Genomic DNA, 71,474 nt, shown 5'->3' with positions numbered 1-71,474 from the left:
CAATTAGATGTAGGAGGCACTGTTGTACGGATCTTTGATGGCAGTAGTTGTCTTGTGTTGTCTGTGACTCTTTTGTGTACTAATGTGACAACCTATGGTTGTTGGTGAAAACTTTGGCATTTAGTTTTTTTCCTTGGCTGAGCAAATGTTTGTTGCCTAACTGGTTGTCAGCAGGATGTATTGGTTTTTCCAGTACAGTGTGTCCTCCCTAGCATTGTGACTTGTGATACAGGTGTCCGTGTGTCCTCACTGGGGGTGTGATGATAGTTCCATGCAGAGTTGAAACATGAAAGTGTATTTGAAACGTTCATATGAACATACCCAGGCCATCCCATACCTTTAAACTTATGCATTGTATTGGTGTACAGGTTATTGTGAGACTTCCAATTTGCAAGGTGACATTTAGGCAACCACAGTCATTAATGTCTTCACATTAAGCTGTAGAGTAAATTCCAATGTGTGACAGGTTCAATGGTGACTTCTGAAACATGGCTAGTGATGTGAGTACCTCAGTGTGTTCCTGTCTAGATGTTGCTGTTGTGGTGTATGTGTTGTTTGTCCTAGGGGGTTTCTGTGCAGTGTGTATATGAGTTTGTTTTTTGTCCTTACCAACAAGTAGTCCATTGCCATACCGTCCATCCTGGAAGTGTTGGTTGATGGTGCAGTGACGGAAGATGAATGCGTCATGTACACTCCCAGGATATTTAGCCACAATGTTGGTGATCAGTCCTTGGTGATCGACTATGGTCTGCACGTTGATTGAATGTGTGTGCTTCCTGTTGCGGTAGAGGTGTTCTGTTGCAGCAGGTGGCACAAGACGTACGTGTGTGCAGTCGATTGCACCAAGGACGTGCGGGAAGCCACTGATGGCGTAGAACCCCTGTTTAGTTTCCTGCTGCTTCTGCAGTGTGTTAGGGAAGCAGATGTGGCGGGGTGTCAGGCAAATGATGGCATCCAGTACTTTAGGCAGGAATGCGGAGAATGATGGTTGTGATATTCCACCAACCAGGGCACCAGTTGTCTGAAACGAGCCACTTGCCAGCAGGTGAAGTACGGCAAGCAGCTTTGTTTCTGTTGGGATAGTGCGGGGAGTCACTAAAGTGGGGGCCAACTGCTGTTCAATATTTCTCAGCAGCTGCTGAATGGCCTGCCAGTTCAACCGGTACCTCTGGATGATGTCCCGTTCCCTGAGGCCATGCAGGGTAGTTCTTGGGCGGAATATCCTCTCCTGCCTTCTGCGCCGTCTTTGGGGTCCCTGCTGTTGTTGTTGTGGCTGCTGTTGTTGCTGCAGGGCTCTGCGTCTACGTGCACGCTGAAGAAAAAGCACCTCCATGTCTCCCTGTTGCTGCTCTGCTGCTCTGCTGCTCTGTTGTTTGTTCTGTGTGTTCTGATTAAGTACAGGTGTGTTTGCCCCATTTTAACGCCTGCCCTGACCCAGGCGTTAAAATTTCACGCTATTCGTGCTTTGCGTCATTTTTTTGCGCCGCCTACCGCGTGGGAGTCATTTTTGCCCGGAAGCATAAATACGACGCACCGCTGTGTGCGTCGTTTTTTAGACGGGAACGCCTACCCGGCATGTCATTAATGCAGGGTGTGGTGCCGCTTCCAGAAAATGACGCACATAGCGCCATTTTCCTTTTGCGCCGGCTCAGGCGTCAGGGTTTAAATATGGGGCAACGTTTGCGCTGAATGTGCGTCAACATTTTTGACGCACATTCGGCGCAAACGGAGTATAAATATGCCCCTAGGTGTGCAAGTGCTATTTATTGATAGGTGCTGTAGTGCAAATTGTACATTGTCCATGTTTGCTGAGTCCGTTCTGGTGCATTCTTACATGGTGATCCTACAGAAGGGGTGTGGATGATGCTCTTGACATGCTGGGGTGATGTTACAGACAGTGCAGAGGGACAGGATTTGCCGATTAGTAGGAGAGAGACATTCACTGGCAATGCTGACAAGTCATACAGTGGTTAGCAGAACAGTCATTGAGTATAGTTGTAGTGAGACTGGCAATTGACAAAACGTAGGACCTTGGTCAAAGTAGGCCATGGTGCAGGAACTAGTGCTTCCGGGTACTCTTCCGTGTGAATGTGATCTGTTCCATGTCTTCTTCTTCTGATGTGTGTGTTGCCTGCTTTGTCCTTGTTGTTGTTGGTTGTGAAGGGGCAACACACACCTCAGTGTTAGAAGACGTGGAGCCAGACATCCCGGTGGCTGCTCCCTGTGAAGGTCTTAAGGGCAGTACTGCAGCAAGGAGGGCCTGCTGGTTTTTGAGAATAGCAGCTACATCACGATGGTAGGCAGCCAGGTCGGCCCTGAGGGAGTCATGATTGCATTCGTGCATGCAGTGGAAAGTTTGGGGTGCGAGGTGTTGTGGCAACTCCCTTACTGCAGTGGTGAATTCCTTTATAGTTTCTTGTAGTCCATGCAGTATGGATGTTAGGGCTTGCATAGCTGCTGCCTGATCTGAAGATGACATCATGCACAAGCACACCCCCTCAAGGCTGGCTGCCATATTTTGCATCCCCACCCGCACCTCCTTAGCCAGCTCCCGCTGTACTCCAACTACAGTTCTTTCAAAGCTGGTGCCAGTGTCGTCAGAGTCCTCAGCTGTGTAGGAGCTGGCAGGTCTTGCAATTGGGGTGGTGGGTGATTCTTCTGTGATGGCTGCTTGTTCTGTGCTCCTCCTTGTGACTGAAGGTGGGGTCTGGAGGGTTTCAAGGACCTTTTGGATGGTCTCCTGGGGAATGTTTATGGGCTCGTCATCCATGTCATCAGGGAAATCAGGGACAGGGATCTCAGCAGGAGATCCACGTTCCTCTGCAATGAAACAGGGTACAATTAGTGTTTCTGTGTTGTGACAATTTTGACGTAACATGCCTGCCTTTTGATGAATTCACTTTGTGATCTTGTTTGTTATTGGTATCTGCTGTCCTTCATATGGGCATTGTTATAGGCCTATGGCCCACCTGTGTGTCACATGTATAATATAGAGTTATCAGACTTGTCTGCCTAATCGCCTCTAGGTGTTGCTTTGTACCAAATAGGGAATAGCCATCTTTTTGTCCTACTTGACCCTCCGTGTATATATATTCTTATGGTGAGACCTTTCACTGGCTGTGGGTGTTGTGATTGCCCTGGCAGCACTATTGCCTCTCAGGACCTGCCCCAATCCCTGATTGTTCACATTGACTTAATTGTAATTGACATGTGGCATATCCTATGCATGGCAATGTTACGATGTGATATGGATGTAGACATTGTTATTGTGTCCAGCTGATGTTGGGTAATGTGTGTTTAATTGGATTGCCCTGTTTATCGTATCAATGTCCTATTTCGTCCTCTGACTGTGCAGGTGTATTTCAGTGACCAGTTGCATGTGTCCTCTCCTCAATGCTGTTGTCTGAGCAGTATGACATTTGTGATGTTGCCTTGTTAGCCAGGCACATGAAGGACCCTGACATATGCTGCATGTGTGTGTCCTTAGTGCTGTGTGGCTCCTATTGTTGTTTACTTTGGCTGATGTATGTGACAACTATGGGCATTGACATTTAAGTGTACTGGGGCCTTTGTCTTGTTTCAGGAGATTGTTGCAGATGTCATCCTCACCCCCTAATTTAGGTATGTATGTTCCATGGGGAGGTTACTGCCATTGGCTACTTGTGCTGCACAGAGATCAGAGGTGTTAGTGTCAACTGTTGTCGCAGTTACATTGCAGTTGTTGTTTTGGCTACTGGATTACTGATAGGGCCCTAGTTAATGTAGGCGATATTTTGGCTGACGAGTGCCAGGATGTAAGTTTGACGTAGTGGCCTTCCCACCTGTCGAGGCTTTCCCTTAGCTCCATTGTTGTCATGACAGGATGCCCCCATGGGATTTTTGTTGGTGTTGTGTAATGTTGTGTCCCAGCTTCTGTCTGTGCAGGGCATGCCCCCCTGCCGTGCCCCTTTACCCATGCCACTCCATGTATATGCTGACTTACATGCAATATGTAGTGGTATTTCCCCCCTGCTTACAGTCAACATTATTGCATTATAATTCCCCATGGGACTTACCCTGCATGTGCGTTGTCTCGTGGTAGTCTGCGCTGTCCTGTCCTTGAATCCCTGTGACGATCTCCTCAGGGATGACGGCTGCGACCATCTCCTCCATGTGGTCCAGGGCCTCCTGGTGTGCTGGACTCTCCCCTCCAGTCTGCAGTGCTGCCTTCCTGTTCCTGGCCATTTTTTCCTTTGTCCTACGTTTGCAGTCATGCCAGCGTTTCTTACACTTGGTGACTGTTCTGCGTACTTCAGCCACACTGTTGATCTTGTCAACAATTTGTTGCCATATGGCCTCTCTCCTACTGATTGGCAACTTAGAGGTGATAAACAGTTGGTGCTGGTGTTCCGTCACCTCTTTAACCAGGATTTCCTGCTCCTCTGCACTGAAGCGACACTTTCTTTTTTTTCTATATATGTCCTGGTTCCTGTATGGATCATCCTGTGCTGTCATCTTCCTGGGGTCTGTAGTGGCATCTGGGATCCATTTTGGCTCTCCTCTGCTGAAAGGGCAGTGTTCGTGGGTATTTTTGATGCTATTGCGTAAAAAAAAACAGCGCTTTCCGGGTTGCGCTGTCGTAAATCGACCCACAGTCATTTACGTCGCGTTAACGTCGTTTTCCTTTACGACTTGACACCGCGATGTGCGTAAAAAAAAATTACTCCCACCTGTTGGTTGCGCCGCCGTGCGTCAAAGTATAAATTTGACGCCCGCACGGCGCATCGAAATGGCGTTACCCGGCGATAAAATTTTTGACGCAAAACTGCGCCGGCGCAGCTGTGCATCAAAAAGTATAAATATGGCCCTTTACCTCCAGGAAAAGCAAACAGGTAGTCAATCTGATCAGGTCTGAATCCAAGTTCCTTTTTCAGTACTGAGCGGCTGAACAACAATCCATCCATCTTGACATCTTCAACTGCTGAGAACCTCACGGCATTTTGGCACGCTCGATTAGCCGCCATCTTCGCAGAGATCCCTTCCGGAAGGGTCCCCGATTTCACGCTGAAGAGAAGAGCTGCACTCGCTGGAAACACTGGAACCTCCTCGGATACCACAGAGAAAACAACCACGTTACCATGGTGTCTCCGCTGCCAGGTAAGTATGAGCTGGAAGGGCACAGGGCAAGGGGGGGCCTGCTTGGCATCTCCCTGCAGAGGGAGGGTGGCATTCACAGAGGCATGGCCTGAGGGGGGGCAGAGCATGGGTGTGGGGGCGCAAAGTGACCAGCCAAGGCCCCTCAGTCCCTTTGGGCATGGGGTTGCCTAGCCAAAGCTGCTTCCCACAAGCCTCGGCCGGCCAGCAAAATCTGCATGACCACGCCTTCCAGCAGAGCCAATCAGGGCTTTGCTTTCACTATCCTGTCCATTGCTGAGAATTGGGGCAAGCGTAGAGTAGAGCAAGGTGACAGGTGGGCTGGCCAGGTTCGAAAGCAGGCCCAGAAAGAGATTTTAATGCCCTTTCCAGACTCAACCCAGGCTCCTGAGTTTGCATGCCGCTCTCCCTTGCCCAGGCCTCTTTTCAACGTGCTGCAGCACCCCACCCAGAAAAAAGCTCCAGAAACAGTTAAGGATGTTCCTGATTCGTTTTAATATTTTTTTTTCTTTTCTTGACACCAAAGATCAGGGGAAAACGCGAACGCAGTCCCCCACTACCAGAAATTCTGCAGTCGAGTATCCCATATTTGGGGACATTGCAGGGGTCAGCACATTCGATGTGCAATGGATGAGCCTCACCCTGGGAGAATCTTTTTTTTTTTTTTTTTTTAAAGTTTCAAAACCTTTATTCAACCCTTAAAAGACAGAATACATGTTAGCCAATCCATGTTTCAGGTGGCACGACATTGGACCAGGTGAAAAACCGCACACAGTGCCAAGGCCAACACCAGGTTAACATCTAGATGTTAATGCATTCCGAAGTAAAAGAAACTAAAAGCAGGAATGTTTAAAAGCAATGGGATAAAAGAAAAAAACCAAAGATCAATCCCAAGAAACACAGCAACTCCTGTGTTAGAAAAAGCCCAAACTAAAAAATAAACCATCCATCACCCATGATCACTCCAACACCATTCCAAATAGGTAGGCACCTTACCCTTCAGACATATATCTTTACACAAGTAATCGTGGACCAAGGAACAACCAAGAGCATAGACCACTTGTGGGGAGAGATCAACACCTTTGAAAAGAAGAAGATTTCTAGCCCTCCACAAAGCATCCTTCAAGCAATTCACCACTATCCAATACTTCTGACATGGGGAGCTGGAAACAAACAGGCCAAAGATCACACCCTCTCTAGACAAAACCACATCAGAATTCAGGGAAGAAAGCCATACTTCCGCCAAAGCCCACACCTGTTGTGCCATGGGGCAGTACCAAAAGAGGTGGTCACAAGATTATTCTGCCAAACAACCCTTCCTGACACAAAAGGGTGCCCTAGAACATCGTCTCCTAAACAAAAAAAGGCGGAGAGGCAGGCAACCATGTGCTGTGGACCATGCCAGGTCACAATTGATATTTTGAAGGTACCGTACAGAAACATTTGCCCAAATAGCCTTAGAAGCCTGGTCTGAAAACCCCCTGACTGGTACCTGCTGCTGGTCTCCAGTAACAGATTTGCGAATGAGCCTAGGTGAGATCAAGCCTAAAGGAATTGCGTGTAAATTGTGAGTCCTAATGAATTTCCTGGCATAAAAGTAAGCAAATGGGCAGGATTCTGAATGAGGCATGCTATTTGAGACAACCATGCCCCATGTTCTGCACACCAGAAAATTCAGCCAGAAACTGGCAAAAAAAGACCACTTCCTCTCTTCCTTATCCAGACAAATACTCCCTCTGATCATGGTGCAAATAAACAAAGATTGCAAAGCGAGACCAATGTTTGGAGCACTCTTGCCACCCAAAACCACAGGCTTTAACATGGTCACTAGAGCCACTCGTTCTAGCTTTCCTCCCCAAATGAACTGAAAAACCCACCTCTGTAGTAGTGTAAGGCAGTGTCGGGGACGGGGTAAACCACTGCAATATACAGAAGGCACGATAGAAATTCTGCCTTTGCAACAAGTATTTTACCAGTCATAGTAAGTGACCGCAAACCCCAAAGTGCAATCTTCTGCTTTACCTTGGACATGCATTCAGACCAGCTCTGCAAGCTACCACCCTCACCAAAAAACAGACCAAGAACCTTGACGCGATCTTGCACTTCCTTAAGGCCCCAGTCCATCTTATCTTCCTTCCAGTTGACGTACAAACACTCACTCTTTGCCAGGTTAATCCTCGATGACGAAGCAAAGGAAAACCTACTACAATACCATAAAACCTGGCGGATGGAAATATTATCTGTACAAAAAACAGATACATCGTCCATATAAGCAGAGGCAATGACAGAAACCCCCCTACCTCTAGGTACAGGGATCCCTTTAATCAGTTTATCAGCCCTCAGAGTTGCAAGAAAAGGTTCGATGGCCAAAATGAACAAGAGGGGGGACAAAGGACATCCCTGCCGTACCCCTGACAAAACAGGAAAAGAGGCAGTCAACGTGCCATTGACCATGACCCTGCTGTAACAATTGGTATGCAATAAAGAAATCCAGGACCTAAAAGTTGGACCAAAATTCAAATGTTTTAAAACCTGAAACATAAAAGAGTGGTTTAGCCGATCGAAAGCCTTTTCCTGATCCAGGTTCAGCAAACACATAGATAACCCACGGTCTTTGACATACGATAACACATCCCTAACCAAACATAAATTGTCAGATATCTTACGCCCAGGTATGCCATACGTTTGGTCCGATTCAACGACTGTGGAAACAACAGGCCTCAACCGAAGGAACAAAGGGGCATATTTATACTCCGTTTGCGCCGATTGTGCGTCAAAAAATTTGACGTACAATCAGCGCAAACGTTGCCCCATATTGAAACTCTGACGCCCGAGCCCGCGGACGACAAAATTCCACGTGTGCGTCATTTCTTGGATGCGGCAACCCGCCCTGCATTAATGATATGCAGGGTAGGCGTTCCCGTCCAAAAAAACGACGCAAACAGCCGTGCGTCGTATTTATGCTTCCGGGCAAAAATGACTCTCGGCTGGGAGGCGGAGCAAAAAAATGACGCACAGCCCGATTTGCGTCAAAATTTAACGCCTGGGTCAGGGCAGGCGTTAAAATGGGGCAAACACACCTGTATTTAATCAGAACACACAGAACAAACAGCAGAGCAGCAGAGCAGCAACAGGGAGACATGGAGGTGATTTTTATCCAGCGTGCACGCAGAGCCCACCAGCATCAACAGCAGCTACAACAACACCAGCAGGGACCCCAAAGGCAGCGCACAAGGCAGGAGAGGATATTCCGCCCAAGAACAACCCTGCATGGTCTCAGGGAACACGTCATCATCCAGAGGTACCGGTTGAACTGGCAGGCCATTCAGCAGCTGCTGCGCAACATTGAACCGCAGTTGGCCCCCACTTTAGTGACACCCTGCACCATCCCAACAGAAACAAAGCTGCTTGCCGTACTTCACCTGCTGGCAAGTTGCTCATTTCAAACAACTGGTGCCCTGGTTGGCGGAATATCACAACCATCATTCTCCGCATTTCTGCCAAAAGTACTGGATGCCATAATTCGCCTGACACCCCGCCACATCTGCTTCCCTAACACACTGCAGAAGCAGCAGGAAACAAAACAGGGGTTCTACCTCATCAGTGGCTTCCCACACGCCCTTGGTGCAATCGACTGCACACACGTACGCCTTGCGCCACCTGCTGCAACAGAACACCTCTACCGCAACAGGAAGCACACACATTCAATCAACGTGCAGGCCATAGTCGCTCACCAGGGATTGATCACCAACATCATGGCCAAATATCCGGGAGTGTACATGACTCATTCATCTTCCGTCACTGCACCATCAACCAACACTTCCAGGATGGATGGCATGGCAATGGACTACTTGTTGGTAAGTACAGAAACCTACTTATATACACACTGCACAGCAACCCTCTAGGACACACAACATATACACCACAACAGCAACATCTAGACAGGAACACACTGAGGTCCTTACATCACTAGCCATGTTTCTTAAGTCACCATTGAACCTATCACACATTGGAATTTACTGTACAGCCTAATGTGAAGACATTAATGAGTGTGGTTGCCTAAATGTCACCTTGCAAATTGTAAGGGTCACAATGACCTTTACATTAATACATTGCATAAGTTTCAAGGTATGGGATGTACAGGGTACTTTGATATGAACGTGTTAACAACACTTCCAAATTTAAATGTGCATGGAACTATCATCTCACCCTCAGTGAAGACACACGGACACCTGTATCACAAGTCACAATGCTAGGGAGGGCACACTGTACTGCAAATCCCAAAACATACTGCTGACAAACGGTTAGCAGACAAACACTTGCTCAGCCAAGGAAACAACACAATGCAGATGGTATAGCCTACAAGTATAGGATGTCACATTAGTACACAAAAGAGTCACAGACAACACAAGACAACTACTCCCATTAAAGGTCTTTTCAATAGTGCCAGCTACATCTACATGATCCCATTCTGTGTTTTTCTTTCAGCTGATCAGGGGTATGGCATCCAGCCATGGCTAATGACACCATTTGGGAACCCGAGTACTGCTGCAGAGCGGGCATACAACGACGCCCATAAGAGGACACGCAGCATTGTCGAACAGACCTTTGGGATCCTCAATTCAAGGTTCCGCTGCCTTGATATCACTGGCGGTAGCCTACTATATTCCCCAGAGATGGTCTGTAGGATATACTCACATGTGCAATATTGCACAACATTTGTGTAAAAAGGAACATTCCCCTCCTCGAACCAGACCCATATATGCCTGAAGACGACGAAGAGGAGGATGGTGGCCTGCAACAGGAGGGGGAACAACCAAACACGGCTGCTGGAGTGCATAGGTGCCAACACATTGTAAATAATTTATTTTCATAATTATCACCATCACCACTTAATGCACTATTGTAAATAAACACTGATTACAAACACCACATCATGGTTTGGCCTATTCATTTCTGCCCACCTTTAGCTTGAAATATCTGAAGAAGAATGTCGTCTCATTGAGCAATAATGATATAACAATCATGACACAAAAAAATACACCACAAATGTAATGGCCACCATACAATGGTCAAATACACACACAATGTAAATGACAGACATCCTGTACAGTTCACCTTTGAAGGGAAATAGCTGAGGACCACACATATGACTCACATACATGTAGGAAACATGGATCATCGCAGCAGATGGCACACAACTAAAACACCATCACTCAACCAGGGGAAAACAGGCCTCATACATCAGGCAGTTCACATGCTAATGCTTCAGGAACAGGAATGTAGTACTAGACTCTTGCCAACAGTAATTCCAACTACATACTATCATTGCAATGACTATCTGTCACTAGAGTTACACATAAGCAGAACATACACAGCACAAGTGCTACACCTATGAAAAGCATCCAGCACATCCCATCCCATCTACATGTCAGCCCTTTTCTAAAAACATTACACACACTTGCAGCTGCTCACACCCCACCTGTCTGAAGAGGTCCCTGGAATGCTGATTTGTGTACACTGAGATTCCCTCATCTACACACACACACTCACAAGAGTCATCCAGTGTGCCACACCCTTTCCTATGCCTACCATTTTCATAGTACCATCTCACTGCATGGAACTCAGCTCATATAATACACTGGCCTTGAGTTTATAAGCCCTGGTATCACCTGTAGATTGATTGTTCTGTGAAAGGTACTGTAGGCTATTTATCAGCAAATCCCATCTGACAGGAGTAGTGAGACACAGATGGAGGCCACACCAGTGATCCCCTCCATGCACACCACCCAAATGTACATGCCCCGTCCCTGCTGATGCCTCCTACTGCATACATGTTTGAATTTGAGCTATTACATCATTAAGCTTTGACACTAATGTTGCCGTAGAAAACTTTATCAGGGTTCATGTGTCACCTTCAAAACAACACAGGACATACACAGTGTGACATCTCAACTGTCTACTACTCCCTCTGACCGGTCCTAGTCAGACCACTTGATCATGTAATTACTGAAAGAACTTGCTCCTGATTGACCCAGCATCCTGTCAGCCTGACTGGCACCTGTCCGTGGGTCACTCTACAGATACCTGGGGTCCACCTATGGACCACACGTGCTGTCCAAAACCTCTTGTACCTCAGACACTAAGGGGCATATTTATACTCTGTTTGCGCCGGATTTGCGTCGTTTTTTTTTACGCAAATCCGACGCAAAACTAACTCCATATTTATACTTTGGCGTTCGACGCGTCGAGCGCCAAAGATCTTGGAGTTTGCGTCATTTTTTTGCGTGGACACCTTCCTTGCGTTAATGATATGCAAGGTAGGCGTTCCCTACAAAAAAATGACTCTGAGGCATGTGCGTCGTATTTATACTCCCGGGCAAAAAAGACGCCCGGGAGTGGGCGGGTCAAAAAAAATGACGTCTACCCTCGTTAGCGTCATTTTTTAACGCCTGCTCAGGGCAGGCATTAAGGGACCTGTGGGCTCGGAAGGAGCCCAGAGGTGCCCTCCCATGCCCCCAGGGACACCCCCTGCCACCCTTGCCCACCCCAGGAGGACACCCAAGGATGGAGGGACCCATCCCAGGGAACTTAAGGTAAGTTCAGGTAAGTATTTTTTTTTTTTTTGTGTGGCATAGGGGGGCCTTATTTGTGCCCCCCTACATGCCACTATGCCCAATGACCATGCCCAGGGGACATAAGTCCCCTGGGCATGGCCATTGGGCAAGGGGGCATGACTCCTGTCTTTGCTAAGACAGGAGTCATTTCAATGGGGGTTGGGAGTAAAAAAAACGGCGCAATTCGGGTAGAGGCGAAAATTTTGCCTCAGCCTGAGTTGCCCCATTTTTTGACGCCCAAGCTCCATATTCCCCTACGCCGGCGCTGCCTGGTGAAAGTCATTTTTTTTTATGCACACCAGGCAGCTCCGCCGGCTAACGCTGGCTAACGTCATTGAATAAATACGGCGCCCGCATGGCGCTTCAGAATGGCGTTAGCCGGCGTTACATTTTTTGACGCACAACTGCGTTGGCGCAGTTGTGCGTCGAAAAGTATAAATATGGCCCTAAGGGGCATATTTATACTCTGTTTGCGCCGGATTTGCGTCGTTTTTTTTACGCAAATCCGACGCAAAACTAACTCCATATTTATACTTTGGCGTTAGACGCGTCGAGCGCCAAAGATCTTGGAGTTTGCGTCATTTTTTTGCGTGGACACCTTCCTTGCGTTAATGATATGCAAGGTAGGCGTTCCCTACTAAAAAATGACTCCGAGGCATGTGCGTCGTATTTATACTCCCGGGCAAAAAAGACGCCTGGGAGTGGGCGGGTCAAAAAAAATGACGTCTACCCTCATTAGCGTCATTTTTTAACGCCTGCTCAGGGCAGGCGTTAAGGGGCCTGTGGGCTCGGAAGGAGCCCAGAGGTGCCCTCCCATGCCCCCAGGGACACCCCCTGCCACCCTTGCCCACCCCAGGAGGACACCCAAGGATGGAGGGACCCATCCCAGGGAACTTAAGGTAAGTTCAGGTAAGTATTTTTTTTTGTTTTTTTGTGGCATAGGGGGGCCTTATTTGTGCCCCCCTACATGCCACTATGCACAATGACCATGCCCAGGGGACATAAGTCCCCTGGGCATGGCCATTGGGCAAGGGGGCATGACTCCTGTCTTTGGTAAGACAGGAGTCATTTCAATGGGGGTTGGGAGTAAAAAAAACGGCGCAATTCGGGTTGAGGCGAAAATTTTGCCTCAGCCTGAGTTGCCCCATTTTTTGACGCCCAAGCTCCATATTCCCCTACTCCGGCACTGCCTGGTGTAAGTCATTTTTTTTTACGCACACCAGGCAGCTCCGCCGGCTAACGCCGGCTAACGTCATTGAATAAATACGGCGCCCGCATGGCGCTTCAGAATGGCGTTAGCCGGCGTTAAATTTTTGGCGCACAACTGCGTTGGCGCAGTTGTGCGTCGAAAAGTATAAATATGGCCCTAAGGGGCATATTTATACTCTGTTTGCGCCGGATTTGCGTCGTTTTTTTTTACGCAAATCCGACGCAAAACTAACTCCATATTTATACTTTGGCGTTCGACGCGTCGAGCGCCAAAGATCTTGGAGTTTGCGTCATTTTTTTGCGTGGACACCTTCCTTGCGTTAATGATATGCAAGGTAGGCGTTCCCTACAAAAAAATGACTCTGAGGCATGTGCATCGTATTTATACTCCCGGGCAAAAAGGACGCCCGGGAGTGGGCGGGTCAAAAAAAATGACGTCTACCCTCGTTAGCGTCATTTTTTAACGCCTGCTCAGGGCAGGCATTAAGGGACCTGTGGGCTCGGAAGGAGCCCAGAGGTGCCCTCCCATGCCCCCAGGGACACCCCCTGCCACCCTTGCCCACCCCAGGAGGACACCCAAGGATGGAGGGACCCATCCCAGGGAACTAAAGGTAAGTTCAGGTAAGTATTTTATTTTTATTTTTGTGGCATAGGGGGGCCTTATTTGTGCCCCCCTACATGCCACTATGCCCAATGACCATGCCCAGGGGACATAAGTCCCCTGGGCATGGCCATTGGGCAAGGGGGCATGACTCCTGTCTTTGCTAAGACAGGAGTCATTTCAATGGGGGTTGGGAGTAAAAAAAAACGGCGCAATTCGGGTTGAGGCGAAAATTTTGCCTCAGCCTGAGTTGCCCCATTTTTTTACGCCCAAGCTCCATATTCCCCTACGCCGGCGTTGCCTGGTGTAAGTCATTTTTTTTTACGCACACCAGGCAGCTCCGCCGGCTAACGCCGGCTAACGTCATTGAATAAATACGGCGCCCGCATGGCGCTTCAGAATGGCGTTAGCCGGCGTTACATTTTTTGACGCACAACTGCGTTGGCGCAGTTGTGCGTCGAAAAGTATAAATATGGCCCTAAGGGGCATATTTATACTCTGTTTGCGCCGGATTTGCGTCGTTTTTTTTACGCAAATCCGACGCAAAACTAACTCCATATTTATACTTTGGCGTTAGACGCGTCGAGCGCCAAAGATCTTGGAGTTTGCGTCATTTTTTAGCGTGGACACCTTCCTTGCGTTAATGATATGCAAGGTAGGCGTTCCCTACTAAAAAATGACTCTGAGGCATGTGCGTCGTATTTATACTCCCGGGCAAAAAAGACGCCTGGGAGTGGGCGGGTCAAAAAAAATGACGTCTACCCTCATTAGCGTCATTTTTTAACGCCTGCTCAGGGCAGGCGTTAAGGGGCCTGTGGGCTCGGAAGGAGCCCAGAGGTGCCCTCCCATGCCCCCAGGGACACCCCCTGCCACCCTTGCCCACCCCAGGAGGACACCCAAGGATGGAGGGACCCATCCCAGGGAACTTAAGGTAAGTTCAGGTAAGTATTTTTTTTTGTTTTTTTGTGGCATAGGGGGGCCTTATTTGTGCCCCCCTACATGCCACTATGCCCAGTGACCATGCCCAGGCGACATAAGTCCCCTGGTTATGGCCATTGGGCAAGGGGGCATGACTCCTGTCTTTGGTAAGACAGGAGTCATTTCAATGGGGGTTGGGAGTAAAAAAAAACAGCGCAATTCGGGTTGAGGCGAAAATTTTGCCTCAACCTGAGTTGCCACATTTTTTGACGCCCAAGCTCCATATTCCCCTACGCCGGCACTGCCTGGTGTAAGTCATTTTTTTTTACGCACACCAGGCAGCTCCGCCGGCTAACGCCGGCTAACGTCATTGAATAAATACGGCGCCCGCATGGCGCTTCAGAATGGCGTTAGCCGGCGTTAAATTTTTTGGCGCACAACTGCGTTGGCGCAGTTCTGCGTCGAAAAGTGTAAATATGGCCCTAAGGGGCATATTTATACTCTGTTTGCGCCGGATTTGCGTCGTTTTTTTTACGCAAATCCGACGCAAAACTAACTCCATATTTATACTTTGGCGTTAGACACGTCGAGCGCCAAAGATCTTGGAGTTTGCGTCATTTTTTAGCGTGGACACCTTCCTTGCGTTAATGATATGCAAGGTAGGCGTTCCCTACTAAAAAATGACTCCGAAGCATGTGCGTCGTATTTATACTCCCGGGCAAAAAAGACGCCCGGGAGTGGGCGGGTCAAAAAAAATGACGTCTACCCTCATTAGCGTCATTTTTTAACACCTGCTCAGGGCAGGCGTTAAGGGACCTGTGGGCTTGGAAGGAGCCCAGAGGTGCCCTCCCATGCCCCCAGGGACACTCCCTGCCACCCTTGCCCACCCCAGGAGGATGCCCAAGGATGGAGGGACCCATCCCAGGAAACTTAAGGTAAGTTCAGGTAAGTATTTTTTTTTTTTTTTTGTGGCATAGGGGGGCCTTATTTGTGCCCCCCTACATGCCACTATGCCCAATGACCATGCCCAGGGGACATAAGTCCCCTGGGCATGGCCATTGGGCAAGGGGGCATGACTCCTGTCTTTGCTAAGACAGGAGTCATTTCAATGGGGGTTGGGAGTAAAAAAAAACAGCGCAATTCGGGTTGAGGCGAAATTTTGCCTCAGCCTGAGTTGCCCCATTTTTTGACGCCCAAGCTCCATATTCCCCTACGCCGGCGCTGCCTGGTGTAAGTCATTTTTTTTGACGCACACCAGGCAGCTCCGCCGGCTAACGTCATTGAATAAATACGGCGCCCGCATGGCGCTTGAGAATGGCGTTAGCCGGCGTTAAATTTTTTGACGCACAACTGCGTTGGCGCAGTTGTGCGTCGAAAAGTATAAATATGGCCCTAATTTGTCATTAGCCTCATCAATGTATACTCAAATACATAGTATTGCATCATCTGACTGTTATTTGCATCCGATTTGTGACAGTGCCCTTGAATAGCCAAATCTTGGCCCTTCCGTTGTCTGGCCCTCATTAATGCCTAAACTACAAAGTGTGACAGTGGACCTGGACCATAGTGTATGATGGTGTAAATGGCCTCCATCAAAACCAGCAACCTCAGATAATGTCCATGAAAAGTCAACACATATGAGGACCCTGACTGTTCAAACGCTGAGTAACATTGTTCAAATGATAAAGATGAGTCGTGTGTGTGTAAATACCAGCCATTTACTTCTGCACAGAGGCTATGATGTTTCATGATACATTACCATCCACAGAGGCCAACTGGAGTACAAATGTTGCAATGACACATGCCAGATCCAGACACCTGAGACATTCTCTCACTCAGCACACCAAGGTTGCCCAGTTGAAAGTCTCATTACACGTTTTCAGTGACAGGGTGGGACCATCCATGTGTAGGTGACCATGTCCTCAATGGCTTCTCTCAAATTTTGCTACAAACAATACCCAATAGAAACAAGATTAGCTGCCACTAACTCATGAGGAGACCTGGAAGTTACAGTGACAACATACACCCTGACAGTTGATACTGGATCAATATTGGACCACACACATGTACATGTACCATCCAATCAACAAAATATTTGCAAGCAGCCGATCACAGTAGTATCCCAGTTGTAACCTAGCAGGAAGAATGAAACATGCCACTAAACCAGGTAATGCATAAAGGGCCACATACATCAACAACCTATTTGCTATCATGACATGAGGAACGTTGAGATTTTGCAAAAAATATCAATGCAAAATGGTATGTCAGATTTCTCCAAAGAATCAATAGGGCAAACGTAAAATGGGCAAATGGGATTACAGAATGGCAAACAGTGAATCATACCCTATTTGCTTCCATGAGCCTGCTGCTGAAGGTTTAGCATTACTGAATTTGGGAAACCCTTGGATAAATTTGCAAGTCTGGAAGAGCAAACCCTAGGGTGCTGGGGGCCTAAGTCCACCTCTACTGCCCCCCAAATAGACATTATTTATGCACATGTGAAGCACACACATGCATAAGGCGCATGTGTGCCCTACATGGCAAAAGTAAAACACATTTAAGATACATTAACTCGTAATTAGGACATGGTTACCCCCTTAAAAAGTGTAGGCGACAATTGCACTACCTATTTGGCCTTTATATAATTTTGATTACCGTGATAAATGTGGACACATTTTTGCTAAGGAATACATCCTGGTATCCCATTCATATTTTGAAAATAGCCATCAGCAATTACCCACATATGTGTACAATTATGAGTAATATCCATTCTGACCAATCATTACTATTGCACTGTGAATACCTTCTATACATCCTATAATGGACATTTGCCATAGCTAACCCCAAATGTGTATCACTTAGCACCATTTGGTCATGACAAAATTCATTTCCCAATTTGACAAATGAAAGACATATTTGTCATAATGCGTCATATTTCCACGCATACAGCTTGTGCGTCATAATTTTTGACGCACAGGAGTGCAGATAATTCTGAGTCAAAAATATTTTTCATAGTTAGATATCATATTTTCCAGCGGCTTAATTTTCAACTCTAGAACTGTAAAATAAGCCTCAAACAAATATAATAGACCAATGAAGAATTTTTTTTTGACTCTGCATTATGTGCACTCCTATGCTTCAAAAAATATGACACACAAGATGTATGTGTGAAAAAATGACGCATACCGGGAAAAAAACGTCTGCCATTTTATGCAGGATGTGATGTAATAGGATATCCTGTTTACAGAATCTGTACAGTGGGTGTACTTTCACTTTCACTTTGCAGTCTCAGATTATTCTAGACTGTGTGGCTGTGTGGAAAGTGTTGTCCTGTGTATTAGTGCTTTTGTGTCCAGTGTACCATCTCAATTGTGCTTTTGTCATCATTGTCTTGTTGTTGAATACTGTCTGAGTCTGTGTTGTATTATTTTGTCAAGTCCAGTGTTTTATTTATTGTCTGTGGGAGTCTGTTGTGGGTACTGTAATATAGGGGTTAGTTGGGCTCTTCTTCTTAAGTTTTCTTTGCATTTCACCACTCTACCTTTCCCCATTTCCCCCTTTTCCTTTTTCTACAACTTTTTCCCCTTTGTCAGTGCTGACATGTCTGGTAGGCCACGGCTTTCCAGGATGGGTCAGGAGGAATTGGGGGGATTTATACGGCTTGTTTGCCATTTCCTCCCACTCATGCTGGAGGCTGTGGGTAGGGTGATACAGGGGTATCACACGGAGGCCCGTAAAGTCCGGTGGTTGCAGGTGCGCCATCACTTGGTCCGTGTGTATGGTAGCCTAAGGAATGAACATCAACTGAAGCACCGCTGGGCTGATCTGATATCCAGGGAGCAAGATCTGCTGGACCACCTGGGAATCAGGATTGGTGGCCATGTTGGTGAGTACAGATCAATTACATGTGCACAATTTAAAGCTGTGTGGCGACATGTGATGATTGTTACCCAATCTGCCAGATAAGTAGCTGACTGTGTGTAATGCTAGGGATACCTACTGGGTAATTGATGCACAATGTGAAGGAAGACAAATGCTAGCAGTCAGGTAGCTCATGTTTTCTACACATACCGGTTGCCTGTAGCAGTATGTAATGTAGTGCTGCCTTTGTGTCAGACAGGCAACACATTAATAACTCAATTAGGACTGTACAGGTCACAATAGCCAGTGAAAAATGGATGTTGAAACATCATACCAACATATGTAGACGCCATAAGCTAGACTGACATTTGTAAACCCTACGTGATGCTATAAATGAGTGCTGCCTTCACGTCAATTGAAGTTAGCAATGTTGTCCACACATATGTCACATGTGTGTCTGGTTGGTGTATATGGAAAATGACCACATAGGCTGTTTGAGTTTGAGAAGTCATGCAGTCCTCAAGTAACCAGCTTTTGGATGTCTCTCTTGGATGCACATGATGAGATGAATGCACCTCTATATTGTTGGGGCATACTAATGGAGGTGCATCTTTACCACCACATGACTGTCCAGGCCACTGCATGTGTGTAGTAGGGTGTGTAACTGTAGCAGGAGACTCATCCAATGTAAATGTTGCTCATGAATAATTCCATGCAGTGTGAGCATGTGTGAAAGTGTTTCATTACTCATGTCATATTCTCACATTGTCTTTGTAATTGCAATTGTTTGTCAGTGCACGGATTCTGAGTATAGTCTTTCTTCCATGCTTTACAGGTGGACCTGCACTGTACACAGTGGGAGAGGTGGCTCATTTTGAGGACCCCGACACCCACAGTGAGTGTTGCATGTGTGCTATTTTTAATGTTTGCTGGTGATGCATGATGGACTACTGTGTGTTCAACGGAATTCAAGGTTTGATGCGCTGCCCATTCATTAGTATTGTTCCATTAGTGGGATTTCAATTATCACTTCATTTTGAGTAGACCTATGCTTATCCATTTCTCAGATTTTGGGTCTGTAGGCCATTCCAGTAGGGCCCGCTATGGGGAATGGGGTGAGTCATGTGGAATACACTGGTTAATATAAGAGTTGCTCTTGGACTTGTCTCGGACTGAGTCTGCATTTCAGACTGACATTCTCCCAGATAGCTTCTGCAAAAGGCTTGTCTGAAATCTGCTGCTTCCCTAGTTAACGATGGACTGAGTACACTGTAGGTTGGATTATCCGGGGGCATGTACTTCCACAAGTTGTACTAGAAGTGTGTGGGACTAGAGTGCAATGGCCTAGGTGTACATTCTACTCATGATCATGGGAGTTCTTGCTCCTCTGTGTCTGTAGAAAAATATGCCTCACTGGTAGTATGTGATGTTGGCCTAAGTCAGTACATTTTGACTTGTGTGGACCTTGGATAGGACAAGGTTTAGCTAACTCCAATTTGTTGATAGCCCATCACTGGTGGTGTGTGTGTGGAGGCAAAAACTTGTTGAGCTTTCTATACACTCCTGGGTGTGCATTGATTATGGGATTGTTGGATGTTCTTCCCACCCCCCCCACCCCCAAAGACTGCCATGTGTTTGAGAATAGGGTACCTAGGACTGTAGCAACCAGTATGTTACACATACTTGTGACCATTTGAAACTTTGTTTTGAACCTAGTGTACACACTCAGTTATGACACATGAGTTCTATACTAGCAAATCCAATTACAAATTGCAGATATTGAGGGTTGTGATTGTTATCACATACACTGACATATGTAGTCAAGGCATTAGGCGGAGGAGGTGCAGCCATAATGTCAGCTACATTACTAATTATTTTGATGAGAAGTTTAGGCTGATGTCACCCATCATGTATAGACATGTATATGCTAGGTGTGAGATGCCCTTTGTATGCAGGCTTCCCATGTACTTCCTCTGAGACTTTCAATGATCTATGTGGTGATATGAGCTGTTACAACTACAGTAAAAGTAATTTCCAATTGACCCATTGTGCTATTCCACCCAATGCATTTCCTATGGTAAATAGTTGCCCTTTCTCTTCACAGCTGCAAACATGAGTGCCGCACAGAGGCATGATTTTGAAAGGCGGGCCTTGAGATACCGGCACATCCTGCAGGTGCAGTCGGGGTTCCGACGGATGGCCCGAAAATACCAGGCGGATCGGGCCTCTTGAGCATGGTGGGCCTCACCACAGGGTGGCCCAACGTTGCCCACTACAGCCACCACGACCACAACCACCAGTTCTCCCCAAGTGGCCCCAGCAACGGCGGGGACAGTTGTCCCTGCCTCTGCAGCACAACCTGGACCCAGAAATATCAGAGCTGCTGGACAGTCCAGTGGGCTACAAACAACTCCCACACAGAGCACCTCTGCCAGCACACAGACAGCAGCAGCACCTCCAATTGACCCTGCGGCATTCCAGGCTTTAGACTGCAAAATGGACAAGTTCATTCGGAAGGTGGACAAGCTGAGCCAGGATGTGGCATACATAAAGAAGCAGGTCAGGTCCATCAGGCGGACCCTACGGAGGGCCAACCTCTAGGACTTATATGGTCTATTTTAATTTATCCCTCCCCTCTCTCCTCTTTCCTTTTTATCATGATAGGTGGGTTCTGGGGATTAGTGTTAGGTTAGTATAGGTTGTTAGCTTAGTTAGTGTTAGGGAGGAGGGTGGGGGTTCCTTATTCTTTCTATTTTTCATTTTTTAGTGTGTGGGTGGGTGGGGGTCAATGTTGGGATTCCTGTCTGTTTAGAAAAAATAATAAAAAAATATATATATATGATTGTTTAGGATAGTATAGTATGTGTGTAGGTTAGTATGTGTTGTCCTGCATGTGTCCTGTCTCATAATGGTGGGTGGGGGGTTGATGTTTACATCGATTCGTTATATGTGTAGAGTAAGTTTAGCTTAGGTTAGTTAGGGACAGTTGTGGGTTAGGAGTAGTCAGATTAGATTAGTGTAGGTATGACTTTTCCCTTAGTTGCCTCTGGTGTGAATACTTATGAATAAATATATAGTTAACCCTTTGCATTATGTGTTAACTGCTACTTGATCATGGCCTTGACATCAGTGTAGGTGATTGTTGTTCTATGACATTTGTGTCCTATGCTACACACCGAAGAAAAAAGAGGTTTAAAATGGCAGCTACCCCTGTGCTAACTTGGTAAGTATCCACCATTTGATAGAACCACCATTTGGAGTTTACATGGATCACAAAGGATTTGTGTTGATGAGTATGTTTTCTACATCACAAAGTGTGCTTCCAGACTTGGTATTGTGGGTAATTTATTAGGAAAGACTGCAGTGTGATGTTCAGGGACATCTTTGTAGATGAGGTGTTGTTAACACTCTTGTCTTCTTGTCTTCATTTATGACATAGATCATGTGTGCAAAAATTCAGCATGACTTCCCTTCATGGAAGTATACTCAGAAAGGGTGATTGATGCTGTGTTTAGTAGTGTTTGCTTAGATTAGACTGCATAATTTAGGGCCATATTTATACTTTTTGACGCAAAACTGCGCTAACGCAGTTTTGCGCCAAAAAAATTAGCACCGGCTAACGCCATTCTGAAGCACCATGCGGGCGCCGTATTTATTCAATGACGTTAGCCGCCGGCGCTGTCTGGTGTGCGTTAAAAAAAACGACGTACACCAGGCAGCGCCGGCGTAGGGGGAAAATGGCGTATGGGCGTCCACAAATGGTGCAAGTCAGGCTGAGGCAAAACAAATCGCCTCAACCCGATTTGCGCCATTTTTTTACGACGCCCAACCCCCGTTGAAATGACTCCTGTCTTAGCAAAGACAGGAGTCATGCCCCCTTGCCCAATGGCCATGCCCAGGGGACTTCTGTCCCCTGGGCATGGTCATTGTGCATAGTGGCATGTAGGGGGGCACAAATGAGGCCCCCCTATGCCACAATTTTTTTTTTTTAAAAATACTTACCTGAACTTACCTTAATGTCCCTGGGGTGGGTCCCTCCATCCTTGGGTGTCCTCCTGGGGTGGGCAAGGGTGGCAGGGGGGGTCCCTGGGGGCAGGGGAGGGCACCTCTGGGCTCATTCTGAGCCCACAGGCCCCTTAACGCCTACCCTGACCCAGGCGTTAAAAAGTGGCGCAAATGCGGGGTTTTTTGACCCGACCACTCCCGGGCGTGATTTTTGCCCGGGAGTATAAATACGACGCATTTGCGTCGCCGTCATTTTTTAAGACGAGAACGCCTTCCTTGCATCTCATTAACGCAAGGAAGGCGTTCACGGAAAAAAATGACGCTATTTGCCCATACTTTGGCGCTAGACGCGTCTAACGCCAAAGTATAAATATGGCGTTAGTTTTGCGCCGAATTTGCGTCGAAAAAAAACGACGCACATTTGGCGCAAATGGAGTATAAATATGCCCCTTAGGCCCGTATTTATACTTTTTGATGCTAAACTGCGCTAACGCAATTTAGCGTAAAAAAAATTTGCGCCGGCTAACGCCATTCTGAAGCACCATGCGGGCGCCGTATTTATTGAATGGCGTTAGCCGGCGCAAGCAGACCGGCGCTGCCTGGTGTGCGTGGAAAAAAAACACGTACACCAGGCAGCGCCGGCGTTGGGAAAAATGGCGCTAGGGCGTCTTAAAAATGGTGCAAGTCAGGTTGACGCAAAAAATCGCCTCCACCTGATTTGCGCCATTTTTAACGACGCCCAGACGCCATTTACATGACTCCTGTCTTAGTAAAGACAGGAGTCATGCCCCCTTGCCCAATGGCCATGCCCAGGGGACTTATGTCCCCTGGGCATGGTCATTGGGCATAGTGGCATGTAGGGGGGCACAAATCAGGCCCCCCTATGCCAAAAAAAATATATAAAAAAAAAAATTATACTTACCTGAACTTACCTGAATGTCCCTGGGGTGGGTCCCTCCAGCCTTGGGTGTCCTCCTGGGGTGGGCAAGGGTGGCAGGGGGGGTCCCTTGGGGCATGGGAGGGCAGCTGTGGGCTCATTTTGAGCCCACAGGTCCCTTAACGCCTGCCCTGACCCAGGCGCTAAAATCCGGCGCAAATGCGGGTTTTTTTGCCCCGCCCACTCCCTGGCGTCATTTTTGCCCGGGAGTATAAATACGACGCATTTGCGGCGCAGTCATTTTTTTAGACGGGAACGCCTACCTTGCATCTCATTAACGCAAGGAAGGCGTTCACGCAAAAAAATGACGCTCTTTACTCATAGTTTGGCGCTAGACGCGTCTAACGCCAAAGTATAAATATGTCATTTAAATGGCGTCTGGGCGTCGAAAAAAATGGCGCAAATCGGGTTGAGGCGATTTTTTTGCCTCAACCTGACTTGCCCCATTTTAAGACGCCCTAACGCCATTTTCCCCCTACGCCGGCGCTGCCTGGTCTAAGTGGTTTTTTTCCACGCACACCAGGCAGCGCCGGTCTGCTAGCGCCGGCTAACGCCATTCCATAAATACGGCGCCCGCATGGCGCTTCAGAATGGCGTTAGACGGCGCTAAATTTTTTGACGCTAAACTGCGTTAGCGCAGTTTAGCGTCAAAAAGTATAAATATGGGCCTAAGTCCCAAAATGTAGCATAGAACTCTACAGGTATGCCATCAGAACCGGGGGATCTCCCCTTAGGCAAGCTGAGCCTGGCCCTTTTGAGGTCTGCAAGCACCAAGTCACCTTCAAGAACTTCCTTATCCTCTTCAGACAAAGACAACTGCAGATGTTGCATGAAAAAATTTCCATTTGCATTGTCTGAAACTTTGGGCCCATATAAGTCGCTATAGAAATCATGCACACTGTCTAGGATTCCTTCAGTAGTGGTATGAATGGTACCGTGGGAGTCCATCATGGCATCTATAATTCTCCCAGTAGCCCTTGCTTTAAGAAAGAAAAACCTAGAGCAAGTCTCATTGTTCTCCAGGAACTGAACCCTACTGCGGAGAATCAACCCTTTAGTAAATTCATGGTACAAGGAGGATCACCTCTGCTTGCACAATAGAATGTCTTCCTGTACATCAAAACCGTGCTCCAATAGCTTGGACAAATTCTGGAGCCAAATTTGCAAACGGTTGATTCTGCACCGCCTGTCTCTAGCCACTCTAGTTCCCTCCCGAATAAAGAAGGACCGTATACGGATCTTAATGTCCTCCCACCACTCACTGACTGAGGGGAAGAGAATTTTCAAGGACTGCCAATTTTGGTAATGGTAACTAAACTGATCCTGGGTAGCCTTGTCATTGAGCAAAAGAATATTGAGTCTCCACAGACCCTTCCCTCTAAGAGGTATATCTGCTATGGAGACGCCAACTGAAATTAGGTGATGATCGGAAAAGAAAACCGGAATGAGAGTGGCTGAAACTATCTTTTCTGAGGGACTTGCAAAGATAAAATCTATGCGTGACTTAGTGGGAGAGTTGGAACTAACCCAAGTGTAACCTGGATCATTAGAATGCAACATTCTGTAAGAATCCTGCAAATGAAAATCAGAACTAATACTTTTCAGTGAGGTAGAGCTACCGTCCAGGTGTACTGCAGAAGCAGAGGATCTGTCTTCCACAGCCAATAAACAGTTGAAATCCCCACCTAGAAAAACATTCCTGTTGCATAAAAGGAGCTGAGGAAGGAAGCTCAAAACATTCTTTCTGCAGGACAATGATGTAGGGCAGTACACATTAATAAGGCGTAAATCATGGCCATTCAAAGTAACATCCACACATAGTAATCGCCCTTTAACCACACGTTGAACGTTCTGAACAACAAAGTCATTACTACAAAATAAAATTCCTATCCCCGCATTTCGGTCAGAATTACAGCCTGACCAGATGGAAGGGCCACAAGTCCACATTTGTTGCAATTTTGTCTCCTTAGATAGTTCTGGGATAGCACATTCCTGTAAGAAAATCATGTCCAATTTTTGCAGGCTCAAAAAGTCAAAAATTGATGAGCTTTTCACATCATCACCCAAGCACCTAACATTAATACTCCCCAAGAGAAGCATCAGGAAATATCTGAAAAACATAGACATTGTAAAATGGTACTTTCAGTCCAATTTCCTATTCCTCTTCTTAGTCTTCCGCTTTATCACAGGGGTAAAAGCATCCTCCCCTGTCACCGCCTGGGAATTACGCCTGACATCCTGTGTGCACAAGTCTCTAGAGTCATTGCTCTCAAACCCAGTCTCTTCCGTGTCATCACCCTCTTTCTCCTTCCTTTTTAATGAGGTCGAGACATCCATGGCAGATTCAACCTCTTCCTCAACAAAAATGTCATCCTTGCCCCACTCAACTACCTCACCAGCAACCGCAGTGTCAGAGAAAGAAGAGTGTTCCAGGGCATTACAGGCATACTCAGGGGCATATTTATACTCCGTTTGCGCCGAATTAGCGTCGTTTTTTTCGACGCAAATTCGGAGCAAAACTAACGCCATATTTATACTTTGGCGTTAGACGCGTCTAGCGCCAAAGTATGAGGAAAGAGCGTCATGTTTTTGCGTGAACGCCTTCCTTGCGTTAATGAGATGCAAGGTAGGCGTTCCCGTCCAAAAAAATGACTGCGACACAAATGCGTCGTATTTATACTCCCGGGCAAAAATCACGCCCGGGAGTAGGCGGGGCAAAAAACCCCGCATTTGCGCCTCTTTTTAACGCCTGGGTCAGGGCAGGCGTAAAGGGACCTGTGGGCTCAAAATGAGCCCACAGCTGCCCTCCCATGCCCCCAGGGACCCCCCCTGCCACCCTTGCCCACCCCAGGAGGACACCCAAGGATGGAGGGACCCATCCCAGGGACATTCAGGTAAGTTCAGGTAAGTATAAATTTTTATTTTTTTAATATTTTTTTTTGGCATAGGGGGGCCTGATTTGTGCCCCCCTACATGCTTCAATGCCCAATGACCATGCCCAGGGGACATAAGTCCCCTGGGCATGGCCATTGGGCAAGGGGGCATGACTCCTGTCTTTACTAAGACAGGAGTCATGTAAATGGCGTCTGGGCGTCGTTAAAAATGGCGCAAATCGGGTGGAGGCGATTTTTTAGCGTCAACCTGACTTGCACCATTTTTAAGACGCCCTAACGCCATTTTCCCCAACGCCGGTGCTGCCTGGTGTACGTGTTTTTTTTCCACGCACACCAGGCAGCGCCGGTCTGCTAGCGCCGGCTAACGCCATTCAATAAATACGGCGCCCGCATGGCGCTTCAGAATGGCGTTAGCCGGCGCTAAACTTTTTGACGCTAAACTGCGTTAGCGCAGTTTAGCGTCAAAAAGTATAAATACGGGCCTCAATCTCACTGCAAGAGTCTGTAGAGTAAATTGTAGACACTGTACCTTGAGTACCAACCTCATTTGCAGTACCAGATGAAGCAGGTTCTAGGGAGTGCTGGCTTGGAGTGGAAAATACCTTAGGCGTAACATACAGACTGTCATCCATAACAGCGCCATGTGGCTGTGGAGCAGAAAGTGGAACAGGTTGCACCTGGGGTGCGTCAAGAGCTGCACCTGTGGTGGATATCAGAGAAGAGCCTCCAGCACTGATGATACCATTCCTTTCAGTAGCACCCAGGTGATGTTGGGCACCACCCCCCCAGTGGTTTTGGAGGACGTCTGCTGTGATTGGACAGCCAAATTTAAATCCGGTGTGGGACCCATGATTGGTTGATCAGGGGCACCTGGTGAATCACCCTCATTAGGTTCCATGCAGTTCCCAGCCTCATCAACTGCACCTGCTTGTTTTCCCGCCAAAACTGAAGCACCTTCCCCAGAGGTGTCTTGCTTCACAGTTAAATCCACCTTTGCCTCAGACAAGGATAAACCAGGTTGGAGAGCTAATCTTTCCTCCTCCACACCAAGCCTGATTAATTCTAACTCCTCTACATCTTCCCTTGACCTCCCTCTACTCTGGTGGGGAGTGAAAGGTTGCTCCAGTCGCGCAGCTTTGATTTTAAAGGCATAGGAGGAGGGGCAGTTTTTAAACTCATGCTCAGTTGAGCAACAAAGATTGCACGTTTTTTCAGCCACACAATCAACAGCTTCATGTCCAGTGTTTCTACACTTAGTGCAGAAAGGTGCAGTACAGTCCTTAGCCAAGTGCCCCTCCAAATTACATTTCCTGCATCTCCTAGGCTGACCAACATAGAAGACAGTGCCTGTGGCTCCACCAAGTCTAATAGTGCTAGGTATGTGCCTGAGTTCCTCAGTGGCACGGTCTCTCTTTAAGGATACCAAGGCCCGTATTTATACTTTTTGACGCTAAACTGCGCTAACGCAGTTTAGCGTCAAAAAATTTTGCGACGGCTAACGCCATTCTGAAGCGCCATGCGGGCGCCGTATTTTTTGAATGGCGTTAGCCGGCGCCAGCAGACCGGCGCTGCCTGGTGTGCGTGGAAAAAAACCACGTACACCAGGCAGCGCCGGCGTAGGGAAAAATGGCGTTAGGGCGTCTTAAAAATGGCGCAAGTCAGGTTGACGCTAAAAAATCGTCTTAACCCGATTTGCGCCATTTTAAACGACGCCCAGACGCCATTTACATGACTCCTGTCTTAGTAAAGACAGGAGTCATGCCCCCTTGCCCAATGGCCATGCCCAGGGGACTTCTGTCCCCTGGGCATGGTCATTGGGCATTGTGGCATGTAGGGGGGCACAAATCAGGCCCCCCTATGCCCAAAAAAATATGTAATTTTTTTTTTTTTTATACTTACCTGAACTTACCTGAATGTCCCTGGGGTGGGTCCCTCCATCCTTGGGTGTCCTCCTGGGGTGGGCAAGGGTGGCAGGGGGGGGTCCCTGGGGGCAGGTAGGGCAGCTGTGGGCTCATTTTGAGCCCACAGGCCCCTTAACGCCTACCCTGACCCAGGCGTTAAAAAGTGGCGCAAATGCGGGGTTTTTTGACCCGACCACTCCCGGGCGTGATTTTTGCCCGGGAGTATAAATACGACGCATTTGCGTCGCCGTCATTTTTTTAGACGGGAACGCCTTCCTTGCATCTCATTAACGCAAGGAAGTTGTTCACGCATAAAAATGACGCTATTTGCCCATACTTTGGCGCTAGACGCGTCTAACGCCAAAGTATAAATATGGCGTTAGTTTTGCGCCGAATTTGCGTCGAAAAAAACGACGCTAATTCGGAGTATAAATATGTCTCACTCTTTCCCCATGAGAAACAACGCAAAACTGATTGAGCCAAGTGATAATGTCAGCGCTCTGAACATACTCATTAAACATGGAGACATTCACCCATCTCTTCTGAGGCTGAGTCAAGGCATTGATGGAAAACACTTTCAAAGGTGCAGAGTCATTTCTTTCTTTAAAGCGCTTGAGAATCCAAGTTCCTTTTGCGGCTGAACAACAATCCATCCATCTTGACATCTTCAACTGCTGAGAACCTCACAAGCCGCCATCTTCGCAGAGATCCCTTCTGGAAAGGTCCCAGATTTCACACTGAAGAAAAGAGCTCCACACACTGGAAACACTGGAACCTCCTCCTCGGATACCACAGAGAAAACAACCACATCACCATGATGTCTCTCCTGCCAGGTAAGTATGAGCTGGAAGGGCACAGGGCAAGGGGGGCCTGCTTGGCATCTCCCTGCAGAGCGAGGGTGGCATCCACAGAGGCATGGCCTGAGGTGGGGCAGAGCATGGGCGTGGGGGCGCAAAGTGACCAGCCAAGGCCCCTCAGTCCCTTTGGGTATGGGCTTGCCTAGCCAAAGCTGCTTCCCACAAGCCTCGGCCGGCCAGCAAAATCTGCATGACCACGCCTGCCAGCAGAGCCAATCAGGGCTTTGCTTTCACTATCCTGTCCATTGCTGAGAATTGGGGCAAGCGTAGAGTAGAGCAAGGTGACAGGTGGGCTGGCCAGGTTCGAAAGCAGGCCCAGAAACAGATTTTAATGCTCTTTCCCAACTCAACCCAGGCTCCTGAGTTTGCATGCCGCTCTCCCTAGCCCAGACCTCTTTTCAACGTGGTGCAACACCCCACCCAGAAAAAAGACCCAGAAACAGTTAAAGATGTTCCTGATATGTTTTAATTTATTTTTTTCTTTTTTGACACCAAAGATCAGGGGAAAGCGCGAACGCAGTCCCCCACTACCAGAAATTCTGCAGTCGAGTATCCCGCATTTGGGGACATCTCAGGGGTCAGAACATCCGAAGTGCAATGAATAAGCCTCACCCTGGAAGAATCACCTTTTTTTTTTTTTTTTTTTTTTTTTTTTTTTAAGTTTCAAAAACCTTTATTAAGTGCTTTAAGTAGGCGATACATAGGTTTTTAAAGAGTGGTACCTCTTCCCTTAGGAAGGGCAGTCCACTTCAACTTTGTTTCAAATCACATTTTAACAACACAGTCAGTTTACATATGAAATAAGTAGTAAAGGGGGGTTTGGTTTCTTGGGGCAGTGTGGGGAGTTCAGTGGGAAGGAGGGGTTAGGGTTTACAGTTCTTCCTCCTTCTCACCCTCCTTGTTGTCCTTGTCTGTGTAGTCTCTCAGCAGGTTGAGTACCATTCGGCGGCACGCTTCCCTGCTCACCACCTCCCCGTTGGTCACCAGTCGGGTCCTGGCATACAAGAGGATGTCCTTTACGCAGCAGAGGATTCTCCAGCATCCTTGGATAGCCTCCACTGAGTGTGTCTTTGGAAACAGCCCATACAGCACAGAGTGGTGAGTGATGTTTGGGTATGGGATGTGGGCTTCCATTTCTTGTTTTAAGGCTCCCCGCAGTCTCTGGGCAAAGGGGCAGGCCCAGAACAGATGGTATGTAGTTTCCTCTGCAGAGCATCCCCTTGGGCATTCTCTGTGTGGGCACAGGCCCCTGCTGTGCATGAATGACCGGACTGGCAGTCCCCCTTTCACGGCCATCCATGCAATGTCTTTGTGTCTGTTGGTTAGGGATGGGGAGGATACATTTTCCCACACCCTTGTTGCTGTCGCAGGTGGCAGGTCGCTCACTGGTTCTGTGGTGTCCCTGGACCTGATTAGTCTGTGGATTGTCCTGGGCTTCCATAGGCTTGGTGTGACACAGTTCAGCCCAAATTCCACCACAAACTTCTCAATCTCCTTGTAGTACCAGGGGAGGTCCCAGTTGAACATTGTTGCATTCTCCCACTTATCCCATCCCAGTCTTCTCCATACTGGGAGCAGGAAGAAGCGGAAGACCTTGTAAGCTGAGTGATCCTTGTTCTCGTTCGTCAGGGTTATTCGGACGCAGCCACACACAAAGAAGGCTCTGAGGATTGTCGGGATGTCAGGGACTGCTTTCCCTCCCTTGCGATGCTCCTTGTGCATGACTGTCCTTTTCACCCTGTCCATCTTTGAGTGCCAAACAAAGTGGAAAACCATGCTGTTCACAGCCCGTGCTACGTTGGCCAGGAGTGGCCAGGCCTGTGTCACATACTGCAGCACGGGCAGTGCGTCGTTCCTGAGCACCAGAGCCTTTCCTTCAATGCTCAGGTGTCTCAAGCTCCAAAAGCCGAGTTTCTGCTTGACTTTGGCCAGGCGTTCGTTCCAGCTTTTCGCCGCCGCTCCTGGTCCCCCAAACGAGATACCGAGGATCTTTACCAGTCCTGCCTCAACGGGGAAAGGGAGAGGCTCGTTACATAGGTCCCAGCGGCCAAAAAGCTTTGCCTGTGATTTGTCCACGTTGATCTTTGCTCCTGATGCTTTGCCAAAGTCCTTGCATGCCTCCAGCAGGGACTGGACCGATTTCCCGTCCGTGCAGAAGAGGGTGACGTCGTCCATGTACAGCGAACACTTGACTTCTTTCTTTGCGTCTCCTGGTGTCGGGATCCCTCCGATGTTCGGGTTCTTCCTGATGTACTCCGCGAGTAGCTCTATAACCAAAACAAACAAAGAGGGCGAGAGCGGGCAGCCTTGTCTTACCCCAGACCTGATAGGAAAGGGGTCTGTTTTCCAACCATTTACCATGACTGAACTGAAAATGTCTGTATACATTATTCTAACATAATTGCAGAAGCGCTCCCCCAGCCCAAAACCCTGCAGTACCCTCTTCATGAACTCATGGGAGACGCGGTCGAAGGCCTTTTCCTGATCGAGACAGACCAGCGCAGCGTGGATATTCCGGTCTGTGATGTATTGGATCGTGTCCCTGATCAGTGCTAGGCTGTCCGCCACTCTGCGTCCTGGAACCCCACAGGTCTGGTCTGGGTGAACTAACTCTCCCATAGCGCTCTTGAGTCTATTCACCATTGTCTTTGCCAGGATCTTGTAGTCCACATTCAGGAGAGAGATGGGACGCCAGTTCTTGAGGTCACATCTCTCCCCCTTATGTTTATACAGGAGCGCGATTGTTCCTTCCCTTAATGTGTGGGGCATGACTCCCTCCTGCTCCATCTCCTCATACAGCTCCAGAAGGTCTGGTCCCACTAGGTCCCACAGTGAAGTGTAGAATTCAATTGGTAGACCATCACTGCCTGGTGTCTTTCCTGACTTGAAGGATTTAACTGCAATGTGCAGCTCCTCCAGAGTGAGGGGTGCGTTGAGGACTTCCCTTGCTGGTGTGGAAACCTTTCTCGGGATACCTGCCAAAAACCTTTCTGCCTGATCCCCATCTGACTTCTTCTCTGAGTAGAGGTCCCCATAGAAATCTGTCACAGCCTTCCTAATGTCTTCCTTGGTGTCACACAAAATTCCCTCCCTGTTGCGCAGTTGAACCAGTGGGGTGTGCGCAGTGTGGACTTTCTTAAAGAAGAAGGAGTTGCATTTCTCCCCCTTTTCCAGGTTCTCCACCTTAGAACGGAAGATGATCCTCCTGGATTCCTCATGAAAGTGCTCGCTCAGCTCTTTCTTGACTGCCTCCAGAGGGTTCATGACGTCCCATCCCCGGAGTTGGAGGTCGTGCAGTTCTTGCAGCTGTTGCTACAGTCTACTGAACTCCCTCTTCCTCCCCCTTGCTGCTTTCCTGCCCACGTTCTTAAAGAAATCCTGAATCCTGCCTTTCACCCATTCCCACCATTCCCCTATGGACTGGAAGGTGTCTTTCATGTCTTGCCACTCACTGTAAGTCCTCCTCAGCTCCTCCTGTACATCCTCTCTCCCCAGCAGAGAGCTATTCAGTTTCCAGGTGCCCGGACCTGTCAGGAACTTCCCTGTTAGTTCCCCCTGAAACCTGATAGCCCTGTGGTCAGAGAAATGCACTGTCACCATGGAGTGCTGCCTGATCCTCACTGATCTAGAGGTGAAAACAAAGTCTATCCTGGATCGCACAGATCCATCAGGGCGGCCCCAGGTGAAATTCCTGGCGTCCGCCCCCATGGATCCAATGACGTCCGTCAGGGAGGCCTCACCCACCATCTCCGCTAGGAGTTTCGCACCATCATCCATCCATCCTTCCTTAGCTCTGGTCCCACATCGACCACCACTCTCTAGTATACAGTTGAAATCCCCACCCATCATGATTGTTCTGGAGGTGACCAGCTGTGGTCTGAGGCGCTGGAACAGCTCCCGTCTCTCACCTACGTCAGAAGGCGCATACACATTGATCAGTCTAACCGGTTCTCCTGCCCATGAGCCGTCAACGACAAGAGCCCTGCCGCCTTCCAGCTCGGTGACCGAGTCCACTGTGAAGCACCTCCCTCTGACTAAGGTAGCGACTCCTACAGACCTACTGCTGTTCCCCCCAGACCAAAAAGAAGGCCCAAATGCCCACTGCTGTTCTAGGTGGGTGTATGAAGCTGAAAAAGGGATGGAGCATTCCTGAATCATGTACACATCACATTCCTGGCTGGCAAGAAAGTTCAAGGTGCTAGCACATCTGCGCTTGTCTCTGATACTTCTCACATTTATGGAAAACAATGAAATAGCCATCTTAATTAGTGTTTAAGAGTTTAACTTAGGCTCAAATACTAACTATCAAGTCAGAGTAATTAGCTGTTATCACACAGTGACAAGTCTACTTACAGGGCTGGTCAGGCTCCTGGCGGGTCTCCGGCGCGGGGGCTGTTGTCTTGGCCACCGTTGCTTGGTGCTTCTCTGAGGCTGGCTTGCCCACGTGGCTGGTCTCTGGCTCTTCCTCCTCCATGGAGGCCTCTTCCTTCTGAGCTATTGTTGGCGATGGTGGTGGGGACGCTTCCATGACGCTGGCTAGCGCCCTCATCTCCTGCAGCACTCTGGTGACTTGCTCCAGTTGGTCATCTGGACCCTCATTCCCTGGTTGTTCTTCTTCTTCTGACTCCTCTGGATCGGAGTTGGGGTTGTGGTTGCTCAGGTGTTTCTTCCTGGTCTTCTTTGTTACTTGTGGGGGACTGTGCCTCCTTTTCCTGCGCTCCTGTTTTGTCCAGGGTTCTTCTTCCTGGTTCTCAGAGGCGAGTTGGGGAGCGTTGTCTGTTGGCATACTCTCAGGGATGGCAGGCATTCCTTCTTCTGTGCTCTGTGGCTCCAGGACTGGCGTGGAGCCTTGGTCAGGTTTGACTTGCTCCTGCCTGGGGCCTTTCCTCCTCCCAGTTTCCTTGGTCTTTCTGGGTGCTGGGACTGGAAGGCTGGCCACGGCAGCCTCCTCCTGTGCCTCTCTCCCAGGAGGTTTGGCCGCCTGGGCATAGGACTTGGCTCTTTGCGGGCAGTCTTTGAAACGGTGGCCCACGGCACCGCAGAGGTTGCAGGGGGCTTCCTCTTTGCATGCCCTGGCTGTGTGTCCTTCTCTTTTGCAGTTCTTGCACACTTGCACTGTGCAATCTTTAGCGGTGTGGCCCGGTTTACTACACTTGTTGCACAGTCTGGGCTGCCCGGGGTAGAAGAGGTAGCCCGAGTCGCGCCCTAGGGAGAAGCTTGAAGGAGGGTGATGGATTCCATCCGGGGCGGCCGGGTCCTCTTTCAGCTTCACCATGACTGTCCATTTACCATCCCATATTCCATCACTGTCCAGGTTGCGGGAGGGTTCTCTCGTCACTGTGCAGTGTCGGCGTAGGAAGGTGGTCAGGTCCTGGATGTTGACATGCGGGTTGTAGACGTGCACGGTCATCCTCTTCACCTCCAACACGAGTTGGCACTCCAGGTGGAAGTCGGCGAAGGGTTTCTCGTCCCGTCTTGACCAGCACATCTGCCAGTATCTCCTGCAGATTGATTCCGACATGAACGTCAGCAGGTAAGTGCCTTTGGGTGCATCTGACATTATGCACCAAATCTCAGCTGCTGTGAACCCCATCTTGGTCACCAGCAACTCTGTGAAAGTCTTTCTGCTCAGCTCTGGTGTGGAGCCATCCGATTCCACCTTCCTCTGCATCTTCACCGTGTTGTGGAACCAGGGGTTCAGCGGTCTGCTCATCCTGTCCTTGCTGTTGCGGCGTGCCTTGGGAAGGGTCCTTCAGGGAGCTGCAGCAGGTAGGTACTCCTCAGGCCTGCTCCTGGTGGCTGGCAGTGGTTCCCTTCAGGCAGGCAGGGAAGCTTGGCAGGCAGGGGTTCCCCTCAGCAGGCAGGCAGGCCTCAGTATCCAGGCAGCTCCAGCAGGCAAGGAAGGGTCTCCAGCAGGCAAGCAGCTCCAGCAGGCAGGTGAGAGTCCACAGCAGGCAGTTCCAGCAGGCAGGTGAAGTCCACAGCAGGCAGGCAGGTTTCAGCAGGCAGGTATCTTCAGCAGGATGCAGCTCCAGTAATAGCACTTAAAAGTGCCCTTGTGTGCATATAGCACCAGGTAGTTCTTTGGCAGAACAGTGACCTCTAGTGGACACTAAAGGTACTGCAGGCACGGGGTGATCGTGGTGTCTCCCCTGCCAGGTAAGTATGAGCTGGAAGGGCACAGGGCAAGGGGGGCCTGCTTGGCATCTCCCTGCAGAGCGAGGGTGGCATCCACAGAGGCATGGCCTGAGGTGGGGCAGAGCATGGGCGTGGGGGCGCAAAGTGACCAGCCAAGGCCCCTCAGTCCCTTTGGGCATGGGCTTGCCTAGCCAAAGCTGCTTCCCACAAGCCTCGGCCGGCCAGCAAAATCTGCATGACCACGCCTGCCAGCAGAGCCAATCAGGGCTTTGCTTTCACTATCCTGTCCATTGCTGAGAATTGACGCAAGCGTAGAGTAGAGCAAGCAAGCTGACAGGTGGGCTCACCAGGTGGAAAGCAGGACCAGAAGCAGAGTTTGAGGCTTCTGCGCCTACAGAACTGCTGCTAAGCCCTACTCTAGGGCTAGTCAGCACTTTTGTTGGCCAAGGCCAGGGTAAAGGCCTGTGTGGGAGCAGGGTTTCTCGCCCTGAGCCCCTCACGCTTTCCCGAACGCTCCCAAACGTGGCAGAACCCTCGCCGGGCCCAGGCCTGGGGGCCTCAACCAGAGGCTGAGCCTGGGAAGGCAAAGGTGAGGGCTACAGGCTGGCAGCCAGTCCACAGGCCCCGGGGCGCAGCTGAAAGGGACAGACCTGTCACCTATCCCGGGCCTTCTTTCCTCTCTCTGGATAGGCCCCCTGTGTGGGAGGCGGCAGCTATCCCAGCACTCCCCAGGCTCCTAAATTTGCATGCCACTCTCCCTTGCCCAGCCCCATTTCCAGCAGCCCCCAGAAGCAAGCTGGAACAACGGCTAAGTGTGCTGCAAACAAACTTTTTTTTACCTCTTTTTTGACAGCAAAGATCAGGGGAAAGCACAAACACAAACCCCCACTACCAGAAATTCTGCAGTCGAGTATCCCGCATTTGGGGACATCGCAGGGGTCAGCACATCCGAAGTGCAATGGATGAGCCTCAGCCTGGGAGAATCATCTTTTTTTTTTTTTTTTTTTTTTTAAGTTTCAAAAACCTTTATTAAGCGCTTTAAGTAGGCGATACATAGGTTTTTAAAGAGTGGTACCTCTTCCCTTAGGAAGGGCAGTCCACTTCAACTTTGTTTCAAATCACATTTTAACAACACAGTCAGTTTATATATGAAATAAGTAGTAAAGGGGGGTTTGGTTTCTTGGTGCAGTGTGGGGAGTTCAGTGGGAAGGAGGGGTTAGGGTTTACAGTTCTTCCTCCTTCTCACCCTCCTTGTTGTCCTTGTCTGTGTAGTCTCTCAGCAGGTTGAGTACCATTCGGCGGCACGCTTCCCTGCTCACCACCTCCCCGTTGGTCACCATTCGGGTCCTGGCATACAAGAGGATGTCCTTTATGCAGCAGAGGATTCTCCAGCATCCTTGGATAGCCTCCACTGAGTGTGTCTTTGGAAACAGCCCATACAGCACAGAGTGGTGAGTGATGTTTGGGTATGGGATGTGGTCTTCCATTTCTTGTTTTAAGGCTCCCCGCAGTCTCTGGGCAAAGGGGCAGGCCCAGAACAGATGGTATGTAGTTTCCTCTGCAGGGCATCCCCTTGGGCATTCTCTGTGTGGGCACAGGCCCCTGCTGTGCATGAATGACCGGACTGGCAGTCCCCCTTTCACGGCCATCCATGCAATGTCTTTGTGTCTGTTGGTTAGGGATGGGGAGGATACATTTTCCCACACCCTTGTTGCTGTCGCAGGTGGCAGGTCGCTCACTGGTTCTGTGGTGTCCCTGGACCTGATTAGTCTGTGGATTGTCCTGGGCTTCCATAGGCTTGGTGTGACACAGTTCAGCCCAAATTCCACCACAAACTTCTCAATCTCCTTGTAGTACCAGGGGAGGTCCCAGTTGAACATTGTTGCATTCTCCCACTTATCCCATCCCAGTCTTCTCCATACTGGGAGCAGGAAGAAGCGGAAGACCTTGTAAGCTGAGTGATCCTTGTTCTCGTTCGTCAGGGTTATTCGGACGCAGCCACACACAAAGAAGGCTCTGAGGATTGTCGGGATGTCAGGGACTGCTTTCCCTCCCTTGCGATGCTCCTTGTGCATGACTGTCCTTTTCACCCTGTCCATCTTTGAGTGCCAAACAAAGTGGAAAACCATGCTGTTCACAGCCCGTGCTACGTTGGCCAGGAGTGGCCAGGCCTGTGTCACATACTGCAGCACGGGCAGTGCGTCGTTCCTGAGCACCAGAGCCTTTCCTTCAATGCTCAGGTGTCTCAGAATCATCTAGGTGATCATGATATCTCCCCTGCCAGGTAAGTATGAGCTGGAAGGGCACAGGGCAAGGGGGGCCTGCTTGGCAGCTCCCTGCAGAGCGAGGGTGGCATCCACAGAGGCATGGCCTGAGGTGGGGCAGAGCATGGGCGTGGGGGCGCAAAGTGACCAGCCAAGGCCCCTCAGTCCCTTTGGGCATGGGCTTGCCTAGCCAAAGGTGCTTCCCACAAGCCTCGGCCGGCCAGCAAAATCTGCATGACCACGCCTGCCAGCAGAGCCAATCAGGGCTTTGCTTTCACTATCCTGTCCATTGCTGAGAATTGGGGCAAGCGTAGAGTACAGCAAGGTAACAGGTGGGCTGGCCAGGTTCGAAAGCAGGCCCAGAAACAGATTTTAATGCCCTTTCCCAACTCAACCCAGGCTCCTGAGTTTGCATGCCGCTCTCCCTTGCCCAGACCTCTTTTCAACGTGCTGCAACACCCCACCCAGAAAAAAGCCCCAGAAACAGTTAAAGATGTTCCTGATGCGTTTTAATTTATTTTTTTCTTTTCTTGACACCACAGATCAGGGGAAAGCGCGAACGCAGTCCCCCATTACCAGAAATTCTGCAGTTGAGTATCCCGCATTTGGGGACATTGCAGGGGTCAGCACATCCGAAGTGCAATGGATGAGCCTCACCCTGGGAGAATCACCTTTTTTGTTTTTTTTAAGTTTCAAAAACCTTTATTAAGTGCTTTAAGTAGGAAAAACATAGGTTTTTAAAGAGTGGTACCTCTTCCCTTAGGAAGGGCAGTCCACTTCAACTTTGTTTCAAATCACATTTTAACAACACAGTCAGTTTACATGTGAAATGAGTAGTAAAGGGGGTTTGGTTTCTTGGGGCAGTGTGGGGAGTTCAGTGGGAAGGAGGGGTTAGGGTTTACAGTTCTTCCTCCTTCTCACCCTCCTTGTTCTCCTTGTCTGTGTAATCTCTCAGCAGGTTGAGTACCATTCGGCGGCACGCTTCCCTGCTCACCACCTCCCCGTTGGTCACCAGTCGGGTCCTGGCATACAAGAGGATGTCCTTTACGCAGCAGAGGATTCTCCAGCATCCTTGGATGGCCTCCACTGAGTGTGTCTTTGGAAACAGCCCATACAGCACCGAGTGGTGAGTGATGTTTGGGTATGGGATGTGGGCTTCCATTTCTTGTTTTAAGGCTCCCCGCAGTCTCTGGGCGAAAGGGCAGGCCCAGAACAGATGGTATGTAGTTTCCTCTGCAGGGCATCCCCTTGGGCATTCTCTGTGTGGGCACAGGCCCCTGCTGTGCATGAATGACCGGACTGGCAGTCCCCCTTTCACGGCCATCCATGCAATGTCTTTGTGTCTGTTGGTTAGGGATGGGGAGGATACATTTTCCCACACCCTTGTTGCTGTAGCAGGTCGCTCACTGGTTCTGTGGTGTCCATGGACCTGATTAGTCTGTGGATTGTCCTGGGCTTCCATAGGCTTGGTGTGACACATTTCAGCCCAAATTCCACCACAAACTTCTCAATCTCCTTGTAGTACCAGGGGAGGTCCCAGTTGAACATTGTTGCATGCTCCCACTTATCCCATCCCAGTCTTCTCCATACTGGGAGCAGGAAGAAGCGGAAGACCTTGTAAGCTGAGTGGTCCTTGTTCTCGTTCGTCAGGGTTATTCGGACGCAGCCACACACAAAGAAGGCTCTGAGGATTGTCGGGATGTCAGGGACTGCCTTCCCTCCCTTGCGATGCTCCTTGTGCATGACTGTCCTTTTCACCCTGTCCATCTTTGAGTGCCAAACAAAGTGGAAAACCATGCTGTTCACAGCCCGTGCTACGTTGGCCAGGAGTGGCCAGGCCTGTGTCACATACTGCAGCACGGGCAGTGCGTTGTTCCTGAGCACCAGAGCCTTTCCTTCAATGCTCAGGTGTCTCAAGCTCCAAAAGCCCAGTTTCTGCTTGACTTTGGCCAGGCGTTCGTTCCAGCTTTTCGCCGCCGCTCCTGGTCCCCCAAACCAGATACCGAGGATCTTTACCAGTCCTGCCTCAATGGGGAAAGGGAGAGGCTCGTTACATAGGTCCCAGCGGCCAAAAAGCTTTGCCTGTGATTTGTCCACGTTGATCTTTGCTCCTGATGCTTTGCCAAAGTCCTTGCATGCCTCCAGCAGGGACTGGACCGATTTCCCATCCGTGCAGAAGAGGGTGACGTCGTCCATGTACAGCGAACACTTGACTTCTTTCTTTGCGTCTCCTGGTGTCGGGATCCCTCTGATGTTCGGGTTCTTCCTGATGTACTCCGCGAGTAGCTCTTTAACCAAAACAAACAAAGAGGGCGAGAGCGGGCAGCCTTGTCTTACCCCAGACCTGATAGGAAAGGGGTCTGTTTTCCAACCATTTACCATGACTGAACTGAAAATGTCTGTATACAGTATTCTAACATAATTGCAGAAGCGCTCCCCCAGCCCAAAACCCTGCAGTACCCTCTCCATGAACTCATGGGAGACGCGGTCGAAGGCCTTTTCCTGATCGAGACAGACCAGCGCAGCGTGGATATTCCGGTCTGTGATGTATTGGATCGTGTCCCTGATCAGTGCTAGGCTGTTCGCCACTCTGCGTCCTGGAACCCCACAGGTCTGGTCTGGGTGAACTAACTCTCCCATAGCGCTCTTGAGTCTATTCACCATTGTCTTTGCCAGGATCTTGTAGTCCACATTCAGGAGAGAGATGGGACGCCAGTTCTTGAGGTCACATCTCTCCCCCTTATGTTTATACAGGAGCGCGATCGTTCCTTCCCTTAATGTGTGGGGCATGACTCCCTCCTGCTCCATCTCCTCATACAGCTCCAGAAGGTCTGGTCCCACTAGGTCCCACTGTGAAGTGTAGAATTCAATTGGTAGACCATCACTGCCTGTTGTCTTTCCTGACTTGAAGGATTTAACTGCAATGTGCAGCTCCTCCAGAGTGAGGGGTGCGTTGAGGACTTCCCTTGCTGGTGTGGAAACCTTTCTCGGGATACCTGCCAAAAACCTTTCTGCCTGATCCCCAACTGACCTCTTCTCTGAGTAGAGGTCCCCATAGAAGTCTGTCACAGCCTTCCTAATGTCTTCCTTGGTGTCACACAAAATTCCCTCCCTGTTGCGCAGTTGAACCAGAGGGGTGTGCGCAGAGTGGATTTTCTTAAAGAAGAAGGAGTTGCATTTCTCCCCCTTTTCCAGGTTCTCCACCATAGAACGGAAGATGATCCTCCTGGATTCCTCATGAAAGTGCTCGCTCAGCTCTTTCTTGACTGCCTCCAGAGGGTTCATGACGTCCCATCCCCGGAGTTGGAGGTCGTGCAGTTCCTGCAGCTGTTGCTGCAGTCTACTGAACTCCCTCTTCCTCCCCCTTGCTGCTTTCCTGCCCACGTTCTTAAAGAAATCCTGAATCCTGCCTTTCACCCACTCCCACCATTCCCCTACGGATTGGAAGGTGTCTTTCATGTCTTGCCACTCACTGTAAGTCCTCCTCAGCTCCTCCTGTACATCCTCTCTCCCCAGCAGAGAGCTATTCAGTTTCCAGGTGCCCGGACCTGTCAGGAACTTCCCTGTTAGTTCCCCCTGGAACCTGATAGCCCTGTGGTCAGGGAAATGCACTGTCACCATGGAGTGCTGCCTGATCCTCACTGATCTAGAGGTGAAAACAAAGTCTATCCTGGAGCGCACAGATCCATCAGGGCGGCTCCAGGTGAAATTCCTGGCGTCCCCCCGCATGGATCCAATGACATCCGTCAGGGAGGCCTCACCCACCATCTCCGCTAGGAGTTTCGCACCATCATCCAACCATCCTTCCTTAGCTCTGGTCCCACATCGACCACCACTCTCTAGTATACAGTTGAAATCCCCACCCATCATGATTGTTCTGGAGGTGACCAGCTGTGGTCTGAGGCGCTGGAACAGCTCCCGTCTCTCACCTACATCAGAAGGCGCATACACATTGATCAGTCTAACCGGTTCTCCTGCCCATGAGCCGTCAACGACAAGAGCCCTGCCACCTTCCAGCTCGGTGACCAAGTCCACTGTGAAGCTCCTCCCTCTGACTAAGGTAGCGACTCCTACAGACCTACTGCTGTTCCCCCCAGACCAAAAAGAAGGCCCAAATGCCCACTGCTGTTCTAGGTGTGTGTATGAAGCTGAAAAAGGGATGGAGCATTCCTGAATCATGTACACATCACATTCCTGGCTGGCAAGAAAGTTCAAGGTGCTAGCACATCTGCGTTTGTCTCTGATACTTCTCACATTTATGGAAAACAATGAAATAGCCATCTTAATTAGTGTTTAAGAGTTTAACTTAGGCTTAAATACTAACTATCAAGTCAGAGTAATTAGCTGTTTTTACGCAGTGACAAGGCTACTTACAGGGCTGGTCAGGCTCCTGGCGGGTCTCCGGCGCGGGGGCTGTTTTCTTGGCCACCGCTGCTTGGTGCTTCTGTGAGGCTGGCTTGCCCACGTGCTGGTCTCTGGCTCTTCCTCCTCCAGGTTGGCAGGTAGGCTTTGCTCTTCCTCCTCCATGGAGGTCTCTTTCTTTTCGGCTGCTGCTGGCGATGGTGGTGGGGACGCTTCCATGACGCTGGCTAGCGCCCTCATCTCCTGCAGCACTCTGGCGACTTGGTCCAGTTGGTCATCTAGACCCTCATTCCCTGGTTGTTCTTCTTCTTCTGACTCCTCTGGATCGGAGTTGGGGTTGTGGTTGCTCAGGTGTTTCTTCCTTGTCTTCTTTGTTACTTGTGGGGGACTGTGCCTCCTTTTCCTGCGCTCCTGTTTTGTCCAGGGTTCTTCTTCCTGGATCTCAGAGGCGGGTTGGGGAGCATTGTCTGTTGGCATACTCTCAGGGATGACAGGCATTCCTTCTTCTGTGCTCTGTGGCTCCAGGACTGGGGTGGAGCCTTGGTCAGGTTTGACTTGCTCCTGCCTGGGGCCTTTCCTCCTCCCAGTTTCCTTGGTCTTTCTGGGTGCTGGGACTGGAAGGCTGGCCACGGCAGCCTCCTCCTGTGCCTCTCTCCCAGGAGGTTTGGCCCCCCGGGCGTAGGACTTGGCTCTTTGCGGGCAGTCTTTGAAACGGTGGCCCACGGCACTGCAGAGGTTGCAGGGGGCTTCCTCTTTGCATGCTCTGGCTGTGTGTCCTTCTCTTTTGCAGTTCTTGCACACTTGCACTGTGCAATCTTTAGCGGTGTGGCCCGGTTTACTACACTTGTTGCACAGTCTGGGCTGCCCGGGGTAGTAGAGGTAGCCCGAGTCGCGCCCTAGGGAGAAGCTTGAAGGAGGGTGATGGATTCCATCCGGGGCGGCCGGGTCCTCTTTCAGCTTCACCATGACTGTCCATTTACCATCCCATATGCCATCACTGTCCAGGTTGCGGGAGGGTTCTCTCATCACTGTGCAGTGTCGGCGTAGGAAGGTGGTCAGGTCCTGGATGTTGACATGCGGGTTGTAGACGTGCACGGTCATCCTCTTCACCTCCAACACGAGTTGGCACTCCAGGTGGAAGTCGGCGAAGGGTTTCTCGTCCCGTCTTGACCAGCACATCTGCCAGTATCTCCTGCAGATTGATTCCGACATGAACGTCAGCAGGTAAGTGCCTTTGGGTGCATCCGACATTATGCACCAAATCTCTGCTGCTGTGAACCCCATCTTGGTCACCAGCAACTCTGTGAAAGTCTTTCTGCTCAGCTCTGGTGTGGATCCGTCCGATTCCACCTTCCTCTGCATCTTCACCGTGTTGTGGAACCAGGGGTTCAGTGGTCTGCTCATCCTGTCCTTGCTGTTGCGGCGTGCCTTGGGAAGGGTCCTTCAGGGAGCTGCAGCAGGTAGGTACTCCTCAGGCCTGCTCCTGGTGGCTGGCAGTGGTTCCCTTCAGGCAGGCAGGGAAGCTTGGCAGGCAGGGGATCCCCTCAGCAGGCAGGCAGGCAGGCAGGCCTCAGTATCCAGGCAGCTCCAGCAGGCAAGGAAGGGTCTCCAGTAGGCAAGCAGCTCCAGCAGGCAGGTGATAGTCCACAGCAAGCGGTACCAGCAGGCAGGCAAAGTCCACAGCAGGCAGGTTTCAGCAGGCAGGTATCTTCAGCAGGATGCAGCTCCAGTAATAGCACTTAAAAGTGCCGTTGTGTGCATATAGCACCAGGTAGTTCTTTGGCAGAACAGTGACCTCTAGTGGACACTAAAGGTACTGCAGGCACAGGGTGATCGTGGTGTCTCCCCTGCCAGGTAAGTATGAGCTGGAAGGGCACAGGGCAAGGGGGGGCCTGCTTGGCATCTCCCTGCAGAGCGAGGGGGGCATCCACAGAGGCATGGCCTGAGGTGGGGCAGAGCATGGGCGTGGGGGCGCAAAGTGACCAGCCAAGGCCCCTCAGTCCCTTTGTGCATGGGGTTGCCTAGCCAAAGCTGCTTCCCACAAGCCTCGGCCGGCCGGCCAGCAAAAACTGCATGACCACGCCTTCCAGCAGAGCCAATCAGGGCTCTACTTTCACTATCCTGTCCATTGCTGAGAATTGGGGCAAGCGTAGAGTAGAGCAAGGTGACAGGTGGGCTGGCCAGGTTCGAAAGCAGGCCCAGAAACAGATTTTAATGCCCTTTCCCGACTCAACCCAGGCTCCTGAGTTTGCATGCCGCTCTCTCTTGCCCAGACCTCTTTTCACTGTGCTGCCGCATCCCACCCATAAAAAAGCTCCAAAAACGGTTAAGGATGTTCCTGATTCATTTTAATTTATGTTTTCTTTTTCTTGACACCAAAGATCAGGGGAAAGCGCGAACGCAGTCCCCCACTACCTGAAATTCTGCAGTCGAGTATCCCGCATTTGGGGACATCGCAGGGGTCAGCACATCCGAAGTGCAATGGATGAGCCTCTCCATGGGAGAATCACCTAGGTGACCATGATATCTCCCCTACCAGTTAAGTATGAGATGGAAGGGCACAGGGCAAGGGGGGCCTGCTTGGCATCTCCCTGCAGAGCAAGGGGGGCATCCACATAGGCATGGCCTGAGGTGGGGCAGAGCATGGGCGTGGGGGCGCAAAGTGACCAGCCAAGGCCCCTCAGTCCCTTTGGGCATGGGGTTGCCTAGCCAAAGCTGCTTCCCACAAGCCTCAGCCGGCCAGCCAGCAAAATCTGCATGACCACGCCTTCCAGCAGAGCCAATCAGGGCTCTGCTTTCACTATCCTGTCCATTGCTGAGAATTGGGGCAAGCGTAGAGTAGAGCAAGGTGACAGGTGGGCTGGCCAGGTTCGAAAGCAGGCCCAGAAACAGATTTTAATGCCCTTTCCCGACTCAACCCAGGCTCCTGAGTTTGCATGCCGCTCTCCCTTGCCAAGACCTCTTTTCACCGTGCTGCCGCATCCCACCCATAAAAAAGCTCCAAAAACGGTTAAGGATGTTCCTGATTCATTTTAATTTATGTTTTCTTTTTCTTGACACCAAAGATCAGGGGAAAGCGCGAACGCAGTCCCCCACTACCAGAAATTCTGCAGTCGAGTATCCCGCATTTGGGGACATCGCAGGGGTCAGCACATCCGAAGTGCAATGGATGAGCCTCACCCTGGGAGAATCTTTTTTTTTTTTTTTTTTTTTTTTTAAGTTTCAAAAACCTTTATTAAGTGCTTTAAGTAGGCGATACATAGGTTTTTAAAGAGTGGTACCTCTTCCCTTAGGAAGGGCAGTCCACTTCAACTTTGTTTCAAATCACATTTTAACAACACAGTCAGTTTACATATGAAATGAGTAGTAAAGGGGGTTTGGTTTCTTGGGGCAGTGTGGGGAGTTCAGTGGGAAGGAGGGGTTAGGGTTTACAGTTCTTCCTCCTTCTCACCCTCCTTGTTGTCCTTGTCTGTGTAATCTCTCAGCAGGTTGAGTACCATTCGGCGGCACGCTTCCCTGCTCACCACCTCCCCGTTGGTCACCAGTCGGGTCCTGGCATACAAGAGGATGTCCTTTACGCAGCAGAGGATTCTCCAGCATCCTTGGATGCCTCCACTGAATGTGTCTTTGGAAACAGCCCATACAGCACCGAGTGGTAAGTGATGTTTGGGTATGGGATGTGGGCTTCCATTTCTTGTTTTAAGGCTCCCCGCAGTCTCTGGGCGAAAGGGCAGGCCCAGAACAGATGGTATGTAGTTTCCTCTGCAGGGCATCCCCTTGGGCATTCTCTGTGTGGGCACAGGCCCCTGCTGTGCATGAATGACCGGACTGGCAGTCCCCCTTTCACGGCCATCCATGCAATGTCTTTGTGTCTGTTGGTTAGGGATGGGGAGGATACATTTTCCCACACCCTTGTTGCTGTAGCAGGTGGCAGGTCGCTCACTGGTTCTGTGGTGTCCATGGACCTGATTAGTCTGTGGATTGTCCTGGGCTTCCATAGGCTTGGTGTGACACATTTCAGCCCAAATTCCACCACAAACTTCTCAATCTCCTTGTAGTACCAGGGGAGGTCCCAGTTGAACATTGTTGCATTCTCCCACTTATCCCATCCCAGTCTTCTCCATACTGGGAGCAGGAAGAAGCGGAAGACCTTGTAAGCTGAGTGGTCCTTGTTCTCGTTCGTCAGGGTTATTCGGACGCAGCCACACACAAAGAAGGCTCTGAGGATTGTCGGGATGTCAGGGACTGCCTTCCCTCCCTTGCGATGCTCCTTGTGCATGACTGTCCTTTTCACCCTGTCCATCTTTGAGTGCCAAACAAAGTGGAAAACCATGCTGTTCACAGCCCGTGCTACGTTGGCCAGGAGTGGCCAGGCCTGTGTCACATACTGCAGCACGGGCAGTGCGTCGTTCCTGAGCACCAGAGCCTTTCCTTCAATGCTCAGGTGTCTCAAGCTCCAAAAGCCCAGTTTCTGCTTGACTTTGGCCAGGCGTTCGTTCCAGCTTTTCGCCGCCGCTCCTGGTCCCCCAAACCAGATACCGAGGATCTTTACCAGTCCTGCCTCAATGGGGAAAGGGAGAGGCTCGTTACATAGGTCCCAGCGGCCAAAAAGCTTTGCCTGTGATTTGTCCACGTTGATCTTTGCTCCTGATGCTTTGCCAAAGTCCTTGCATGCCTCCAGCAGGGACTGGACCGATTTCCCATCCGTGCAGAAGAGGGTGACGTCGTCCATGTACAGCGAACACTTGACTTCTTTCTTTGCGTCTCCTGGTGTCGGGATCCCTCTGATGTTCGGGTTCTTCCTGATGTACTCCGCGAGTAGCTCTATAACCAAAACAAACAAAGAGGGCGAGAGCGGGCAGCCTTGTCTTACCCCAGACCTGATAGGAAAGGGGTCTGTTTTCCAACCATTTACCATGACTGAACTGAAAATGTCTGTATACATTATTCTAACATAATTGCAGAAGCGCTCCCCCAGCCCAAAACCCTGCAGTACCCTCTCCATGAACTCATGGGAGACGCGGTCGAAGGCCTTTTCCTGATCGAGACAGACCAGCGCAGCGTGGATATTCCGGTCTGTGATGTATTGGATCGTGTCCCTGATCAGTGCTAGGCTGTCCGCCACTCTGCGTCCTGGAACCCCACAGGTCTGGTCTGGGTGAACTAACTCTCCCATAGCGCTCTTGAGTCTATTCACCATTGTCTTTGCCAGGATCTTGTAGTCCACATTCAGGAGAGAGATGGGACGCCAGTTCTTGAGGTCACATCTCTCCCCCTTATGTTTATACAGGAGCGCGATCGTTCCTTCCCTTAATGTGTGGGGCATGACTCCCTCCTGCTCCATCTCCTCATACAGCTCCAGAAGGTCTGGTCCCACTAGGTCCCACTGTGAAGTGTAGAATTCAATTGGTAGACTATCACTGCCTGGTGTCTTTCCTGACTTGAAGGATTTAACTGCAATGTGCAGCTCCTCCAGAGTGAGGGGTGCGTTGAGGACTTCCCTTGCTGGTGTGGAAACCTTTCTCGGGATACCTGCCAAAAACCTTTCTGCCTGATCCCCATCTGACCTCTTCTCTGAGTAGAGGTCCCCATAGAAGTCTGTCACAGCCTTCCTAATGTCTTCCTTGGTGTCACACAAAATTCCCTCCCTGTTGCGCAGTTGAACCAGAGGGGTGTGCGCAGAGTGGATTTTCTTAAAGAAGAAGGAGTTGCATTTCTCCCCCTTTTCCAGGTTCTCCACCTTAGAACGGAAGATGATCCTCCTGGATTCCTCATGAAAGTGCTCGCTCAGCTCTTTCTTGACTGCCTCCAGAGGGTTCATGACGTCCCATCCCCGGAGTTGGAGGTCGTGCAGTTCCTGCAGCTGTTGCTGCAGTCTACTGAACTCCCTCTTCCTCCCCCTTGCTGCTTTCCTGCCCACGTTCTTAAAGAAATCCTGAATCCTGCCTTTCACCCACTCCCACCATTCCCCTACGGATTGGAAGGTGTCTTTCATGTCTTGCCACTCACTGTAAGTCCTCCTCAGCTCCTCCTGTACATCCTCTCTCCCCAGCAGAGAGCTATTCAGTTTCCAGGTGCCCGGACTTGTCAGGAACTTCCCTGTTAGTTCCCCCTGGAACCTGATAGCCCTGTGGTCAGAGAAATGCACTGTCACCATGGAGTGCTGCCTGATCCTCACTGATCTAGAGGTGAAAACAAAGTCTATCCTGGAGCGCACAGATCCATCAGGGCGGCTCCAGGTGAAATTCCTGGCGTCCGCCCCCATGGATCCAATGACATCCGTCAGGGAGGCCTCACCCACCATCTCCGCTAGGAGTTTCGCACCATCATCCAACCATCCTTCCTTAGCTCTGGTCCCACATCGACCACCACTCTCTAGTATACAGTTGAAATCCCCACCCATCATGATTGTTCTGGAGGTGACCAGCTGTGGTCTGAGGCGCTGGAACAGCTCCCGTCTCTCACCTACATCAGAAGGCGCATACACATTGATCAGTCTAACCGGTTCTCCTGCCCATGAGCCGTCAACGACAAGAGCCCTGCCGCCTTCCAGCTCGGTGACCGAGTCCACTGTGAAGCTCCTCCCTCTGACTAAGGTAGCGACTCCTACAGACCGACTGCTGTTCCCCCCAGACCAAAAAGAAGGCCCAAATGCCCACTGCTGTTCTAAGTGTGTATATGAAGCTGGAAAAGGGATGGAGCATTCCTGAATCATGTACACATCACATTCCTGGCTGGCAAGAAAGTTCAAGGTGCTAGCACATCTGCGCTTGTCTCTGATACTTCTCACATTTATGGAAAACAATGAAATAGCCATCTTAATTAGTGTTTAAGAGTTTAACTTAGGCTTAAATACTAACTATCAAGTCAGAGTAATTAGCTGTTTTTACGCAGTGACAAAGCTACTTACAGGGCTGGTCAGGCTCCTGGCGGGTCTCCGGCGCGGGGGCTGTTTTCTTGGCCACCGCTGCTTGGTGCTTCTGTGAGGCTGGCTTGCCCACGTGGCTGGTCTCTGGCTCTTCCTCCTCCAGGTTGGCAGGTAGGCTTTGCTCTTCCTCCTTGTAGGAGGCTGGACTGGCTTGTAGTGAGTACCAAGGGGTACTTGCACCTTGCACCAGGCCCAGTTATCCCTTATTAGTGTATAGGGTGTCTAGCAGCTTAGGCTGATAGATAATGGTAGCTTAGCAGAGCAGCTTAGGCTGAACTAGGAGACGTGTGAAGCTACTACAGTACCACAAGTGTCACTTGCACAATATCATAAGAAAACACAATACACAGTTATACTAAAAATAAAGGTACTTTATTTTTATGACAATATGCCAAAGTATCTTAGAGTGTACCCTCAGTGAGAGGATAGGAAATATACACAAGATATATATACACAATAGCAAAAATATGCAGTATAGTCTTAGAAAACAGTGCAAACAATGTATAGTTACAATAGGATGCAATGGGGACACATAGGGATAGGGGCAACACAAACCATATACTCCAAAAGTGGAATGCGAACCACGAATGGACCCCAAACCTATGTGACCTTGTAGAGGGTCGCTGGGACTGTAAGAAAATAGTGAGAGTTAGAAAATTAGCCTTCCCCAAGACCCTGAAAAGTGAGTGCAAAGTGCACTAAAGTTCCCCTAAGGACAAAGAAGTTGTGATAGAGGAATAATGCAGGAAAGACACAAACCAACAATGCAACAACTGTGGATTTCCAATCTAGGGTACCTGTGGAACAAGGGGACCAAGTCCAAAAGTCACAAGCAAGACGGAGATGGGCATATGCCCAGGAAATGCCAGCTGTGGGTGCAAAGAAGCTTCTACTGGACAGAAGAAGCTGAGGTTTCTGCAGGAACGAAAAGGGCTAGAGACTTCCCCTTTGGTGGACGGATCCTTCTCGCCGTGGAGAGTCGTGCAGAAGTGTTTTCCCGCCGAAAGAACGTCAACAAGCCTTGCTAGTTGCAAATTGTGTGGTTAGTGTTTTTGGACGCTGCTGTAGCCCTGGAGGGACCAGGAGGTCGCAAATTGGACCAGGAGAGAGAAGAGACGTTGAGCAAGACAAGGAGCCCTCTCAGCAGCAGGTAGCACCCGGAGAAGTGCCAGAAACAGGCACTATGAGGATGCGTGAAACGGTGCTCACCCGAAGTTACACAAAGGAGTCCCACGTCGCCGGAGACCAACTTAGAAAGTTGTGCAATGCAGGTTAGAGTGCCGTGGACCCAGGCTTGGCTGTGCACCATTCCGCCGGAAGTGCACAGGGGCCGGAGTAGCTGCAAAAGTCGCGGTTCCCAGCAATGCAGCCCAGCGAGGTGAGGCAAGGACTTACCTCCACCAAACTTGGACTGAAGAGTCACTGGACTGTGGGAGTCACTTGGACAGAGTTGCTGGATTCGAGGGCCTCGCTCGTCGTGCTGAGAGGAGACCCAAGGGACCGGTAATGCAGCTTTTTGGTGCCTGCGGTTGCAGGGGGAAGATTCCGTCGACCCACGGGAGATTTCTTCGGAGCTTCTAGTGCAGAGAGGAGGCCGACTACCCCCACAGCATGCACCACCAGGAAAACAGTCGAGAAGGCGGCAGGATCAGCGTTACAGAGTTGCAGTAGTCGTCTTTGCTACTTTGTTGCAGTGTTGCAGGCTTCCAGCGCGGTCAGCAGTCGATTCCTTGGCAGAAGGTGAAGAGAGAGATGCAGAGGAACTCGGATGAGCTCTTGCATTCGTTATCTAAAGTTTCCCCAGAGACAGAGACCCTAAATAGCCAGAAAAGAGGGTTTGGCTACTTAGGAGAGAGGATAGGCTAGCAACACCTGAAGGAGCCTATCACAAGGAGTCTCTGACGTCACCTGGTGGCACTGGCCACTCAGAGCAGTCCAGTGTGCCAGCAGCACCTCTGTTTCCAAGATGGCAGAGGTCTGGAGCACACTGGAGGAGCTCTGGACACCTCCCAGGGGAGGTGCAGGTCAGGGGAGTGGTCACTCCCCTTTCCTTTGTCCAGTTTTGCACCAGAGCAGGGGCTAAGGGGTCCCTGAACCGGTGTAGACTGGCTTATGCAGAATTGGGCACATCTGTGCCCAAGAAAGCATTTCCAGAGGCTGGGGGAGGCTACTCCTCCCCTGCCTTCACACCATTTTCCAAAGGGAGAGGGTGTAACACCCTCTCTCAGAGGAAGTCCTTTGTTCTGCCATCCTGGGACAAGCCTGGCTTGACCCCAGGAGGGCAGAAACCTGTCTGAGGGGTTGGCAGCAGCTGCAGTGAAACCCCAGGAAAGGCAGTTTGGCAGTACCAGGGTCTGTGCTACAGACCACTGGGATCATCGAATTGTGCCAACAATGCCAGGATGGCATAGAGGGGGCAATTCCATGATCTTAGACATGTTACATGGCCATATTCGGAGTTACCATTGTGAAGCTACATATAGGTAGTGACCTATATGTAGTGCACGCGTGTAATGGTGTCCCCGCACTCACAACGTTCAGGGAATTGACTCTGAACAATGTGGGGGCACCTTGGCTAGTGCCAGGGTGCCCTCACACTAAGTAACTTTGCACCTAACCTTTACCAGGTAAAGGTTAGACATATAGGTGACTTATAAGTTACTTAAGTGCAGTGTAAAATGGCTGTGAAATAACGTGGACGTTATTTCACTCAGGCTGCAGTGGCAGGCCTGTGTAAGAATTGTCAGAGCTCCCTATGGGTGGCAAAAGAAATGCTGCAGCCCATAGGGATCTCCTGGAACCCCAATACCCTGGGTACCTCAGTACCATATACTAGGGGATTATAAGGGTGTTCCAGTAAGCCAATGTAAATTGGTAAAATTGGTCACTAGCCTGTTAGTGACAATTTAGAAAGAAATGAGAGAGCATAACCACTGAGGTTCTGATTAGCAGAGCCTCAGTGAGACAGTTAGTCACTACACAGATAACACATTCAGGCACACTTATGAGCACTGGGGCCCTGGTGAACAGGGTCCCAGTGACACATACAACTAAAACAACATATATACAGTGAAAAATGGGGGTAACATGCCAGGCAAGATGGTACTTTCCTACACAACCCCCCCCCCCCAAACGAAGGACAATAAGACTAGCCATGACCTGATGAGTCTTCATTGTCTAAGTGGAAATATCTGGAGAGTCCATCTGCATTGGAGTGGCTACTCCCAGGTCTATGTTCCACTGTATAGTCCATTCCCTGTAGGGATATGGACCACCTCAACAATTTAGGATTTTCACCTTTCATTTGTTTTAGCCAAAGTAGAGGTTTGTGGTCTGTCTGAACAATGAAGTGAGTGCCAAACAGGTATGGCCTCAACTTCTTCAGAGCCCAGACCACAGCAAAGGCCTCCCTCTCTATGGCAGACCAACGCTTTTCTCTAGGGGTCAACCTCCTACTAATAAAAGCAACAGGTTGATCCTGGCCCTCAGAATTAAGTTGTGATAGGACTGCCCCTACTCCTAATTCAGATGCATCAGTTTGGACATAGAATTTTTTAGAGTAACAAGGGCTTTTCAGGACAGGTGCAGAGCACATGGCCTGCTTCAGCTCCTCAAAAGCTTTCTGACAGTTTGCTGTCCATAATACCTTTTTAGGCATTTTCTTGGATGTGAGGTCATTAATAGGGGCTGCAATGGAGCCATAGTTCTTAATGAACCTCCTGTAATACCCAGTGAGGCCTAGGAAGGCTCTCACCTGAGTCTGAGTAGTAGGGGGAACCCAATCAATAATTGTTTGGATTTTCCCCTGAAGTGGTGCAATCTGTTCCCCACCAACAAGGTGTCCCAGATAAACCACCTTACCCTGCCCTATCTGGCACTTTGAAGCCTTGATAGTGAGGCCTGCCTTTTGCAGGGCCTCCAAAACTTTCCATAAGTGGACCAGGTGATCATCCCAGCTGGAGCTAAATACAGCTATATCATCCAAATATGCTGCACTGAAAGCTTCCAGCCCTTGCAGGACTGTATTCACCAACCTCTGAAAAGTGGCAGGTGCATTTTTCAAACCAAAAGGCATTACAGTAAACTGGTAATGGCCTCCAATGGTAGAAAATGCAGTCTTAGGTTTAGCATCTTCTGACAATTTGATCTGCCAATACCCTGCAGTCAAATCAAAAGTACTTAGATACTTGGCAGATGCCAGTGTATCTATGAGCTCATCTGCCCTGGGTATGGGGTGAGCATCAGTTTTGGTTACTAAGTTGAGACCTCTATAGTCTACACAAAACCGCATTTCCTTCTTTCCATCTTTGGAATGGGGTTTTGGTACAAGTACCACAGGAGAAGCCCATGGACTTTCAGAGTGCTCAACCACTCCTAGTTCTAACATTTTCTGCACCTCTTGCTTTATGCAGTCCCTGACATGGTCAGGCTGCCTATAGATCTTACTTTTGACAGGTAAACTGTCTCCAGTATCTATAGTGTGCTCACACCAAGAAGTGGTACCTGGCACAGTAGAGAAGAGTTCAGAGAATTGATCTAGGAGATTTATGCAATGGTCTTTCTGCTCAGCAGTAAGACAATCAGCCAAAACTACACCTTCCACAAGAGCATCTTGTTCTGTGGAAGAGAAGAGATCAGGTAGAGGATCACTGTCTTCTTCCTGTCCCTCATCAGTTGCCATGAGCAGGGTGAGATCAGCCCTGTCATAGTAGGGTTTCAGGCGGTTTACATGGAGTACCCTAAGGGGACTCCTTGCAGTGCCTAAGTCAACTAAATAGGTGACTTCACCCTTTTTCTCAACAACTGTGTGGGGACCACTCCATTTATCTTGGAGTGCTCTTGGGGCCACAGGCTCTAAGACCCACACTTTCTGCCCTGGTTGGTACTGAACCAAAACAGCCTTCTGATCATGCCATTGCTTCTGGAGCTCTTGGCTGGCCTGAAGGTTTTTACTGGCCTTTTTCATATACTCAGCCATCCTTGATCTGAGGCCAAGTACATAGTCCACAATATCCTGCTTAGGAGCTTTTAAAGGTTGTTCCCAACCCTCCTTTACAAGTGTGAGTGGACCCCTAACAGGGTGTCCAAAAAGAAGTTCAAAGGGGCTGAAGCCCACTCCTTTCTGGGGTACCTCCCTGTAGGCAAAAAGGAGGCATGGTAGAAGGATATCCCATCTCCTGCGGAGTTTTTCAGGGAGACCCATAATCATGCCTTTGATAGTTTTGTTAAATCTCTCCACCAGTCCATTTGTTTGTGGATGATAGGGTGTAGTGAACTTGTAAGTTACACCACACTCCTTCCACATGGCCTTTAAGTATGCAGACATGAAATTGCTTCCTCTGTCTGATACTACTTACTTTGGGAAGCCCACCCTTGAAAATATTCCCAGGAGGGCCTTTGCCACTGCAGGAGCTGTAGTGGTCCTTAAAGGAATAGCTTCAGGATATCTTGTGGCATGGTCCACTACCACCAAGATGAATCTATTGCCTGAAGCAGTAGGAGGGTCAAGGGAGGCAACTATGTCAACCCCTACCCTTTCAAAGGGAACCCCAACCACAGGCAGTGGAATAAGGGGTGCCTTTGGGGTGCCACCTGTCTTGCCACTGGCTTGACAGGTTTCACAGGACTTACAAAAATCTTTTGTGTCCTCAGACATCCTAGGCCAATGAAACAAGGGAACAAGTCTGTCCCAAGTTTTGATTTGTCCTAGATGCCCAGCTAGGGGAATGTCGTGGGCAAGAGTTAGGAGGAACTTTCTGTACTCCTGAGGAATCACTAATCTCCTGGCAGCTCCAGGTTTAGGATCCCTATGCTCAGTTACAAGAGGTTGTTGTGAGAAGGTAGCCTCTTTCTAGCCTTGTTACCCCCACTTTTGGCCTGTTTGTGAGTGTATGTCAGGGTGTTTGTCACTGTTTTCACTGTCTCACTGGGATCCTGATAGCCAGGCCTCAGTGCTCATAGTGAAAACACCATGTTTTCAGTATGGTTGTTATGTGTCACTGGGATCCTGCTGGTCAGGACCCCAGTGCTCATAGGTTTGTGGCCTATATGTATGTGTCACTGGGACCCTGTCACACAGGGCCCCAGTGCTCATAGGTGTGCATGTGTATGTTCCCTGTGTGGTGCCTAACTGTCTCACTGAGGCTCTGCTAACCAGAACCTCAGTGGTTATGCTCTCTCATTACTTTCAAATTGTCACTGACAGGCTAGTGACCATTTTTACCAATTTACATTGGCTTACTGGAACACCCTTATAATTCCCTAGTATATGGTACTGAGGTACCCAGGGTATTGGGGTTCCAGGAGATCCCTATGGGCTGCAGCATTTCTTTTGCCACCCATAGGGAGCTCTGACAATTCTTACACAGGCCTGCCACTGCAGCCTGAGTGAAATAACGTCCACGTTATTTCACAGCCATTTTACACTGCACTTAAGTAACTTATAAGTCACCTATATGTCTAACCTTTACCTGGTAAAGGTTAGGTGCAAAGTTACTTAGTGTGAGGGCACCCTGGCACTAGCCAAGGTGCCCCCACATTGTTCAGAGCCAATTCACTGAACTTTGTGAGTGCGGGGACACCATTACACGCGTGCACTACATATAGGTCACTACCTATATGTAGCTTCACCATGGTAACTCCGAATATGGCCATGTAACATGTCTATGATCATGGAATTGCCCCCTCTATGCCATCCTGGCATTGTTGGTACAATTCCATGATCCCAGTGGTCTGTAGCACAGACCCTGGTACTGCCAGACTGCCCTTCCTGGGGTTTCACTGCAGCTGCTGCTGCTGCCAACCCCTCAGACAGGCAGCTGCCCTCCTGGGGTCCAGCCAGGCCTGGCCCAGGATGGCAGAACAAAGAACTTCCTCTGAGAGAGGGTGTGACACCCTCTCCCTTTGGAAAATGGTGTGAAGGCAGGGGAGGAGTAGCCTCCCCCAGCCTCTGGAAATGCTTTCTTGGGCACAGATGTGCCCAATTCTGCATAAGCCAGTCTACACCGGTTCAGGGACCCCTTAGCCCCTGCTCTGGCGCGAAACTGGACAAAGGAAAGGGGAGTGACCACTCCCCTGACCTGCACCTCCCCTGGGAGGTGTCTAGAGCTCCTCCAGTGTGCTCCAGACCTCTGCCATCTTGGAAACAGAGGTGCTGCTGGCACACTGGACTGCTCTGAGTGGCCAGTGCCACCAGGTGACGTCAGAGACTCCTGCTGATAGGCTCCTTCAGGTGTTAGTAGCCTTTCCTCTCTCCTAGGTAGCCAAACCCTCTTTTCTGGCTATTTAGGGTCTCTGTCTCTGGGGAAACTTTAGATAACGAATGCATGAGCTCAGCCGAGTTCCTCTGCATCTCTCTCTTCACCTTCTGATAAGGAAACGACCGCTGACCGCGCTGGAAGCCTGCAAACCTGCAACATAGTAGCAAAGACGACTACTGCAACTCTGTAACGCTGATCCTGTCGCCTTCTCGACTGTTTTCCTGCTTGTGCATGCTGTGGGGGTAGCCTGCCTCCTCTCTGCACCAGAAGCTCCGAAGAAATCTCCCGTGGGTCGACGGAATCTTCCCCCTGCAACCGCAGGCACCAAAAAGCTGCATTACCGGTCCCTTGGGTCTCCTCTCAGCACGACGAGCGAGGTCCCTCGAATCCAGCGACACCGTCCAAGTGACCCCCACAGTCCAGTGACTCTTCAGCCCAAGTTTGGTGGAGGTAAGTCCTTGCCTCACCTCGCTGGGCTGCATTGCTGGGAACGGCGACTTTGCAAGCTACTCCGGTCCCTGTGCACTTCCGGCGGAAATCCTTCATGCACAGCCAAGCCTGGGTCCACGGCACTCTAACCTGCATTGCACGACTTTCTAAGTTGGTCTCCGGCGACGTGGGACTCCTTTGTGCAACTTCGGCGAGCACCGTTTCACGCATCCTCGTAGTGCCTGTTTCTGGCACTTCTCCGGGTGCTACCTGCTTCAGTGAGGGCTCCTTGTCTTGCTCGACGTCCCCTCTCTCTGCAGGTCTAATTTGCGACCTCCTGGTCCCTCCTGGGCCCCAGCAGCGTCCAAAAACGCCAAACGCACGATTTGCGTGTAGCAAGGCTTGTTGGCGTCCATCCGGCGGGAAAGCACTTCTGCACGACTCTCCAAGGCGTGGGGGATCCATCCTCCAAAGGGGAAGTCTCTAGCCCTTGTCGTTCCTGCAGTATTCACAGTTCTTCAGCCTAGTAAGAGCTTCTTTGCACCAACCGCTGGCATTTCTTGGGCATCTGCCCATCTCCGAGCTGCTTGTGACTTTTGGACTTGGTCCCCTTGTTCCACAGGTACCCTCAGTCAGGAATCCATCGTTGTTGCATTGCTGATTTGTGTTTTCCTTGCATTTTCCCTCTAACACGACTATTTTGTCCTTAGGGGAACTTTAGTGCACTTTGCACTCACTTTTCAGGGTCTTGGGGAGGGTTATTTTTCTAACTCTCACTATTTTCTAATAGTCCCAGCGACCCTCTACAAGGTCACATAGGTTTGGGGTCCATTCGTGGTTCGCATTCCACTTCTGGAGTATATGGTTTGTGTTGCCCCTATCCCTATGTTTCCCCATTGCATCCTATTGTAACTATACATTGGTTGCACTGTTTTCTAAGACTATACTGCATATTTTTGCTATTGTGTATATATATCTTGTGTATATTTCCTATCCTCTCACTGAGGGTACACTCTAAGATACTTTGGCATATTGTCATAAAAATAAAGTACCTTTATTTTTAGTATAACTGTGTATTGTGTTTTCTTATGATATTGTGCATATGACACTAAGTGGTACTGTAGTAGCTTCACACGTCTCCTAGTTCAGCCTAAGCTGCTCTGCTAAGCTACCATTATCTATCAGCCTAAGCTGCTAGACACCCTATACACTAATAAGGGATAACTGGGCCTGGTGCAAGGTGCAAGTACCCCTTGGTACTCACTACAAGCCAGTCCAGCCTCCTACATTGGTTGTGCAGCGGTGGGATAAGTGCTTGAGACTACTTACCACTCTTGTCATTGTACTTTTCATAAGAGAAAAATATACAAAACAAGGTCAGTGTATATACACATAGCCAAAAAGTTTTGCATTTCCTCTTTTCACTCTTTTCTAAGTGCTGAAAAGTACTTCTAAACTTTCAAAAAGTTCTTAAAAGTTTAAAAAGTTTTTTCTGTCTTTCCAAAAAGTTCTGAAAACTTTTTTTTCTTTTTCTATCACTTTAACTCTCTCTAAAAAATGTCTGGCACAGGCCAAAATGTTGAACTGTCCAAACTTGCATATGATCACCTTAGCTGGAAAGGAGCAAGGAGTCTCTGCATAGAGAGAGGTTTGAGTGTAGGGAAGAATCCTTCCTTAGAACTGTTAATTAACATGCTTAGAGTACAGGATAAGGCCATAAGTGCCCAATCTGGTGAAAAAGTAGCTAATGGTTCTCAATCTGATCCAGGGACTCCCCCAGGAAAAGGTTCAGGAAAGAAACTTCTCAGCCTGCCCATTACTAGACAGTCTAGCATAGTTGGTACAGAGGTTGAATCACACCATACTGATGGTGTGCTCTCACATTATACTGGTAGCCAAGCTGTTAGGGTGCCCTCTGTAAGGGACAGGTCTCCTTCTGTTCATTCCCATCATACCTCTGTATCTAGAAATGTCCCTCCCACCCACCCTGATGACAGATTGTTAGAAAGGGAGCTCAATAGATTGAGAGTGGAACAAACCAGACTGAAGCTCAAGAAGCAACAGCTGGATTTGGATAGACAGTCTTTAGAATTAGAGAAAGAAAGAAAGACAGAAGTTGGGTTTAGATACCCATGGTGGCAGCAGCAGTATTCCCCATAGTCATCCTGCAAAAGAGCATGATTCAAGGAATCTGCACAAGATAGTTCCCCCTTATAAGGAGGGGGATGACATTAACAAGTGGTTTGCTGCACTTGAGAGGGCCTGTGCTGTACAGGATGTCCCTCAAAAGCAGTGGGCTGCTATCCTATGGCTATCATTTAGTGGAAAAGGTAGGGATAGGCTCCTTACTGTGAAAGAAAATGATGCCAATAATTTTACAGTTCTTAAGAATGCACTCCTGGATGGTTATGGCTTAACCACTGAACAGTACAGGATAAAGTTCAGAGAGACCAAAAAGGAGTCTTCACAAGACTGGGTTGATTTCATTGACCAGGCAGTGAAGGCCTTGGAGGGGTGGTTACAAGGCAGTAAAGTTACTGATTATGAAAGCCTGTATAACACAATCCTGAGAGAGCATATACTTAATAATTGTGTGTCTGATTTGTTGCACCAGTACCTGGTAGACTCTGATCTGACCTCTCCCCAAGAATTGGGAAAGAAGGCAGACAAATGGGTCAGAACAAGGGTGAACAGAAAAGTTCATACAGGGGGTGACAAAGATGGCAATAAGAAGAAAGATGGTGAAAAATCTCAAGATAAGCATGGGGATAAGGGTAAAACCAAAGATCCCACTTCAAATCTTAAACACTCTTCAGAGGGTGGGGATAAAACAAATTCTTCCTCTTCTTCCCAACCTGCACACATTAAAAAGCCTTGGTGCTTTGTGTGTAAAAACAGAGGCCATAGGCCAGGGGATAAGTCCTGTCCAGGTAAACCCCCTGAGCCTACCACCACTAATACATCAAGCTCTAGTGCCCCTAGCAGTAGTGGTACTAGTGGTGGGACTGCTGGCAACAGTCAAGCAAAGGGTGTAGTTGGGTTCACTTATGGGTCCATAGTGGAAACTGATGTCATCAGTCCCAAGACAGTTTCTGTCACACCTAGTGGCATTGGCCTTGCCACACTGGCTGCTTGTCCCCTTACAATGGATAAGTACAGGCAGACAGTTTCAATAAATGGTGTTGAGGCCTTGGCCTACAGGGACACAGGTGCCAGTTTCACTTTGGTGACTGAAAACCTAGTGCCTCCTGAACAACACATCATTGGACAACAGTATAAGATTATTGATGTCCATAACTCCACTAAGTTTCTTCCCTTAGCTATAATTCAGTTTAGTTGGGGTGGAGTTACTGGCCCTAAGCAGGTGGTGGTATCACCTAGCTTACCTGTAGACTGTCTCTTAGGTAATGACCTAGAGGCCTCAGGTTGGGCTGATGTAGAGTTTTATGCCCATGCAGCCATGCTGGGCATCCCTGAGGAATTGTTCCCTCTCATTTCAAGTGAAATGAAAAAGCAAAGGAGAGAAGGCCTGAAAACTCAGGCTCCCTCTCCATCAACAGGTAAAAAGGGTATCACAGTATCCCCTAACCACCCTACCATTCAGGATACTATTCCTGTGGTGGGAGAAACCTCTCCTGGGGTGGCACCTGTTCCAAGGGAATCATCAGATGGCAAAGCTGGACTCCCTGAGGTAGAAGTACCTCTCTGTGGGATAACTAACATTGGTGAGAAAAAGAGCACCATTTTAGTTAACATGGAGCATCCCTCCACCCCTCCCAGAGAAACTTTAGTGCAGAAACTCTGCACTGCCTCACAACACTTAGGACAGCATCCCTGCCCTAGTGTGGAGCTCATAGTACAGCATCCCTGCCCTGCTCCAACTCAAGAGAAACAGCATCCCTGTTCTCTCTTCCAGCCAGATGGACAAAGTTGTTGCCCAGCTATGGCTTTTCTGAGACAGCATCCCTGTCTGGCATTTCCATCACTACAAATAGGTTCAGTGGACAATTCCCACTGCTCTAACCTAAAACTTACTGATAGAAACTCTGAAAATAAATCTTCACATTGTTGCTTAGCTAAAAAACTTCAAACAGGGTGGTTTACATCCCCACAGGGAAGTAACCATATAGTGGATGATAAAGGGAGTAACCAGTCTATTGCAGAGCTACTCTCTACTTATCACCACTTAGACAATAAAGTCTCAACTGGCCAAGGTTAGCCTTATTGTCCTTCGTTTGGGGGGGGTTGTGTGAGAAGGTAGCCTCTTTCTAGCCTTGTTACCCCCACTTTTGGCCTGTTTGTGAGTGTATGTCAGGGTGTTTGTCACTGTTTTCACTGTCTCACTGGGATCCTGATAGCCAGGCCTCAGTGCTCATAGTGAAAACACCATGTTTTCAGTATGATTGTTATGTGTCACTGGGATCCTGCTGGTCAGGACCCCAGTGCTCATAGGTTTGTGGCCTATATGTATGTGTCACTGGGACCCTGTCACACAGGGCCCCAGTGCTCATAGGTGTGCATGTGTATGTTCCCTGTGTGGTGCCTAACTGTCTCACTGAGGCTCTGCTAACCAGAACCTCAGTGGTTATGCTCTCTCATTACTTTCAAATTGTCACTGACAGGCTAGTGACCATTTTTACCAATTTACATTGGCTTACTGGAACACCCTTATAATTCCCTAGTATATGGTACTGAGGTACCCAGGGTATTGGGGTTCCAGGAGATCCCTATGGGCTGCAGCATTTCTTTTGCCACCCATAGGGAGCTCTGACAATTCTTACACAGGCCTGCCACTGCAGCCTGAGTGAAATAACGTCCACGTTATTTCACAGCCATTTTACACTGCACTTAAGTAACTTATAAGTCACCTATATGTCTAACCTTTACCTGGTAAAGGTTAGGTGCAAAGTTACTTAGTGTGAGGGCACCCTGGCACTAGCCAAGGTGCCCCCACATTGTTCAGAGCCAATTCACTGAACTTTGTGAGTGCGGGGACACCATTACACGCGTGCACTACATATAGGTCACTACCTATATGTAGCTTCACCATGGTAACTCCGAATATGGCCATGTAACATGTCTATGATCATGGAATTGCCCCCTCTATGCCATCCTGGCATTGTTGGTACAATTCCATGATCCCAGTGGTCTGTAGCACAGACCCTGGTACTGCCAGACTGCCCTTCCTGGGGTTTCACTGCAGCTGCTGCTGCTGCCAACCCCTCAGACAGGCAGCTGCCCTCCTGGGGTCCAGCCAGGCTTGGCCCAGGATGGCAGAACAAAGAACTTCCTCTGAGAGAGGGTGTGACACCCTCTCCCTTTGGAAAATGGTGTGAAGGCAGGGGAGGAGTAGCCTCCCCCAGCCTCTGGAAATGCTTTGTTGGGCACAGATGTGCCCAATTCTGCATAAGCCAGTCTACACCGGTTCAGGGACCCCTTAGCCCCTGCTCTGGCGCGAAACTGGACAAAGGAAAGGGGAGTGACCACTCCCCTGACCTGCACCTCCCCTGGGAGGTGTCCAGAGCTCCTCCAGTGTGCTCCAGACCTCTGCCATCTTGGAAACAGAGGTGCTGCTGGCACACTGGACTGCTCTGAGTGGCCAGTGCCACCAGGTGACGTCAGAGACTCCTGCTGATAGGCTCCTTCAGGTGTTAGTAGCCTTTCCTCTCTCCTAGGTAGCCAAACCCTCTTTTCTGGCTATTTAGGGTCTCTGTCTCTGGGGAAACTTTAGATAACGAATGCATGAGCTCAGCCGAGTTCCTCTGCATCTCTCTCTTCACCTTCTGATAAGGAAACGACCGCTGACCGCGCTGGAAGCCTGCAAACCTGCAACATAGTAGCAAAGACGACTACTGCAACTCTGTAACGCTGATCCTGTCGCCTTCTCGACTGTTTTCCTGCTTGTGCATGCTGTGGGGGTAGCCTGCCTCCTCTCTGCACCAGAAGCTCCGAAGAAATCTCCCGTGGGTCGACGGAATCTTCCCCCTGCAACCGCAGGCACCAAAAAGCTGCATTACCGGTCCCTTGGGTCTCCTCTCAGCACGACAAGCGAGGTCCCTCGAATCCAGCGACACCGTCCAAGTGACCCCCACAGTCCAGTGACTCTTCAGCCCAAGTTTGGTGGAGGTAAGTCCTTGCCTCACCTCGCTCGGCTGCATTGCTGGGAACCGCGAGTTTGCAAGCTACTCCGGCCCCTGTGCACTTCCGGCGGAAATCCTTCGTGCACAGCCAAGCCTGGGTCCACGGCACTCTAACCTGCATTGCACGACTTTCTCAGTTGGTCTCCGGCGACGTGGGACTCCTTTGTGCAACTTCGGCGAGCACCGTTTCACGCATCCTCGTAGTGCCTGTTTCTGGCACTTCTCCGGGTGCTACCTGCTTCAGTGAGGGCTCCTTGTCTTGCTCGACGTCCCCTCTCTCTGCAGGTCCAATTTGCGACCTCCTGGTCCCTCCTGGGCCCCAGCAGCGTCCAAAAACGCCAAACGCACGATTTGCGTGTAGCAAGGCTTGTTGGCGTCCATCCGGCGGAAAAGCACTTCTGCACGACTCTCCAAGGCGTGGGGGATCCATCCTCCAAAGGGGAAGTCTCTAGCCCTTGTCGTTCCTGCAGTATTCACAGTTCTTCAGCCTAGTAAGAGCTTCTTTGCACCAACCGCTGGCATTTCTTGGGCATCTGCCCATCTCCGAGCTGCTTGTGACTTTTGGACTTGGTCCCCTTGTTCCACAGGTACCCTCAGTCAGGAATCCATCGTTGTTGCATTGCTGATTTGTGTTTTCCTTGCATTTTCCCTCTAACACGACTATTTTGTCCTTAGGGGAACTTTAGTGCACTTTGCACTCACTTTTCAGGGTCTTGGGGAGGGTTATTTTTCTAACTCTCACTATTTTCTAATAGTCCCAGCGACCCTCTACAAGGTCACATAGGTTTGGGGTCCATTCGTGGTTCGCATTCCACTTCTGGAGTATATGGTTTGTGTTGCCCCTATCCCTATGTTTCCCCATTGCATCCTATTGTAACTATACATTGGTTGCACTGTTTTCTAAGACTATACTGCATATTTTTGCTATTGTGTATATATATCTTGTGTATATTTCCTATCCTCTCACTGAGGGTACACTCTAAGATACTTTGGCATATTGTCATAAAAATAAAGTACCTTTATTTTTAGTATAACTGTGTATTGTGTTTTCTTATGATATTGTGCATATGACACTAAGTGGTACTTTAGTAGCTTCACACGTCTCCTAGTTCAGCCTAAGCTGCTCTGCTAAGCTACCATTATCTATCAGCCTAAGCTGCTAGACACCCTATACACTAATAAGGGATAACTGGGCCTGGTGCAAGGTGCAAGTACCCCTTGGTACTCACTACAAGCCAGTCCAGCCTCCTACAGTTGTCCTCCCAGTAAACTCTGTGAGAGTCACTGACATCCCCATTAGCCTGTTTGACAGCTTGCTGTCTTAGACCCTCTTATGTGGGACAGGTTTGCTGTGCCACACTCAGCTCCTCCCTGGCAGGCCCCCCTTCACCCAAAAGCTCAGCAGTGTCTGCTTAAAGCTCCTCTGGTGAAGGTTCTGCACAGGGAGGGAATTCTTCTTCCTCTGAAGTTGAATCCACTGTAGAGGGAGGGATAGTAGGAAGTGGTTTGCTTCTACTAGCCCTAGCTTTAGGGAGCACTTGGTCCATTGTTCCAGGATCCAAGCTTCCCTGTCCTTTTTGCTTTTTGGCCTGAGCCCTTGTCAAAGCAAAAATATACCCTGGGATGCCCAGCATTGCTGCATGGGCCTCCAACTCCACATCTGACCAAGCTGATGTCTCCAAATCATTCCCTAATAGACAGTCTACAGGTAAATCTGAAGCTACCACAACTTTCTTTGGACCAGTAACCCCCCCCAGTTGAGATTAACAACAGCCATGGGGTGGCTAAGTGTGTTGTTGTGAGCATCGGTTACTTGGTACTGGTCACCAAGTAGGTGTTGTTCAGGGTGGACCAGTTTCTCTATGACCATAGTCACACTGGCACCAGTGTCCCTGTAGGCCTGAACCTCAACACCATTTATTAGGGGTAGCTGCTTGTACTTATCCATATTAAGGGGACAAGCAACTAAGGTAGCTAAATCAATAGCCCCCTCAGAGACTAACAAAGCCTCTGTGGCCTCCCTAACAAGGCCAACCCCAACTAAGTTACCAATAGTGAGCCCAGCTACTCCCTTGGATTGGCTATTAGTAGGTTTGCTCCCACCACCACTGCTATTAGTAGGGACACTAGGTGTAGCAGTAGGGGTTGTAGTGGTAGGAGGCTTGGTGCCTTTCTTTGGACAACTGGGATCTGTTGTCCAATGGCCTTTTACTTTACATAAATAGCACCATGGTTTATTTTCTTTGTTTTGATTAAAGGAGGATTTGGACCCACCACCCCCACCAGAGTGTTTTTGTGGGCCTGATGAAGACTCATTTTTAGATTTGTCCCCACCCTTGTCAGAAGACTTACCATCCTTCTTTTTGTTGCCATCTTTGTCACCCACTGTATGAACTTTTCTGTTCACTCTTGTTCTGACCCATTTGTCTGCCTTCTTTCCCAATTCTTGGGGAGAGGTCAGATCAGAGTCCACCAAGTACTGGTGCAACAAATCAGACACACAATTATTAAGAATATGCTCTCTCAGGATCAAGTTATACAGGCTGTCATAATCAGTAACTTTACTGCCATGTAACCACCCCTCCAAGGCCTTCACTGAATGGTCAATGAAATCAACCCAGTCTTGTGAAGACTCCTTTTTGGTCTCTCTGAACCTTATCCTGTATTGTTCAGTGGTTAAGCCATAACCATCCAGAAGTGCATTCTTAAGAGCTGTAAAATTTTTGGCATCACTTTCTTTCACAGTAAGGAGCCTATCCCTACCTTTTTCACTAAATGATAGCCATAGGATAGCAGCCCACTGCCTTTGAGGGACATCCTGTACAACACAGGCCCTCCCAAGTGCAGCAAACCACTTGTTAATGTCATCCCCCTCCTTATAAGGGGGAACTATCTTGTGCAGATTCCTGGAATCATGCTCTTTTACAGGATGACTATGGGGCATACTGCTGCTGCCACCATGGGTTTCTAAACCCAACTTCTGTCTTTCCTTCTCTAATTCTAAAGACTGTCTATCCAAATCCAGCTGTTGCTTTTTAAGCTTCAGTCTGGTTTGTTCCACCCTCAACTTATTGAGTTCCCTTTCTAACAATCTGTCATCATGGTTGGTGGGAGGGACATTTCTAGATACAGAGGTATGATGGGAATGAACAGAAGGAGACCTGTCCCTTACAGAGGGCACCCTAACAGCTTGGCTGACAGTGTAATGTGAGAGCACATCATCTGGATGATGTGACTCCACCTCAGTACCAACTATGCTAGACTGTCTTGTAATGGGCAGGCTAGGAACTTTCTTTCCTGAATCTTTTTCTGGGGGAGTCCCTGAATCAGATTGGGAACCATTTGCTACTTTTTCAACAGATGTGGCCCCTATGGCCTTATCTTGTTCTCTAAGCATATTAAGCAACAATTCCAAGGAAGGATTCTTCCCTACACTCAAACCTCTCTCTATGCAGAGACTCCTTGCTCCTTTCCAGCTAAGGTGATCATATGCAATCTTAGACAGGTCAACATTTTGGCCTGTGCCAGACATTTTAGAGAGAGTTAAAGTGATAGAAAAAGAGAAAAAAGTTTGTCAGAGCTTTTAGAAAGACAGAGAAAAAAACTTTTCAAACTTTTTAGAACTTTTTAGAAAGTTTAGAAGTACTTTTCAGCACTTAGAAAAGAGTGAAAAGAGGAAATGCAAAACTTTTTGGCTATGTGTATATACACTGACCTTGTTTTGTATATTTTTCTCTTATGAAAAGTACAATGACAAGAGTGGTAAGTAGTCTCAAAGCACTTATCCCACCGCTGCACAACCAATGTAGGAGGCTGGACTGGCTTGTAGTGAGTACCAAGGGGTACTTGCACCTTGCACCAGGCCCAGTTATCCCTTATTAGTGTATAGGGTGTCTAGCAGCTTAGGCTGATAGATAATGGTAGCTTAGCAGAGCAGCTTAGGCTGAACTAGGAGACGTGTGAAGCTACTACAGTACCACAAGTGTCACTTGCACAGTATCATAAGAAAACACAATACACAGTTATACTAAAAATAAAGGTACTTTATTTTGATGACAATATGCGAAAGTATGTTAGAGTGTACCCTCAGTGAGAGGATAGCAAATATACACAAGATATATATACACAATAGCAAAAATATGCAGTATAGTCTTAGAAAACAGTGCAAACAATGTATAGTTACAATAGGATGCAATGGGGACACATAGGGATAGGGGCAACACAAACCATATACTCCAAAAGTGGAATGCGAACCACGAATGGACCCCAAACCTATGTGACCTTGTAGAGGGTCGCTGGGACTATTAGAAAATAGTGAGAGTTAGAAAATTAGCCCTCCCCAAGACCCTGCAAAGTGAGTGCAAAGTGCACTAAAGTTCCCCTAAGGACAAAGAAGTTGTGATAGAGGAATAATGCAGGAAAGACACAAACCAACAATGCAACAACTGTGGATTTCCAATCTAGGGTACCTGTGGAACAAGGGGACCAAGTCCAAAAGTCACAAGCAAGTCGGAGATGGGCATATGCCCAGGAAATGCCAGCTGTGGGTGCAAAGAAGCTTCTACTGGACAGAAGAAGCTGAGGTTTCTGCAGGAACGAAAAGGGCTACAGACTTTCCCTTTGGTGGACGGATTCCTCTCGCCGTGGAGAGTCGTGCAGAAGTGTTTTCCCGCCGAAAAAACGCCAACAAGCCTTGCTAGGTGCAAATCGTGCAGTTAGCGTTTTTGGACACTGCTGTGGCTCTGGAGGGACCAGGAGGTCGCAAATTGGACCAGGAGAGAGAAGGGACGTCGAGCAAGACAAGGAGCCCTCTCAGCAGCAGGTAGCACCCGGAGAAGTGCCAGAAACAGGCACTACAAGGATGTGTGAAACAGTGCTCACCCGAAGTTACACAAAGGAGTCCCACGTCGCCGGAGACCAACTTAGAAAGTCGTGCAATGCAGGTTAGAGTGCCGTGGACCCAGGCTTGGCTGTGCACAAAGGATTTCCGCCGGAAGTGCACAGGGGCTGGAGTAGCTGCAAAAGTCGCGGTTCCCAGCAATGCAGCCCAGCGAGGTGAGGCAAGGACTTTCCTCCACCAAACTTGGACTGAAGAGTCACTGGACTGTGGGAGTCACTTGGACAGAGTTGCTGGATTCGAGGGCCTCGCTCGTCGTGCTGAGAGGAGACCCAAGGGACCGGTAATGCAGCTTTTTGGTGCCTGCGGTTGCAGGGGGAAGATTCCGTCGACCCATGGGAGATTTCTTCGGAGCTTCTAGTGCAGAGAGGAGGCCGACTACCCCCACAGCATGCACCACCAGGAAAACAGTCGAGAAGGCGGCAGGATCAGCATTACAGAGTTGCAGTAGTCGTCTTTGCTACTTTGTTGCAGTGTTGCAGGCTTCCAGCGCGGTCAGCAGTCGATTCCTTGGCAGAAGGTGAAGAGAGAGATGCAGAGGAACTCGGATGAGCTCTTGCATTCGTTATCTAAAGTTTCCCCAGAGACAGAGACCCTAAATAGCCAGAAAAGAGGGTTTGGCTACTTAGGAGAGAGGATAGGCTAGCAACACCTAAAGGAGCCTATCACAAGGAGTCTCTGACGTCACCTGGTGGCACTGGCCACTCAGAGCAGTCCAGTGTGCCAGCAGCACCTCTGTTTCCAAGATGGCAGAGATCTGGAGCACACTGGAGGAGCTCTGGACACCTCCCAGGGGAGGTGCAGGTCAGGGGAGTGATCACTCCCCTTTCCTTTGTCCAGTTTCGCGCCAGAGCAGGGGCTAAGGGGTCCCTGAACCGGTGTAGACTGGCTTATGCAGAATTGGGCACATCTGTGCCCAAGAAAGCATTTCCAGAGGCTGGGGGAGGCTACTCCTCCCCTGCCTGCACACCATTTTCCAAAGGGAGAGGTTGTAACACCCTCTCTCAGAGGAAGTCCTTTGTTCTGCCATCCTGGGACAAGCCTGGCTTGACCCCAGGAGGGCAGAAACCTGTCTGAGGGGTTGGCAGCAGCAGCAGCTGCAGTGAAACCCCAGGAAAGGCAGTTTGGCAGTACCAGGGTCTGTGCTACAGACCACTGGGATCATCGAATTGTGCCAACAATGCCAGGATGGCATAGAGTGGGCAATTCCATGATCTTAGACATGTTACATGGCCATATTCGGAGTTACCATTGTGAAGCTACATATAGGTAGTGACCTATATGTAGTGCACGCGTGTAATGGTGTCCCCGCACTCACAACGTTCAGGGAATTGGCTCTGAACAATGTGGGGGCACCTTGGCTAGTGCCAGGGTGCCCTCACACTAAGGGGCATATTTATACTCTGTTTGCACCGAATTAGTGTCAGTTTTTTTTACTCTAATTCAGTGCAAAACTAACTCCATATTTATACTTTGGTGCTAGACCCATCTAGCACCAAATTTATGGAGTTAAAGTCATTTTTTGAAAGTGGAGACCTACTTTGCCTTAATGAGATGCAAGGTAGGCGTTCCCGTGCAAAAAAATGACTCTATGGCCTTAGCGCCATATTTAGGGTCATATTTATACTCTGCGGCATATTTATACTCTGTTTGCACCAAATTAGTGTCATTTTTTTTTACTCTAATTCGGTGCAAAACTAACTCCATATTTATACTTTGGTGCTAGACCCATCTAGCACCAAGGCCCTGATTTAAACTTTTTTTGCACACCATTACCGTCATTTTATGACACAAAAGTGGCGCAAACTTTACAAAATATTGGCTCTTATTTATACTTTTTGCTGCAAAACTGCACTAACTCAGTTTTGCACCAAAAAGTTTAGCACCGGCTTGCACCATTTCTGTGCACCAGCCGGGCACCATATTTATGGAATGGTGCAAGCCGGTGCAAAGGGTAGGCTAGAGTTTAAAAAAATGACTTTAGTCGGGTGGGGCTGGCAGTATAGAAGAAGAGGGTTTAGCAACAAAAAATGGCTTTAGGCAGGTTAGAGTAAAAAAAAAAATGACTCTAACCAGATTAGCGTCATTTTATGGTGCTAAACCTACCATGCCACATGACTCCTGCCTTAGAAAAGGCAGGAGTCATGCCCACCACCCCACTGGCCAGCACAGAGGACAGGGGTCCCCTGGGCATGGCCATTGCACCCGGTGCCATGAATGGGGGCCCATTTCAGGGCCCCCATGGCACTTTCAAAAATAAAATGCACTTACCTGTACTTACCTGGGATGGGGTCCCCCATCCTCGCAGTCCCTCTAGTGTGGGTGGGGGTGTCCCTACGGCCTAGGGAGGGCACCTCTGGGCTTATTCTATGGTGTTCCACCATGGAAATAGGGCCACAGGTCCCCTAACACCTGCCCTGACCCAGGTCTTAAAAAATGGGGCAAAGCAAGCTTTGCCCCATTTTTTGACCCCTCCTCCCTCCCTTGCACCATTCTTACATGGGAGTATAAATATGGGCCCATATTTATACTTTTTGACGCTAAACTGCGCTAACGCAGTTTAGCGTCAAAAAATTTAGCACCGTCTAACGCCATTCTGAAGCGCCATGCGGGCGCCGTATTTATGGAATGGCGTTAGCCGGCGGTAGCAGACCGGCGCTGCCTGGTGTGCGTGGAAAAAAAACACGTAGACCCGGCAGCGCCGGCGTAGGGGGAAAATGGCGTTAGGGCGTCTTAAAATGGGGCAAGTCAGGTTGAGGCAAAAAAAATCGCCTCAACCCGATTTGCGCCATTTTTTTCGACGCCCAGACGCCATTGAAATGACTCTTGTCTTAGTAAAGACAGGAGTCATGCCCCCTTCCCAATGGCCATGCCCAGGGGACTTATGTCCCCTGGGCATGGTCATTGGGCATAGTGGCATGTAGGGGGGCACAAATAAGGCCCCCCTATGCCACCCAAAAAAAATTAAAAAAATAAAAAATTATACTTACCTGAACTTACCTGAATGTCCCTGGGATGGGTCCCTCCATCCTTGGGTGTCCTCCTGGGGTGGGCAAGGGTGGCAGGGGGGGTTCCTGGGGGCATGGGAGGGCACCTGTGGGCTCATTTTGAGCCCACAGGCCCCTTAACGCCTACCCTGACCCAGGCGTTAAAAAGTGGCGCAAATGCGGGGTTTTTTGACCCGACCACTCCTGGGCGTGATTTTTGCCCGGGAGTATAAATACGACGCATTTGCGTCGCCGTCATTTTTTTAGACGGGAACGCCTTCCTTGCATCTCATTAACGCAAGGAAGGCGTTCACGCAAAAAAATGACGCTATTTGCCCATACTTTGGCGCTAGACGCGTCTAACGCCAAAGTATAAATATGGCGTTAGTTTTGCGCCGAATTTGCGTCGAAAAAAACGACGCTAATTCGTCGCAAACGGAGTATAAATACGGGCCATGGTGTTAAGGCCATAGAGTCATTTTTTTGCACAGGAACGGCTACCTTGCATCTCATTAAGGCAAGGTAGGTTTCCACTTCCAAAAAATGACTTTAACTCCATAAATTTGGTGCTAGACGGGTCTAGCACCAAAGTATAAGGGGCATATTTATACTCCGTTTGGGCCAAATTTGCGTCGTTTTTTTTTTACGCAAATTCGGCGCAAAACTAACGCCATATTTATACTTTGGCGTTAGACGCGTCTAGCGCCAAAGTATGAGTAAAGAGCGTAATTTTTTGGCGTGAACGCCTTCCTTGCGTTAATGAGATGCAAGGTAGGCGTTCCCGTCCAAAAAAATGACTGCGACGCAAATGCGTCGTATTTATACTCCCGGGCAAAAATCACGCCCGGGAGTTGGCGGGTCAAAAAACCCCGCATTTGCGCCACTATTTAACGCCTGGGTCAGGGTAGGCGTTAAGGGGCCTGTGGGCTCAAAATGAGCCCACAGGTGCCCTCCCCTGCCCCCAGGGACCCCCCCTGCCACCCCTGCCCACCCCAGGAGGACACCCAAGGATGGAGGGACCCACCCCAGGGACATTCAGGTAAGTTCAGGTAAGTATACATTTTTTTTTTTTATATATATTTTTTTGGCATAGGGGGGCCTGATTTGTGCCCCCCTACATGCCACAATGCCCAATGA

At 49.3% G+C, this 71,474-nt stretch overlaps 3 non-coding genes and 3 pseudogenes across 3 annotated transcripts; all 6 read right to left on the bottom strand.

Moving 5' to 3' along the window:
- Window positions 1-5,661: 5,661 nt before the first annotated feature.
- On the bottom strand, window positions 5,662-5,812 carry LOC138288624 (U1 spliceosomal RNA; annotated as a pseudogene).
- A 23,620-nt stretch (window positions 5,813-29,432) lies between these two features.
- Window positions 29,433-29,597, bottom strand: LOC138288621 (U1 spliceosomal RNA). Its single transcript, XR_011202489.1, has one exon. It is a non-coding gene; the product is annotated as a U1 spliceosomal RNA (small nuclear RNA).
- Window positions 29,598-35,931: 6,334 nt separating this feature from the next.
- On the bottom strand, window positions 35,932-36,088 carry LOC138288623 (U1 spliceosomal RNA). The gene has a single exon (XR_011202490.1). It is a non-coding gene; the product is annotated as a U1 spliceosomal RNA (small nuclear RNA).
- A 1,791-nt stretch (window positions 36,089-37,879) lies between these two features.
- On the bottom strand, window positions 37,880-38,017 carry LOC138288622 (U1 spliceosomal RNA; annotated as a pseudogene).
- A 6,063-nt stretch (window positions 38,018-44,080) lies between these two features.
- On the bottom strand, window positions 44,081-44,244 carry LOC138288680 (U1 spliceosomal RNA). Its single transcript, XR_011202533.1, has one exon. It is a non-coding gene; the product is annotated as a U1 spliceosomal RNA (small nuclear RNA).
- A 520-nt stretch (window positions 44,245-44,764) lies between these two features.
- LOC138288687 (U1 spliceosomal RNA) lies at window positions 44,765-44,920 on the bottom strand (annotated as a pseudogene).
- Window positions 44,921-71,474: the final 26,554 nt, after the last annotated feature.

Source organism: Pleurodeles waltl, chromosome 4_1 (genome assembly GCF_031143425.1).
Source record: "Pleurodeles waltl isolate 20211129_DDA chromosome 4_1, aPleWal1.hap1.20221129, whole genome shotgun sequence".
NCBI lineage: Eukaryota > Metazoa > Chordata > Amphibia > Caudata > Salamandridae > Pleurodeles > Pleurodeles waltl.
This window is presented reverse-complemented; position numbering and strand designations above follow the sequence as displayed.